The sequence below is a fragment of the Netta rufina genome (genome assembly GCF_964035555.1).
Source record: "Netta rufina genome assembly, chromosome: 2".
NCBI classification, from domain to species: domain Eukaryota; kingdom Metazoa; phylum Chordata; class Aves; order Anseriformes; family Anatidae; genus Netta; species Netta rufina.
The window spans coordinates 137,890,601-137,960,926 of record NC_140124.1 but is presented as its reverse complement, the minus strand read 5'-3'; the positions used below and the strand labels follow the sequence as shown (position 1 = coordinate 137,960,926).

Below are 70,326 nucleotides of genomic sequence, written 5' to 3'. Positions count from 1 at the left end.
CGACATCTTCAGGACAAGGGCAGAAGACGTAAGCCAGCATGCCTATAAGCTTTGCAGCAGGACGTGTGCTGATGGATGGTTGGATGCTCTGCAACGTGTGTGAGCAGCCAGGAGTGACCTCTGTGGGCACCCCTGGTGCCAGATGTCACTTCACTGAGGTTAAATGCCAGAGCCCTGTGGTGAATCTTCACAAAGAGAAGTTGGATTAGGTAACTTCAGTATCACAGAAGACTGTTTCAATGAATTATATGTCTGTATATTCTGAAAAATGGACATGCTATATAATCACAGCAGCAACAATGGACTGGTGACTTAGTTTGTGAGACTGTGAAGATACAAGTGACAGTAAAGTATAACTATTATAATTTGCTGTCCAGGTCTGTAAGCACTCATTTTACCAGGCAGGATATCCCTTGTGCCTTTGTAGACAGTACCTTTGAATACAGAAGTTGCTGGCCAAAGTAGAGATAATGCATGTTACTACCTGAGTGATATTGACAGGAAAAAGAAAAGCTCTGTCTCACCTCTACGTAAACTGACCTCAGGAATTTTTCTCCATAAAATGTATTTTATTTACCTTTATTTATTTATGTAAAAAATAAGACAATTTGACTAACTTATTGCATTATGTTCAATTTTCAGTTTCCTCTCATTCAGATCCTTTGGTTATAATCCCAGCCAAATATTTTCCCCATCACAGCATTGTATTAGAAAAGGTTTAGGGCATAGTTTGATAAGAAACTATTTGGCATCAGTGCCAGCTTACAAAGTCATTGTCTCCCATCCATGTCCTTGAGTGCTGATCCCTGCCCTGTGTTACCTCCCCTTCTGGCCAGTTCAGCACAAGCATTCTGCAGTCACACAGTGGATTGATGTGGCTGAAAAACAACCTCTTTTTTGCCCCCCAGTTAATTTTCAGTTGAATATGTTCTTTAACCTGATTTACCCAGTGGCGGTGTAAATGTGTTGCTGGGAAGAACCGAGCTGCTGTGGGAATGAGACCCAGAAGGCATAGGAGCACCGAGCTGTTAAGCTGATTCATTCCACTGACTGCTTAATCGTGTCCTCACATGAATAAAATTATGTATGTGTTTGTGGTTTATATGGTTTTGTATGGTTTTATGCTAACTCTAACAAAATAAGAAGTGCCAAATACAAAATCCATACATCATTTGGTGGTTTTATCTTTACTTAAAACTTCTGATAGAGGGCAATGTTGGCCCAACTCATTGAGCGATTCCCAGTTCTGTCCTCGTTTCTCACAGTCTATAAATGATGGCATGTCTGGCTCTTCACAGGCATGCTGCAAAGCTAATATTTCACTCCGGGTTCCTGGGATCTGAAGTCTCATTTTGCCTAGCATACCTCTGAGGCGACTACATTGACTATGTGACACTTACACATCGCTGCATATTTATTTTTAATTTGCTTAAAGGGCAGTGATTTACCTGCTGGTACATTTAGATATTGAAGTATATTCCCCAAGAGACAGTGGAAATCTTTTGCCTGTTCTCACCGTGGTTTTTTTTAGCCAGTGGACAGATGGACTAAAGAAGTGCTAAAATCCAGGCAGCGCATTGGAAACGCTTGATATGGGCAATGGAGTAAGAATGAGCATCGTCAGTGAAACCCAGCCAAGCTGCTGCCCAGAGCACAACTAAAGCTTCATTAGATTTGATGACCTGTGGTTTCCTTTGCTCATCTTTGTATTATTCAGGATTTCTTGGTCCTGCTCGGTAACGAAGCAACATGTGGGTAAAGGCTCAGGAAAGGCTGCTCTCAGAGCGAAGTGAAGGTGCAAGTAGTATCTTCAGTTAAAAAAAAAATGAGAACTGCTGTTTTCCAGTGTTTCTTGAGCTTGGAATTGATGTTCCCAGCCATGAAAACAGGAAGCATCAAAATTTTGAAGAGTTTTGTAGCACAGTCTTACAGTCTCCAAAGACTTAGTTAGCTCCTCCATCTCACCTTTGCTTTCTTGCATGACATTTGTTTTTCTGGCTTGGTTATTGTGAGGAAAGAGAATTCAGGGGGTTTGTTCACCAAAACAAAACCACAAGGCTCTCTTTTCCAAATGAAATGGGCTTAGACATCAAAATAAAGCCTTGTCTTAAAAACGGTGACTGAGTCTACGAGAAGACAAATGTTGTTTCTGGGTTTAAAGAAATCTAAAGTTAAATCCTGCCACTCTGAAACAGCTGCAAAACTTCTACTGAGTGTACGGGATTACACCCTTGGGATGTAATTTAAGCATTAAAAAACTGCAGTCTGTGAATGTGCAACAGGTGAGCTTTAACAGCAAGGTGCAAATGAAGAAAGATTCATACTGTCAAACCTGCTAACAGTTGGAAGCAATGTCATGTTTCTTACTGCAGAATTATACTACATGGATCTGTCCCTGTGAAAAGAAGGCCTGAAACACTACCAAGCTAAGGTTGTGTGTTATCCAAAGTAAAGGTAAAAGGTAATTATCCAAAGTGAGGATTATTGTTAAGGTGAGTTACCTCATGTTTGCAGCAAAGTTCAGGAGTCCTGACAGGACTTTTGCTCCTGGAAAACACTACTTGGAAAGATAACCCTTCCTTTAACAGAGCGAAATGACCTCACCAAAGGCACCTGAGTTCATTGGAGCATTTACTCCTCACTTCAGAGGATAAACGATCAACCAGCAGTGGCATTTTGGATATTTTATCTTTGAATCTATTCCAAAAGGATATTCCAAGGTTCAAACAGGGAATACATTTTATTTTCTCTCACACTTGGAATGCAGAAGCACAATAAACATCTTCCAGTCAATTCCATCACCATCTTTTGCATCATTTTATTCTGTTTATTTTGCAGTTGAAAGTCTTCAAAGTCCCTCTTTTTGCAGGGCTGTTCTGGGCTTGGCTTCAATGATGTACTAGATTCTTCCATGTCAAATTCCTTCGAATCACATTTATTCTGCTTGGGTACATGAGTAACCGGATTGACTGTATTTCAATTAAACTGTGAAAATCAGACATGAGTTTGTTCTAAAACCCCTGGTTTTGGAAAATTCAATGTGAGACATGACTTTCTTAAGATAAGGCATGCACTGAGAACAATACAGGTTGCTAGAACTGTTAACACTTGTTATGTGGATTCGAGACAGCTGTAAGACAGGTAGGCACTTTTTATTGCCTAAAGCATAATCTGGATGCTAAATAATCAGATTTGGTAGATGCAGTTGTGAGTTACATGCTAGGAAATGCCTAGCATATTGTAGGTGAGGAATGAGATGTAAATGTTTGAAAAAAAATTGATGATAATAGCATTTTTTAATACCGCTTTCATTCATAAATCTCAAAGTAATATGTACCACCAGTATATCTTTGTTTAATGGATGAGGTGATTGAAGCACTGGGAGGAGAGGTGGCTTGCTGCAGGGTACCAGCAAAGCAGCATTAGAGCAAAGCTTGAACCCAGGGCTTGATCACAGAGTGAGGATGGCCACGTGGTCAGAGTGACTACCTTTTTGAGGTTATTTTGGAAACCAACTGTCTAAATGTTGTCTTACTAACTGTGTTACAGGTAGAAACATCCTCTAGGAGGACATAGTTGGGATATTGGCCTCCTCTTTGTCCATGATGGAAGGAAGGATAATACCACTGGACAATAACTATTTGGAAATTTTTTTTTTCTTCCTGCTGATGAAAAAAAAAAAGGTGACTTTTTGGCAGACAGTGCAGAGCACACATTGCTCACCAAAGTGCTTGGTGGATCTCTTCCCTTCCTCTCTGCATCTGAACGAGGTCCCTACGTCAACTGCAGCAACAATTTCTAAAACCAAACATTGTTAGAAAAGTTTTTTATTATTATTATTATTTATTTTCTTTCTCATTGATTTGCATGTTTTATTTCCTCTTTGAGCAAGTTAATTGTTCTTGACCACTTTCTTCCCATCTGCTTTTCTTCTGCTGGTATGTTTTTTGCAGGGTACCAGGAGCAAAGTTTTAGCCTGTGTTTTATCTCCTGCACATTCAGCTTACCTAGTCCTCTATTTGCATCACTGGGATGGAGGAGTTACATGGATCTGGAGTTATATTTATGCTGCAGAGCCATGCTATGGTCTGTGCACGCAGGCAGGGTGCATGGGGAAAGCCTGGGTGTGCCTGTGGTGCTCGCCTGCTTTGGATGCTACACTCATGCTGTGGATGCACACAAGTCCAGCACAGAGCATGACCTCTGCTGAAACCCAGATGAGAAAAGGCAGCCTTGCTGTGATCCTCTCTGATGAAACTGAGACCTCTGTAAGTGCTACTGTCACACAGCAAGGGAGCTTGGGGACTTTGTGCCTTTCATCCGAGGGCTTTACACACAATTAAGCTTTACCATAACCTGTTTATTAGAAACAGTCCTCTTTATAGACATGTTAGAGAGATGTAACAGAAGGTCTTGTCTAAACTACTTTAGTGGCAAAAATCTCACCGTTAAAACCTCACATTTAAAATCTGATCTAGTTAAAGTGAGGCAGTTTTTCTATTACAGACACACCTCAGGGCATGGAGAGACTGATGTTGTGATTCCTGATGTGTGGAGCATCCACGGCTCCCGTTAATTTCATTTGGGAATCTGAATGCTTAACATTCATGAAAATCTGGCCCTCAGCAATGGGGCCAGCCATGGCTGGTCATGGACATGGCTATAAACAGGGTGTGTTTTGGGGCTTCATGGCTCTGAACCGTGGTATGGATGCTAATGTGCAATCTGCAGCTTTGTCAGCTCCAAAATGTTCAAAATAAGTAATTAAATAATCTTGTGAATGCATTTTAGGGATAACTTGCTCCTTTCTGATGACACGCTTTTGAGGTTTTCTCTACAGCCCTCGATTTCTCCTTTACTAAACATGCAAACCTCTCTTTGCAGCACATCACAAGCTCTCCATGTAACTTACCCAGTGTTGCAACACTGTAGCTGGCTTACTACATTTACACCAAGACCTTTTGCCTCTGCAACTCTCACAACCCATTGGTCTTAATGTCATGCTTCTGATCTTCTGCGCTGCTGAATGAATCCAGGCTTGGTGATCTGGTGAGAGCTGTTATTTGTAGGGAAAGTGGGGTATCTGAGTACTTGGCAAGTCCTCTGCCAAGTTAGTGATGTTCACAGACTGCTGGATATTTCCACTTATGGGATTATTTTTTAAATTTGTCTTCTTAATCCTCGAGATAGGCATTTTTAACAGAAAAATCATATATATCTAAATTTAAGTCTTAGAAGCATTCCTTTGTGGGAAGGGAGTGTGCAGGGATAATTCTGAAGGAGAGTTACCATCTCTCTAAGACCACAACACGCCTGTAATCTACAAGATTTAACTGTTTTCAAGGGTAGTGAACAAGCACCCCCAGTGAGCCTCCTCCCCCTGTGCAGTGACAGGGCAGTTCATGCACCAGGTTGACATTTGGAGGATTTTCTCCTTCAAGTTATTCATGAACTTATACAAGAATTAAAATACACAAGTGAATGAGAAACTGCTGAAAAGGAGCGGGCTGTCACTAGGGCTATAACTATTGCACAGTTGCATCATTTTTAAGGTGACACACATATATGTGTCACATCAGCTGTTTTGCGGGATTAGCTGCATGGCTCACAGAGCCCTATATCCTTTCCCTGACAGTAGTCAGCAGAGGAAGGGCCAAGAAATGTCCTAATCCTGATTAGCTAAGGATTGGTGTAAACCCTGACTGCTTGCAGAATTTCAAACTGTTGCAACTCTGCATGCTCCTGTGAATATTCAAGCTCTTGCTGACTCTTACAGAGATTTTCCTGTAAGTTACAGCAGTCGTGAGTCCCACAACCAAACTGCTTAGCACAAGAAACAGCTGTGCTTTACACCATGTCCAAACGTGTCACATTTTAGTTTCTTTAATTGTCCATTTGTTCTTGCATCATTGGAGAGGATGGAAATCCATAATTTACCCTTTATGTATTGTCATGGTTCAATGCGTTTCTGTTACTTGTGGTTTTGTGCTTAAGGGGACTTTTCTATCTTCAGGCTTGGTCACGTTGGAAAGAAACAGAATCACAGAATCACACAATCACAGTCTTAAGTGCTGGTCTGAGGTGTGCAAGGATGGCTGGGAACAACCCAAAAAGAGGGGCAGGTTGGTGAGAGATCACTTGCTTGCAATTTTACAGATTATGGCCAATATGGAAGATAAATTTTAAGTGATCAGTGAAGGAGAGGGGAAGACATAGGCCAGCTGGGCCAGCTGTGAGAGAGCAGACAGGAGAAGGTGGAACAGGAGGAGGTTTGGTATCTCTGCAGCTGCTGTGTAGCCCCAAAACTCTGGGGCATCCTAATTTAAGGAGAATTGGGTCGTATGGGCAAGTGTGGAAGGAAGCTGAGTGTCTTTTCATAGCTTTTCAAGCAGTTGTGTGTCCCAGGTGGGACTCTGCAGAACTGTCAGTTTGGCAGTTAGGCTTTGTCTTTTTAATTCTATTCTATTCTATTCTATTCTATTCTATTCTATTCTATTCTATTCTATTCTATTCTATTCTATTCTATTCTATTCTATTCTATTCTATTCTATTCTAGCTTCACTTCCAGCTTAGCTGGACATTTTTAGCCAAGAGTGATGTGGGAGCCATTTATTCTGCGAGGACTTTCCCCTTAAAGGCAAGCTTGCAGCACTAAAGGTCTCACAGGCTGTGCGGAGGGCTGGCAGCAGTTTCTGAGCAACAGCCAAAAATATGTTCTTGCAGCAGCGTTTCCACACTGATGGCACTACAACAGAGGCAGCCCCGCTACAGGCGGAGGCAGTGAAACTGCGTTTTGGCAGAGCCCGGAATTCCGACCGCATAGATGCAAGGGTAGCTGTCCTTTTTGCCGTTTTATTCTTCTTTGCCCAAGGCAGTGATGAGGATTATGTTCACATGGCGAGTAAAAACAGTCCTAATAAAAATATCCCAGGTCTTTATCCTCTCACTTTTATCTCGCCCCAGAATTATCCGCATCGCTTTGAAGTGCCTCGCTGAAGCCAGGAGGAGACCGCTGTGGCGCTGGGTGCTGGGAAGGAGACTCTTTGGTAGTTGCAAGTTTTGCAGAGGGGAGGAGAAGAGAAACTCCTGCTGCTGCTGCTGCTTCAGCCCTACTTCAGCTGGTGGGGGGAGAGAACCTGAATGCCGTGGATTTCGCACCCTTTGCAGCTGGGGCCGAGAAGGGGTTTCGGATGACTTGTGCAAAGGGCCTACAGTTTCAGGGTAGCACATGCCAGGAAGGACATTCTCTTCTACCTAGCTAATTCCGAAAATATAATCTGCAGCCGCTGGCTGATCCGAGGGAGCCTCACGCGTGTACAGTGCTTGGCTGTCGGTTGACCTAGTTGTGAGCGCAGGGAGTCGCAGACAATAACCGGCCTGTCAAGTGACGGCAGATCTGTCTACCCCAACAAGCAAACAAGAAATTAAAGAAAAGCTCCAGCCGCGCCGATAAGCTTGTAGGGGCACACAGGACTTGTTTGTTTGGTGTGGGGCTTGTTCTGTCCTCTCCTTGAACCCAGCGAGATGGGTGGGAAGCCGCAGCGAGCTGCAGCACAGAGCTCACAAGACGTGGTGTCTGAGCATCCGTCCTGCCCTGCGTCCTCCCGGGGTTAAGGAAAGTCCCCTCTGTCGTGCTCGTGTCTTCCTCTGAGAGAGGAAAGGAAAGGCTGACGCCCTCTCTGCTGTATCACCCCACTCACAGGCACCAAAATGTACCGCGAGATGAGCCGCGTTGCTGGCAGTCCCGTGCCTGCCTGCTGGTGATTTCCTTATCACCGAACATCAAAGGCCCTTTGGGGGATACTAATGGGACCTGATTTCAGAGGGAAGGCGTGTGGCAACTTCTGATCAGTGGCCCTCTAAGGAGTGCACAGCCCCTAAAGGATCAGCTATAAACTTAGAGGTGCTGGTCTAAATCCTTTTCACTTCCAAAAGGATGCAAACACAATAATTTTTCTGTGCTAGCAAATACAACTTCCACTGCTCCCGTGTGTTTGGGGGCCATGCCATGTAAGTATTTGGGGTGGCATCTAAAAATACCTTCAGGAGTGTTCAGAAAAGTATTTTCAGAAACAGAACTTTCCTTTCAGGCCCAGGCACTGTCCAGCAGCCTGGGGTAACTCAAGGTGGTGCTGGGAGTGCCACTGCCCCTCAGAGAGGGGCTCACTGCTGTGGGACAGCCTTGCTGGCAGCCCCTAACACGGATGTGCAGCAGCTTGCTCCATGCTGTGCTTTAAAAGATTCTTTGTGACCATGTTAAGTAATGAGGACGAGGTTTACAGCATGAAGAAGATGGTTGTTTGCTCAGCAGCATCGCTACCTGATGAGCCAGGCACTTTACTGGGTTGTTTGCTGCCCTGGCCTGTTTCTCATCAGTATTGCAGAATGTTGTTTTTTGTTTTTTGTTTTTTTTTCAGGGTATTTTCTTATCTGAAAAATATCTTCAGGTGGAGAGAAGCGGCCCCATCATTTGATCTTGTTAAAAAGAAGGCCGATAAATACCCCTTCTCAGTTTGGCTGTATCTGTGAGGTGAACACTGCATTTCCAGCGGGATCGGTAGAAGACTGTGATGCGTGGATAATATTTGGGTCAGGGATGCTTTAGCTGTATAGCTGCAGCAAGCCTGAGGCAAACAAAGCTGATCTGCATGCAATATATTCTCTTAACGAACAGACAGATGAAGGAAGGCAGACCTTGCTGTGTTACAGCTACGTTTTTTTAGGATCCTAAAGATCACAGCCTCCTTCTGTAACATTTTCATGAGAAATAAATGCTCTAGGAACCGTTCTTCCTACAACAGTGCCAGCATGGATGGAACCACGGGGAGAACCTCATCACCAGCAGGACGAAGGACCAGCATAGAGCTGCTTTGTGTCTCTAATATATTACCCTGAGTACGCAATCACAGACCACGGTGCTGGAGCCAAATCCTCTGGACCAGGCCCAGCTCCTGCAGGTGCCACCACGGCAGTGCCTCCAGCCTTGGATTTGGGTGGCCGAGGCTCACTGCAAGCACTGCATGCGGCACCGAGGGCAGGGTGGGAGCCGAGCGCTGGGCTGAGGGTTGGCACTGCTGCGTGGGGGCCAGGGGCCCTGCTCCCTCCTGCCATGAGGAAAACCACAAGGCACAGGGGAGCAGGAGTCAAAGCAGAGCTGTTGCAGGATTTTCTGTGATGTTTTAAAAGAGATGTTTGTTACAATAGGTTGTGGGTGTGGAAATCTTTATTTTTTCTTCCTGTAGGTGTGTATTAAAAAAATAAATAAATGTGGCTTGCTGTATTTTTCCCTTTGTGGATTTTATGCCTAGAGCAGGACTTTTTACACTGTGATCCTCGTCAGTACCAGATCTAAATAGAGGATACTTACTGTGTACCTATGGGGATTAAGAAGACATGGCTTCTTTTATGGAAGGAGGCAACTGCAAGGTTTAGGTTTCTTCCTAACAGTTCAGTAGCTGCATTGCAAATAGTGGCACTACTTATATCGCCCATATTTACATAGTCTAAATATCACCGAAGAACGTAGGCTGCAAGAATCTGCGTCACAGAAATTCCTTTATCTTGCTTTTTGCAATGCACGAGAAAAGTCCAGTCATGGTAAAGTGTTCTTTGTTGCAAATTGTGTGTTAAGCACAATGAACACTCAAGGTACAAATCTGGAAATGATTCCAAGAAGGATTTCCGTCCTGGAGCTCTTTAAATTAATTCTTTGTTCATCATCTGTAATGATTAAATCCTCAGTATTGGTCTGGCATATATGCAAAATTCTGATTGCCCTGTTGTGAACCAAAGCAATGTTTAGTACAATGTAGAGGACTGAGATGATACTCATTATCACAGTGGTACTGATTGTGGCCACCACTGCAATAGCTTTTATTAAATTAATCACTTCAGAAGACACATAATATGTGATTGGACTTATCAAGATGAGTTATTTCTTCTCATCAAAATGAGTTATTTGTAACCTGCTGGCTTGCAAGAGATGAAGCTGAGAAATAAGACGATTGTAACTGCAATTAGCACCGCACATCCGAAGTATATCTTGAACTTCTGCTCCTATTATATCTGGAGTTGTTATGACAAGTTTAACTGTTATGCGGCCTCTGGGGCCAAATCTTATCTGAATAATGGTGATAATAAAATTAATGTACTTGAAGCATTTATGAAATTCCTCTGCTGAATTTGGGCAGCTAGGATCATCTATGCTTAACTACAATTTATTTATTTATTTATTTTTTTATTTTTTTAGAAAATATTTCTCTCTCTTTAGAAGCACAAGTATTCCTATCTTCAGACTTTTCTGGTTGCTCTTTTTCCCCCAGTGGGCTGTAACTTTCACATCACTGCATGAACTGTCCCGTGTTGTTTTAGATAGCTTATACTCCATGTTTGGCACTTCCTAACCTAAATCGTTGCAAAAGAGGAGTTTTGATTTTTTGAATGTCATCAATTCCAGCTGTAATTTCAGGGCCCCTCTTATCATTGCTAACCTCCCGGTGCACACAAAACACAACATACTTCTTTGAAACCGAAGTTGGTGTTCCTCTGTCCTCAGAGCCCATCTTGGGATGACTGAAAATAGATGCTCTGCTCCGTATTTTATCTCCTGAAATATGCCACGTTCATTTTGCAGTTATCACAGTGGATACTAACATTGTTTATTTTGTTGTTTGTACTTTTGTAATATCATTTTTATTGGTGTTCTGGATGTCGAATTGTAAGTGCATTCTTGGCAAGGAGTGTGTGCACCTCCTGTTCCTCCTCTTAACACCCTCAGTCGCTTTGGTTGATGTTGTGACTGTGATCATGGTGACACCTCCAGAACATCAATCACTCAAGCACATTAATGCAGCTTTAATTACTGATACAGCCACCCTGCCAATAAACAGGCTGTGCTATACCATCAGATAATTCTTTGTGGGCATTTATGCTTATTTATGCACCCACAGCATAAAGCCACTTGACCTTTAGTAAAGTTTGTTGCTTAATCTCTGTGTATCGTTCTCCATACATTCCCCTCGAAATTAATCCCCCACAGGCTTCTCCAGTGTCTCATTATGAAAACCTGGATTTCTGGTCTGGTGTTTGGGTTGACTTTTTTTCTTTTTTTCCCCTGCAGCTTCTTTGGAATATCAGGATTCTCATCTGCCTGAAAACCCAAAGCAGTTAAATGCAATTTCAGGCAGTTTTTCTGCTTGAGGGCATGATTTCAGTTTGCTCATTATGACAGCCTTGCAGTACAAGTTGTTATCTGGCACGGGTAGGTGTATAGCTTTGTATTTTCGTTGGAATCTCACTCATTTATTCTCTGTTCTGGGAGTACTGAAAGCTTAACATGTCATTAGTATTCTTTGTGGTCTGTTGAAAAATATCAGCTGCATCATTATAACACAAGGAGAATGGGTCTCTCCCAAATGCGTCTCAAGCTCCCCTCCTATTAGGGCATGAAAACTATGAGAAAACTTCATTTTTGGCCCGAGCCAAAGCAGTTGCACGTAGAACCGAGCATTAGCAGCAACTAATTACGCTCTCCAGAGCTTCAGAGCAGCGGAAGACAACATCAGTGACCGGAGGAGGACGAGCAGGGAGTGACCTGGTTTCCCAAAGCTGCGCAGACAGCGACGGGAGCCGCGGCTGATGAGGAATGCTAATGGTGTCACGCAGCTGGCACCTCGCGCTCGGTGCCGCCAGGCTGGCCCCGTGCTGCTTCCAGGCCGAGTGGTTCCGCTGGCGTGTTCTGCAAGTGGGTAATTTAAGTCTCCCGTATGGCAGGCTGTGGCAAACCGAAACACTAAGTGTGCCCTGTGGCTTCAGCCTGACGCTATCCCATGAAGGCCATCTGGTGCGTGATGTGGGGAAAAAAAGATGGAGACAAGACTGCTGTAGGTGAGGCTTTAACACGGCTCTCCAGAAGAAGACAGAAGCTGCCCTGAGAAATGCAGACCCTTCGGTGTGCTAAAATCAGAGAGCTGAACTCACCAGGGCTGGAGGGATTGCACAGCAGATACGACGTACTGTAGCCTGAGCTACAGTAACAGACTGGTGCTGTTGGTCTTGGTGGCCTTCCCTCCAGCTGAAAAACAAGCTGCCTGCTGCTTTCTGGTATTTCTGTCGGAAAATCTGAAGTCTAGAAGTCACGCGTCTCCTGTCAAAAATCCTCACAAACGTTGCTATGGCAAAGGCAGGGGTGAGGAACACGCTGCCGAGGTTCACGGGGGCGAAGGGGAGCTCGCTGCGCCAGGCAGCCCTGCCCAGCCACGGCAGCTCCCATTTCTCAACACCGAGCACCTCGAGGAAATGCTGGCCCAGGCAAAAGGCTGGCGGGAGGCAGGATGGCTTTTTGGATGATGGGAGCATTTTTCTGATCAGAATTTAGAAACCAGACGGCTTGAAAAGGCAATAATGAGACAGTGCTTCGGAACAAAGGGCACCAACACAACGGTGTCTTAGCTGCGGTGCTGCAAGTGGGATCGTGCCTGCCAAATCTTCTGTTGTGTTTGCTGTTTTCATTCAAGGTGAACAGATTTATGAGTGTGTTATGTGTGTGGCAGAATAAGAAGAATGAATTGAATGTCTAGTTCATTAATTTTTCTCCACAGAAAAATGATAGGATGGCCTTACAAGCCCATTTCTACTTAGCACTTGGCAGATGGGATAATCCACAGCTGCTAATTTTTAAGATTTTACAGTGAAGCAATTGTGGCATTTGGCATGGTTTTTGTCATGAAAGACTAACAGGTTTTCTGAGTTACCCATAGTGATCACCTTCTCCTATCATATTCAATGGAACTGAACTGCTGAGGAGAAGAGCCCCCATCAAGCCAAGGAGCAAGGAAATGTCAAGTTCAGGAAATGAGATAGTGAGAAATTTCCCTGAGAAATTAGGTAAATAGGAGGAAGAAACATTAAGGGAACTGCAGAAGAGGGTAAGACCAGTGGTATGCCTGATGGTCCTTGGGATGAGTCAGGTGAGAGCACAGGGCCTGGCTCGTCATCCTTAGTAAGATAATCACTGAAAGGGAAAGTTGAATGCCCCCTTCTGCAGCCCCTCACGTCATGAAATGAAAGAAGTTTCTCCAAATAGTAAGCAGGATTTGCTATGCCTGCATTGATTTTGAAACCTGAAATAAAAAATACCAAGGTGGAACAGGCCTCCTTCAGCAACAGGAGGAAATCTGCATATGGGTGAAAAACATGATGATTTTTTTAATAGCTGTATTTTTAAAGTCGCTGTGCTAATTTTGTGATTATTTTTTTTCCCTTTTTTTTACACTTGAGCCTGTCAGTGTAGCGTAGCACATTAGAAAACTCAATAGCCTTTCCACTGTTAACTCTACAGGATGACTTTCCACAGCGCTGGAGATCTGTTATTTTACACGTGTCCTGCTTTTGCCACCAGGGAATTTCAATAGGTATTTACATAGCAAAGTCTGGCATTCGCCAGTTATACTTAATACCTTGCAGAAATGGTAAAAGTTGGGCAAGTCATTTTTCCTGAAGTCCAGGCACTTACGTTTTCAGCCAAAATATGATTTCTGGGATCAGGTGCTCTGCTGCCATCTGTTCTCAGTTTCTATTTTGTAAGGCATGGCATTTGTATTCCTCAGCTGGATTAGGTCCACATCAACAAGACAAATACTGAAGGCAGGGTTTGAAGTGGAAATTCAGAGTACAGAGTAGTTGGATAAGCTCCATGGTAAGCAACGCTGCATTTCAAGGGCTAACAATTCCTACACTCAAATATTTGTATTCTCAGGGACTACGCTCTTCATTAATTTGCAGTTACCATGATGAAGTCATAATAAATTTCAGGAAAGAAGGAAAATAAAAGTAAAGATTGTTTGGGGTAAATACTAGAAGACCATTTTATTTTTACAAATTCCCAGGAAATATGCTGAAGAATTCCTGTCACAGGAATTGGGTCTGTTGTATCCATGAGGGTCTAGTTGTATGCATTCACTTTCTTTTTTTTTTTTTCCCCTGCTGGAGGGGATGATGATAGAGACAAGGTCAATTTTCAGAAAATTACATGAGTATTCAAACAACTCCATGGCTGCTCAGTGCAACAGCTGGCTCAGTGCAGGTGAGAGCAAGCCTTCAGAGAGGTCTTATTAACAGTTTTAAGGGGCATTATGTTAACAATGCCATAAGAGCATTTAAATCCAGACAACCTATTTAAGAATATACATTCATTAAGGAAATGTAAATTAAAGTCATAAGTAACAGGCAGTGTAATTAACATTTTTGATTTGTGCAATGATCAGAAATGCATATGAAATTCTTGCAGCTTAAGATTTGTGAAAATGATGAATTGGGCATTGATAATTATTTACTAGATGAAACTCATAGATTACTTTTTTCCCCAGAATTTAATAACTCAATTTGAAACTTATCAGTTTGCCATGGTTTACAATTATATTAAACACAGGAGTATAACCATTAGCTTTCTATAATAAATGCTCTGTTGTAAGAAATAATTTAGCGTATCATCAAAACAAATAGTAGAACTAATTGCATTCAATTTATCTTTGGCCATGTCCAATCTGGTGTGGTATTTAAAAGCAAACTTTGTCCAGGAATTAAATGGAAGTCATTGAAACTGATACACTTAAGATTGTGTTTACATGCGGTAAAATCTCAGAAACACAATCCATAGATTATTATTTTAATCAATCTTCTAAACCCCACTTCTCTTACAGAAAAGGGTAAACATTTCCTTGGCTCCTGAGGGCAAAGCTGAAAGCCCAAAGCCCTGCTCTGTATCTAGAAATGGATTGGGATGTCCAGAATGAAGGAAAGACACAGTGCCCCATGGCAGGATAAAACCTGAGCCACGTTTCACTTCATGTGTTTCTCCCCCAAGAGGATGACCCACCTGCAGCCCCTCTCCATCACCAGCAGTGGGTTGGGGCTGCTCAGCCCACCTGCACCCTCCTGCCAGCACCCAGCCCAGCCACGGGACCACAGCCGCGGTGTGGTGCTGAGGCCCTGCCTCGCCCTGGAAAGGGGCAAAGAACATTCTAAAATATACAGGAAGATGATATATAACACGAGAGGAAAGGAGGGTGTAAAGAAGACATTGGTAATAAGGAGAGGACAGAGGTGTTTCTGGTAATTAAAAGGGTTTTTAGGCTGCCTGCTGAGCTCCATCGAGAGGACTCTTTATCAGGGAGTGTGGTGATGGGATAAGGGGGAATGGTTTTAAACTAAAAGAGCATAGATTTAGGTTATACATGAGGAAGAAACTTTTTACTCTGAGGGTGGTGAGGCCCTGGCACAGGCTGCCCAGAGAAGCTGTGGCTGCCCCATCCCTGGAGGTGCTCAAGGCCAGGCTGGATGGGGCTTTGGGCAGCCTGGGCTGGTGGGAGGTGTCCCTGCCCATGGCTGAGGGTGGAACTGGGTGTGCTTTAAGGTCTTTTCCAGCCCAAACCATCCTGTGATTCTACAATTGTAAGTGTGTGGAATTCTGAAAATGTCCCAGTGATCCAGGGAACGTGCTCCTGCCACATCAATGTGTTTGTGTCACCATTGATGCCTGCAGGAATCTTGCATGAGGCTGCGTCCTTCACTCTTCTGCTACTTATTTCATAATGTACCAGAAGAAACAATTAGCTGCCTTGAAGTCTTTTGATTGCAGGAAAATGTATTCTAGAAAGCACTCCTTATTATTCCTTTTCTTGCTGTTTCAAGCATGAACAGAATTATCTGCCTCTTTTGTGCATTATCTTTAACAAAACAAACCAAGCCTGTTCTCAGAGCGCTAGGCACAGTTAATAGCTGCAAATCAGGTTTAGTGGAGATTTTCGCGATGGTGATTAAGTAGGGAACATCCACGGCACAGTGCTCACTGGTCTGAGCCATGGTTTGCTGTCCCCTGTCCCTGGAGGTCTCCCCAGGGAGGTGAGCAGCAGAGCTGTGATCCCTTTGCAGGGATGTCCTGGGGACTGATGGCCAGCCTCAGGTCAGCAGCTGTCAGCAGCTCACACCTCCTGCTCGGTGGTGGCTTTGCCAAGCTTCACCCTGCCGCCCCTACATGATCCTTGGGGTCATACCTTCCGGTTTTGGGAGATCTTCTGGCTTGGTAACGCATCTTCTGGTTTGAGTGTGCACACTGAACCATGCACCCTCGCTGCTGGGTACCAAAAAAGAGGATCAAGCACCAGCCAGGAGATATTGCCCCAGTCTTGTCTGATGATTCCTTCACATCTTGCTTTCACTTGCATTTCACAATGGTCACATTTAGAGGGTACTGACTATTCTGGCCAGCTGTGATGAAGTGCAGTGTAATCCAGCCCTGTTGCCTTGCTTTGCTAACTTTCCTCGTGGTTTTGTGTGTTGAGAGGAAGAAGCAAAACAAGGGGCTGCACTAACACAGTATCCCGAGCAGACAACATCCATAGCTGCTGCTTCACCTTCAGCAACATCGTGCCTGACCCAGGATGCTGCTCAGGGGATCTTAATGGCAAGAAAATTTAAAAGGGATTCCCTTCCCAGGTTTTGGGGACCACACAAAGGCTGAGCCTGGAAAAATAAATTATGAGCTACTAATCTTAGAGATAAGGACCAGTCCCAAGAAAGAGTCACAGGTACATGAACACTGTTTGCTAGAGATGAAAATACAGCTTGGTTGCATCCACTTAGGAGCTCAAAAGCTTGCTGACTGTCTCATTAGAGGCCCCACGTAGGAGCAGCATCACTACTGCAGTGCTCTGACAACTCAATGCACGAGTTCAGAGCCTTGTAACCCCTCTCCTTGCAATGTGTGTCACAGATCCTGCAGATCCTTCAGCATGCTCTTTGTTGTTTTGTAGGGGTAATTTTTCCATGTTGGTCACTACTGACAGACATGACATATATGGGTTTTCTTTTATTATTATTTTTTTTTTATGGGGAAAAAAATATCTTCTGGAAAAAGTCTGTCTTTACTTCTAATACACACGATAAAGAAAATTCAGATTCTGGAGGCAGCAAATAGCACCACTCTGCTCATCTTATTCCTACTAACATTAGCAAATCTATTCATGCAAGCAAAGTAAACAGGGTTTATCTTAAATGGGTCATTTTTATTTATTTTTTTTTTCCAAATGCATTGTCACTTGCTTTGAAAACACTGAAAGAGTTTGCTAGGTTTTTGTCTGTCTGAGTCCTGCCCCTTTCACCCTAGTAGGAAAAGCCTGTGCCTGGCTTCGTGGCTCTCTTATCCCAAGAATGTGCGAGACAATGCTGTTAATCAAACAGAAAATGCAGACGCATGTTCAGAGACATCTCAGACGGCACTGACGTGCAATCTTGAGAGACTGCGTTCCTTCTTGCTGCTCACGGGTCCCGCGGGGGAGATGACTGCCACCTCCCAGAGCAGGAAGGGTGGTGGAAGACACGGATGAGTGTGAAGTGCTCCTTCAGGGGCTAGGTGGAAAACTTCCTCACTGAGGACTGGGAACTGATGGAGCTTATGCTCAATGAAATGCCCTAGCAGCCAAGGAAGCTCAGCCAAACTGCTGTGGCTGCTGTGGGATTCTCTATCTAGAAAACAAGAGCAGAATACATGTGTGTTCGGCAAGCTGAGAGGTGACTGACAAGAATTACTAGCAAGCAAAGGAGCCTGACAACATCCTTAATCATTGCATGGATCTAGAACCAAATTTGGGGAAGACTACTCACACAAATCCTACGAGGCTGAGAAAAAACATCTGGAAAGAAAAGATTGCTTGCAAATGCAACAAACAGCAACATGTACATATGATGAGAATATTTACCAGAAAAGACTCTCTCCATCATGAAAACACCATTAACAGCACGTGCTATAGTTTTTTAACCTCCATCAGAAGGCTTGGATGGTAAGCAGGCCACTTCATTCCACTTCAGTGTTTGGACTGCTGCATTTTTAAGTTGATATAGTCTTATCACTGTTGACTAGTTCATTCTTCTGGGAACAGATAACTCCTGTTTATCCACAGAGGGAAAACTCATTCTTCTTCTCTAATCAAAAGATGTTTGTAATGAGAAAAGATGACTTCCACTCAGGCCAAACCCTCAGCCACTGGCCGATCCTGCAGGTTGTCGTGGTGATCTATGACACACGGATACAAGGAACTAGAATGTGGGTGATTAATATACAACTAAACACCTACCACATAACGAGCCCAAGTCATTTCTAACCTGGGCTGGGCTTAAGCACATTTCCTAATAGTAAAAAGACCATATCCTGTTGCAGATACTTAGAGCTTTTGGATCTTCCTGCCCTTTAGTAGCCAATAAGTGTATAAATGCAGGTCACTGGACTCTAAAGTAATGCTCATATTTTAATATTCTCTTCAATGGTCCTTATTCAATAGCTCAGATTTTTAGTTCACAATCATTTAGTTTTAGTTTCTGGCCATCCAGTCTAGATTTTAGTAGAGGCGAATTACATTTTAGCATTGGACTGTCAGGAGAGCATAGCTGTAAAAGCAAAACTGGGCTTATGGTATATTCCTGGATAGCAATAAAACAAGACTGAATTTTCCATTGCTATTTCCTTCTATCTTTGATATTGTAAAACAACTGCAATTTAATTTTACTTGCTTATGGTACCTTTATATAGCACTTTGAGCCACTGTTTCCATGAATTTTCCATGTGTGACATCACCCCACAAGCATCTGTAGAAGCTAAGTCAGTCAGAGTGATGAGCTGGTATACATGTATAATCCTTTTTTAACCTTTCCTTTGTGTAAATCACTTAGCTTGAGTATGAGATCTATTCTCTAACTGCTCACTGCATAAATTATGCTTTATCTTACTCGTCTTCTGAAACCAAGCTAATCCAAGCCCAGACTTTATTTCTGCCCCAGTTATTTTGGTCCAACAAATGACTCAGTAAATATAGGCGAGAGGTGACTGCTCTCTGTGAGTTAAGGCAGAGTTGTCTTTCCTTGCATCACCTCTGGGCTTTTACAAATTGGGAATCATTTCTCCGGCTGGTTACCAGTGTTTCTTTCCACTGGATAGGAGCAATGATAGCTCTAAAGCATACAGAAAGGAAAAAGGTGCAAAGATTGGAGGACCAAACTGAGAGTACTTCCAGAAGGTCCTATTTATACAGGCCATTTTGCTTAAAAGAGAGACTACTGGAGCTCTGGTGTATCTACTGCATGGTGGGAATCACAGCCCCAGAACTGTCACCACCATCTTGTCCCTTTTCTCATGTGTATGCTCTGTGCACAGAAGTTCCTGCCCTAAGCAGCTCAGACAAAAAATTAAATTTTGACTGACTCTTTCCTCCTGCCTTAACGTCCTGCTGGACAGCTACAGATTGCTAACTATTCCTGGCACCGAATGCCTCCGCAAGGATGAGAAGCCAAGAGAGGAACCGCATTGCCAAGTTCAAGCGTTCAGAAATTGCAGTAACCTTTTCCCTACAACAAAAGTGGATCATTATTTGTATTTGCCTTCCGTTGTTCTGAGTTTTCAGTAAACAGGTTTCCAACTCTTCTCTACGATCACTGGGGCTGGGGATGTTTTATTCTCGAAGGAAGATGAAATATATAATTCCTGCACCTGAGGCTTTAAGAAAAAACACCAACTACTGCAAGAGTTGGCAGCAGTGGGGGAAGAGGAAGAGGAGATGGAGGAGGAAATAATCTCATTCTCTCACCTGCAGGAGCGGAATCTGATCCCCTGCTGATGTCTGGTGATAGAGGGTGCATCAGGGAGGAAAGGAAATGGGAGAACCAGAGGAGAGAAGAGGTAGCCCATAGGAAGACATAAAGAGAAGGAAATACTTTGGATTAGTGGGGAAGGTCATCAGGCTATATAGCCTTCAGACATCTGTCCAAATCAATTTGAAACCCCAGACCACGGGATTACCTCACCAGAGAGTATTTTTTGCATTCCAAAATGAGAGGTGGGGAAGGGTGTCCTTCCTGCTCCTGTTTATGAGTCAGAAGGATAAAGCCTAATTTTGTCTACATCCAACTGTGAGCAATGCGGGAAAGAAAACGTGTGGAGGTACAAAAGGAAATGTGGTAGAAGTGCCTCACGACTGGAAGTAAGGGCCCTACCTGCATCTTGTGCTCTGCTGCCCTTTTATCTTTGCAGAGCAAAACCTTAACTGTTTTTACTCTTGTAATCTATGAAACACATTGTGCAAGTGGAGCCACGCAAGATTATTAATCAAAGTATTAAAACTGAGTGTAAAGAAATGTCAGTGAAGGAAAGGAAATTTTGTTTTTGCTTTTTTTATATTTTGCCTCTCCAGTAAAAACCGCACTAATTTTGTGCAATACTACACTAAACCTGTATATATATTTGAGATGTGACACCAGCTTTCTATTTCTGCATTAATATCACCAGTGAAATAATATCACCACTGTATAAAGTGTTCATCCACCATTTTCTTCTCATTTTTATGTAGTTCAGCCTTGAACAGTATGCCACTTTTTTTTTTTTTTTTTTTTTTTTTTTTTTTTTTTTTTCTGTAGACTTGAGAGGATGAAGTTTATGTTTCTGTTTTCAAGTGTTGCTTCCTCCATGAGCAGGAAATCCTCCCTCTCTCCCTCCATTTCTAAAATAGCTGACAGTGTGCCCCCAGTTAATTGCATATCAAACTGAAGGTCTTTTTCCTGTCCTACGTGACTGTCCTCCCCTCTTAAATAATCTGTCTGTTTTCATATTCATGGTAAGAATATCGAAAACATCCCCTACCTAGCAAAACAAGAACTCCTCTGGGAAGACGAATGTAGACGAAATGGCAGTAACTGATGTGGTTACATCACTCATGTACTGCTGGGGTATCTTCAGCTGCTACCATCAGGAGAAGTCTAAGAACATAGAAAAGAATAAATAGTTCTACATAGAACTAGTATTGACTTATTTGCCATTTTCCTTCATCACCACTTTTTGACTGCACCTAAACTCCTCCGAACTTCCAACCTAGTCCTTTTCCTCATTTAAATCCCTTCCAAAAATATGTTTTAAAAAAATCTGTATTCAGATAATACAGCTTTCTCAAGCTATATTGTCCTCTGTGTATATCACTGTAACCTTTGTACTTCCCTCTAATCCTCCCTCCATTTTTGTCTGTTAATGATTCACATTCGTTGTGCCTTGTCCAAGATCTGTCCAAGATCTTCCTATCTGTTGATAGCTTTCCTTTTTTTTTTTTTTTTTTTTTTTTTTAACCCCTTTTGTGTGTGTGTTGTAGTTGTTTTCTCTGATTCCTCCTTCTGCACTTACACTCTGGAATAGTAACTCAAAAGAGCAGGCAAGTGACCAATGAAGTGTGTAATACAGAACCTGCTTGAGGAAACAGCAGTGTAAACCATTCCGTTTTTATTCCTGAAGGCAGGGTCTGTTGCAAATGTATGTGAGAGGTCTTCTGATTTCAGAATCAATGTTGTACTGACTTCATCCATATCCTACTAGCGCTCTTATCAAGAAAGATGAGACATGGTACAAAGACTGAATATATTTTTCAGTTCACTTCCTCCTCATTTAAAATGATTTTCAAAAGAGAAGGTGACAACAGATGAAAAGAGTAAACAAACTTCATCACTGCGTGCTATAGAACTTCTGTCTCATTTTATTTCTGAAGAGATGACAGATGTGTATCCGTTCACCACTTTTCTAAATTCACTGTTATAAAACTGAACAAACCTAGCTTTGCTTTGGAAGGAAAAAAAAAATCCTAATTGCAGTAACATTTATTTTTTTAAAAGAAAATGAGCACGTCCTTAGATGAACAATTACCTTTCAGTACAAGCAGGTTCCATCCACATCCTTTGGTGGGTTTCAGTGAACTGGATGATTACTTTTTTTTTTTTTCTTTTTTTCTTTTAGTGAAAGAACTGTGACGACTGGAGTGAGTTTACAGAACCTGACGGTCCTGTGTGCTCTGGTGATCCTGACAGGGCAGGCTGGGGCTGTGGAGGTCAGGGTTCAGCTCCACCATGGAACTTCTTCGTGACCTTCAGCTCACTACCTATCTCTGAGCAGCTGTTTGCCACTCGCACCGTGAGCTGCCAGCGTGTTATGAGAAGTAATAAAGGCTTGGGGCTGTGCAGAAGGTGTAGGAGTGCTTAAGTGAACTCTGTGAAACACGGGGCAGCTGAGGCTGAGTTAACACGCTCATGGCAGCCTTTGAAGTGCAGTGACTTGAAATGGAAGACTGGGGCTTGCCTGGTCCCTTCCAACCCAAACCATCCTGTCACTCGCCTCCTCCAGGGAGTGTTGTTAACAGTTTATTAGTTTATTATTTAGCTGGGCTCTGGTTCCCTTGGTGAAGCAGGCTGCTCGCCGGCATCACAGACCCCTTTTCTTCTGCCATCTGCTCAGCGCTGTGGCGGCCCGGGGCTGCGAAAGCCGTTGTGGGAGCGGGCTCAAGCTGCCACAGCAGGTCTTACATGGGGGCACCGCTCGTCCCGGGCTCACAGGGACGCCTCTCCCCCGACCCTAAGCGCTCCCCGACCCTCTTTCTGCACTAACTACAGAAAAAGGTCCCCAGAGCAGCGCTGCCCGAAGAAGGCCAGGCGCTCGCAAACCGCCGAGCCTCCTGCGCCACAACCGCCTGGTCCCCCCCGCACCCCCCAGCAGGGCTCCCCGCTCCCCCTGCCCCCCCGAGCCCGCAGCAACCCCTCGGGGAGAGCCAAAACGGGCGGCCGAGAGCCCCCAGAGCGGGGTCTGAGGGGGGAGCTCCTCGCGGGGCGCCCAGGCCGCGGCGGCGCCGCCTCCATTTTGGGCAGCGCGGCCCCGGCGGCGCCCCCGCGGCTCCCGGTGCCCGCTGCGGGGCCGCCCGGCTCCGAGCGAGCCCAGCCGGGAGCCGGCTCCGAGCCCAGCCCCGAGCGGGAGGGGAACCGGGAGGGGAACCGGGAGGCTCCGTTCGCTGCTCGCAGCCGCTCCCGCCCCGCTCGGGCGCTGACGCGTGGCGCCGGTCCCTCCCCGCCGCTATAAGAGCGCTGCCGGCGGCGCCCCCTTCTCCTCTCGTCGCCGCTCGCCTCGCCGCCCGGTGGCCGTGCTCCTGCCTCCGTTTCTCTCTTCCCCCTTCCCCCGCTGCCGCAGCCCCCCCAGCCCGGCCCGGCTCCGTCTCTCTGTGCCTGTGCCCTCCCGTCCCGGCGCTGCGCTGCGCTAACCCCCCGCCGGTCTCCCCCGCAGCCTATGGCCCTGGAAGGCGCCGCTGCCGCCGCCTGTATTTCTGCTGTAGGTTCCCACATCCCTCTTTAAAAATTCCGCCGAAAAAGAGAAGACGATTTACCAAATCTTTCGGGCCGTTATCTCACGTGAGTACCGGCGGCGGGGTGTCCCCGTCCCCCCCCCCCCCCTTACACCCTCCCCACCACCGGGCTGGGGTCGGTGCCGGGGCTCCCGGCTCGGGGAAGGGGGCGGCGGGCGGGGAGGGGGCTCCGTGCCCCTTGGGGTGGGGGTGCAGGAGCCGTCCCCGATCCCCCAACCGCAGGGGGGGATGGAGCAGCCCCGGGGAGCGCGGCGGGGCTGCGGTGGGGGCTGCCCCTTCCCCGGGGCTCGCCCAGCTGCCACCACCACCACCGGCAGCGGTGGATGGAGAGCAGCGGGGCTGAGCCACAACCGGGGCTCCCCCGCGGGGTCGCCGCTAACCCGGGGACGGGAGGAGGAGGAGGAGGAGGCTGCAGGGCGGCGGGAGCCCCCCCAGCTCCCCAAGCCCCGGCGGGGGTCAGCGGGCTCGGCGCTAACATGGCGGCCGGCAGCGCCCGCGGCGGGCGGGAGGCGGCGGGGGGAGCCCGGGCACCGGCTCCGGGGCCGCTCCGAGGCGGCAGCCGCCGCCTGACGGGGCCGGGCTGGGCTGTGAGGGGGCGGCGGGGCCGGGAGGCTCCGGGGGGAGCGGGCTCGGGGCTCGGCGGCGGCCCTAACATGGCGGATCCCCGTGGAGGGGGCTGCTGCGCCGCTGCCTTCCCCCCGAGCAGAGCCGAGCCGGGCTCGGTGGTGGTGGTGGAGGGGGGGGGGGCGTGGAGGTGGCCGCCTGAGGGGGTCCCCTCGTCCTGAGGCAGCGGGGGCTGCGGCCCCGCGGGGAGGGGAGGCGCCTCGCCGCCTTGGTGCGTGAGCCCCCGCGGTGCCGGGGTTGTCAGAGCGCTGAGCTGAGTGTCCCCAGCCCGGGGATGTGACAGGAGGAGAGGCTGGAGGAGCAGCAGCAGCAGCAGTGCTCGTGGCACGGCGGAGGCGTCGCTCCTTGCCTGCTGCTCAGAGGCCATGTTGTGCGTCGCCCTGGCCAGCCATCCGGGTTCTCCTCCCTCCCGCGCTGTCACAGCGCCCTGCCCCGCACCTGAGGGGCTGGGGTGGCACAGGGACACCTCACGGGGGGGACCTCGGCCGTCCCCCTCCCTGCTGCCCCGCCGGGGGATCGCCACGGGGAGTGGCGGTGACGGCATGAGGCGAGAGGGTGCCACACGAGTCAGGGGGTGTTGCACAAGCACAAGTGGCTCTTTCCTGCACGAGACGGGGGATGACAGGGCAAATTGCCTTAACGCAGAGCTACCAGGGAGTCCAGCAGGGAAAGGGGACGCCTTCCCCCTCGTTCAGCTGTCTCCTCCTGCATCCAGAGGTGTGTTTCTCCCTCCCGAGGAGCAGAAAAGATGAGCAGAAGGCAGCTTGTCTCAAGGACGCACGCTTTCCCCTCCCCTTGGTCAGCCAGTCGGCGCGGCAGCAGCAGGTTTGGTGCTGCTGGTCCTTCTGGAAGTCTCCTGCTTCAGCCTCCTTCGTGTGGTGGCCTCGGCCAGCCCCTGTGGTCCAGCTGGTGGCTTTTGGAAAGCGTAGGGTAGGGAGGCAGTCAAGTGGCAGCTCAGTTCTCGTGTGTCTGTAAAATGTGTGCCTGGGTGTGCTGAGACCCCGCTCAGGCTCAGCATGGTGTGGGACAGGGGTGAAGGGGACTGCGAGCACGGGGCACCTGGCACAGACGAGGAGGATGCCATCGCACCCTGCCACCAGACCGCACCACAGACCCTACCCCGTCAGCTGTGGCCTCATTCAGAGCCCAAGAAGGTGTGTGGCTGTGCGGGGGGACCCCCGTTGTTGCAACGAGGGCAGCAAGCGTGCTGAAACCTTCTCCCAACCCTTTCCAAAGCGCATCTTCTGCGCTGTGTAACCCCGCACAGGCGGTGCGTGCCAGCAGACAGGAGAAGCGCTGCGTTTCAGACCTCTGCAGCAGCCTCCGGTGACTGAGCATGATTCGGCCGTGTCCTGCTCCCGGCCGAACACAGCCGCCCTGCAGGGAAACACGGCGCAGCATCCAGCAGAGCCGCTGGGGTCTACCTCCTCCCCAGCCAGAAGCGGGGCTGGGTTTCCTGCGCTGCGTGGCAGAGGGTTGGGGTGGGTGCTGCCCCACTCCCACCTTCCACAAGCTGCTGGGCTCCTGCCTCCGGAGCCCCTGCACTTGCTCGCCATTCTTCCCCCATAAACGTGAGCGGCAGCGGTGGTGGGGGGGCGGTGGGGGTTGTGGATAACAGTGATGGTAGGAGGGGTTTGTTCCAGTCTGGACTGGTCCAGTCTAGTTCTTTCCTTCCTGTCACCCTGTGAACAATGCTGCTGCCGCTGTGGCTGATGCTTGCGACACTGCAGCCCCCTCCCCATGTGTGTCGGGCAGGGGAGGTGCCCCGTCCTCTCCCCTCCTCTGCCTGGAGTGGGCTGAGCAGGCTGGCCAGCCTCCATCCCTCCAGGGGAGAGCGGGCAGCCTCCAGCTCCCGGGCTGTTAAACCCGAGAGAAAGAGGGGTCTTCACAGCAGTTTGTGTGGAGTGGCATCCCTCGGTGCTCAACAGCAATGCAAAATCTCCTCCTGCTTTGCTGGAGGCAGAAGGAGGACTCACTGCATCCACCAGCGCTGCAGCCTGCCTGGAGGCGAGCAGCTCATGCATCTGGGTTTGCCTGGCGTGCTGGTGGCTTTTTTTTTTTTCTTTAAAAATCCTAATGCCTTTTTTAAGGTGTATATTCGGGGTAATGCTCAGCTGGAGCGTATGATTTGAAAATGATTCAATCTCTCCAATTAAAGGAGAGACAGAGTGCTCTGGCAGGGAATTTAGCCTGTCCCTTCCTGAAAGGATGCTTAATCATGTAATGGACTAATTTGGATATAATGGCAAATTTCGGTTCAAAACGCTCTTGATCCAGTGCAGGAGAGAGCGTGGTCGATGGGAGGATTTCTGGCAGACCCGTGTGCTCCTCAGGACAGCAAGCAGAGCTGCGATTTCCCTTGGAGACCGCCTCACCGAAATGCCTTGGCACTGATCTGGGAAAGACCCATTGTACCAGAAGAATAGCTCGGTTTATTTGTGGACCAGAGTAACTTTGGTGCCTCCGAGTCTGTCTGTCGCTCTGAACGTGTGAGGTCATTGCTCTAGATCCTTAGGGTTTGGCCCTTGGGTAGTTTAGCTCAGATCATTGTGAGACCTCTTTTTGGAACCTGGGAGATGCCCGGGATCATCTTAGTGAAGGAAATTAATTATGCTCAGTTTTGTGGGTCTATCTGTCTCATGTTTGGGGGGCAGATGAGCTGGAAAGGGCTCATGCGGGTGCTCACAGGGCTTATCAGGCAGATGCAGTTGTTTGGCAATGCTGTGTTCTTTGGGCAGCTGTGGGGGTTATTTTATTCCTCAGGTGAGTGCTACTGTTTGGTATAAAGTACTGCACTTCTGGTTGAGCTGCAGTCAGACTCAGGGCACCTGCTGGTATGCGTACAGATGGCAGATAAATACACGCACATAGGTGCCGCTTGGTTATTAAAAGGCAAAGCTGCCCCCTTGTTCATTCCCACAGAGCTCGGTGTTTTAGCAAAGAGCATTTTTATACCTACTTTAACACCCTTAAACAGTGGAACTTCTTGTGCCTCATCACATGGGCGGTTTCTCTAAAAATGGGGTTGTCCTCCTCTATTATGGGCATCTAGCACGTTTCTGTGGCTTAAAATGGTAGTCCTGCTCTACTACCACGGAGCAAACTAACTCTTAGCTTACTCACTTGCCTTCTAGAATAAAACTAGTAGGATTTGAAATGCTCGTATCCTACTGTTTCCAGCTCTGAGTATTTAATACTGGCAAATCTGCACAAAAGAGGCAAGTCAGAGTATTTTTTATACACATACGTAGTTTCTTCAGATAAATAATCCTCATTTAAAAGAAATTCTGAAGAGCACTTGGATCTCAGCACAGCTCGTAGTTAACTATTGCTAAAGAAAATGATCATTTTTCACTCCAACACCCTGGAAACTTTTTTTGCGTGCTTTCTCCTTGGCACGTGTGGGAGCATTTATCAGAGTAGTACTGCTGATGGTATTTGTCTGAAGCACGGCCTTTTAGGTTTTGCACTAAAGGGTCATGTGCTGCGCCTAGAAGCAGCAGTTTTTAATGCCTTGTTCCCCTAGGAAGGTGGACTCAAATCGGTACGAGTCCTTGAGCGTAATCAGAGCAGCACAGAGGAGCTCCTGGTTGATTTTACAAAAACCAAGTGCTGGCTGTTCTTAAAGGTGTTGTATGCATAGTCTGAAAACAAAACATCACTGATTTCTTGCGTTAATGAAAGAAAGGGATGATTAAATACAGTGCACGTACATTAATCCTACCTGGCAGAATTCCTGAATACCTCAAACAAGTCTGAAGGAGCGAGGCTTATTTTTGATACTGGATGCTAATGCTAATCTTCATGCTAACGCTGGAGAGATTGCTCTGTAGAGTTGCTGTGAAAAAGTTGCCCTGGAGGTAGGGTACAGCTGTTTAGCTTTCTAATAGCAAGAATAACTGGAAAAATACACTTTGGCAGTTTGCTTAACCGTATTGTGGTTGAGAAGATGATAGCCTGGGTTAGGCGATTCCCAGAAGCCAGGTTCTTGTAGTCTGCGCTTGTAGGCTCATTTAAATAATGGGAGCAGCAAAGGTTTATTTATTTATTTATTTATTTTTACAATCAGTCGGTGCATTCCCCATTTCATGCCGTAGACCACAGCGAATTTGTGGAGATCTTGGTGTGTGTGCTGGGTTTACGCAAGGCCAGCTCTGTACTGTGTTGGAGTCCCTGAAAATGACAGCTCCTTTCCGAGGGCACAGCTTCTCAGCGGGGCTGGTTTGTGTCTGCCTGACTGCCTTTCATGTTCCTCGGACTGTTTTCTGTGATTGCTTTACCTTAATTTGAGTAAACTGGCCTTCTAAAAAGCCGTCTTGGTGTTATGTGTAACATCCTTAGACTTTGGGGCCAGCCAAAATGTTTCCTCATTCCTGAAGGCAAGCCTGAGTTTCTTTCTTTTTTACTGTCTTGCTCATCTATGGATTTGTACCTTTAGTGTTGAGCCTCACTATATAAAGCCCTATTTTCACCCACATATCAGGTCCATTCACAGCAAACAAAGAGCATGTGGCAAAGGAATTACAAAGTAGAAAGGAACTGGGGTTGGAACCAGAAAAATTGCAACAGTTACAGGGTTAAAAACATTTTGGGGCGGATGGTCCAGCATTAAGGACTTCCATACAGCAGGCTGGTGTGGAGCTCTTTGCCTCTGCTTTAAAAGTCTTCCAGCTCAGACAATGAAAGATGAGTACAAACAAGCAGTTCCCATGTGTCCTACCAGTGCTCCATACACCTGACTTGGTCTGGCTTGGAGTTCATGAGTTGAAAACTGGGCATTTTATGTGATTATAGACTTTCACAGCTTGAAGTTGCAAGCCTCCTTAACTGCAGCACTAAAAATGCGTGTCCTGTGTTTTAAGATTAAGCTTTTATTTTGTTCTGGTGATGAAATTTATTTTTGCGTGTGTTTCTCCCTACAGGGCAAAATCTCTGATCAAGTTTACAACTATCCAGAGGGCTTAGGAGAAGTGCTTTATAGAGAACAGTTCGACTTCAACGCTGAGCCACCTTGGGAACCTAGCTGATGATAGTAGGGTTCCATCTCCTAACTTGTCCATGTAAGTCTTTTTTTTTTTTTTTTTCCCCTCACTCCTCATCTGTATGCAGCAGGCTAAGTACTTCCAAAAATGTGAACAGTATGTGTTGGCTTTCTGAGATACAAAATAACTGTCTTTATGTAGCTTAGCAAAAATTGGAAAGCAGGAGCGTGCATGGTATCCTGGGCTCTCATTCAAGGTAGCACTGTAATTTTTTTACTTACCTAATACTTTTCTCAGCAGCTTTATCTGATCAACTTCTGTGGGACTTGAACATGTGTTAGGAAACTTTGTACTTTTCTGCACTAGGGCCACAGGCTACAGAAATCTGAAAATAAGCTGCAGTAGCTTCAGTCTCACAGTGGGAATTTGGAAGTTAGGAATTTGCACTGCCTGACCATGATTTGCTGAGTATTGTGTGATTTCTGAGGGTGTCTTACAATGAAATAGTTAAAATTTGCTATTGTAAACTGTAACTAATGCTGATCAAGGGTGTGCCTTCCCAAATGCCCGTCTCCATTATTTGCTAATTATTATTCACTTCCACAAATAGTTGTAGTTGAGCTACAGTAGAATGTGGAATTCTGCGTTGGATGGAAATCGTGCACCAATTATAAACCTCTTTAAATTTAAAGAGGCAAACAGTTATTAAAGCAAAACAAAAGCCGTGATAACTGAAAACAAGTGAACGCATGTAGTTGGTCTTAAGGAGCGCGGAAAACTCTGGAATGTGTGTGGTTATCCTGTTCTGCTAACACAAAACAATAGCTTTATGTGGTTTTAACAATACCCTTAAATGCGTTTGTAATATCTGAGTTAAGCTGATTTTATACAGTCTTGCTTCTTGTCAGGCTATCTGGTGTTTTTGTTGTTTGGCTTAGTACCTACAAATTATATAAAGCTTCTTAACGTCAAACTTCAGAATGAGAATGGTTAAGTGCATTTAACTGATAAAGGCACTTTTTAAAGACCACAAGGAGTTTAAATACCAGTTCTGTTGGTATGTCTCCTAATAAGGTACTTCACATAGATGATGCTGTCCTTTGAAAATACTGCAGGAAGGGAAGCACAGGGTGAGCTTGGCTTATCGTGATTTCTGTCTTTTATCTCCAGAGGTGGTGTTCTTCTGGTTTTGTCTGAAATGTGCTGGAATTAGCCAAATATATCTGGTTCTATTTAGTTCAAGCAAATACAGCTGACACTGAAAATTTTCTATATATTGCTGTCGTTTTGTAGGTACCAACTTCTTTTTTGTAAGCAGATCCGAGAAAATTCTCTTGCTTAGCTTCTGAGTTTCAGTTCACTTTTGAATATGGGTAGGACTTTCTAGCGTGACGTTTTGCACTTCAACAGTAGTAAAGGAAACAAGCAATTAAAAGTTAGCAAAGGCAGCAAAATTGTTAGGAGGAAGGAGAACATATAGTGCAACATCTTAAGGTATTGGAAGTGGATTTTATTTTTTTAAAACAATTCTGAAGTAATTTTGACTTCGAAGTTTTGTTCTTTGTGGGGAGGGCTGCTCTGGTACCTCCCTAACTAATGGGCTGATGTGCTGCAGCAAGTAGCACAAGGTGTAGCTTGTCCTGGAATGGAAACACCGCTGGATTTGCTGGATTTGTGGCTGAAAGCTCAGCTGCTCTGCATGCTTATTTTGCTCTAGGATCTATTATGTCTTTAGTGCTAATATACTGTCCACAAATGAACCAGTTCAATATTGAACGTAGAGGTGATGTATGTAGCGGTACTCCGTAAGTGTTTGCCAGTAAATCTGCGTGGCTTGGTGTGCTGAAGCATGGGTAATTGCCTCCAACACAGCTAAGATGTATTTAAGTTAGCCAGCTAATTGGTAGTTTGAGTCCTGTTCAACTTGTAAAGTGATTTAATGGGGAAAAAGGTCAATTGAGCTTTTAAACATAACTATTAATCTTATATTGCAATGGAACTTAAATAAAAATCTTCTGTCTGAAGGTATACTTATATTCCCATTAAACTTGCTTCCTTTTTATAATTCTCTCCCTCCCACTTCTGTCCTTGTATCAACGCTGGCCAAGGAAGAACTTGGGGTGTTAGTTCTGTCTTGCTCTTCGAGCTCTAATTTCCTGAGCAAACAGTTTGGCAGCTGAGGTCTGAGGTGTTGCTGCTTTGAAAACCTGTTCTATTTATTGCTGTGTCTGGCTGATTGGAAATGGAGGGAATTTCCAATGGAAAGCTGACCTATTAAGCAGCCCTGCTTATGCCCAGTGGGAGCAGGAGTTATTTGGGCTGGCTGGCCTTTCAAGCTCTCCTGCCTTTCTGTCTGAATGGGGCTGGGAGCACAGTAGAGGGCCACTGGGCAGCATGGAGAGTATTACAAGTGCCTGGTAAGTGTGGGGAGAGGGAAGGGAAGTGAGGTAGCACTTCTCTTTCATGAGAGTGCAAGCAAATGTGGTACCACAGAAGCATACGTGCGATTGCAGGAGTACGTATGCCTTTTGGGAAGCTTTGCTGGCTTATCAGCTTTGAATAATGTATTCAGACATCAAGAAAGCAGAAGAAAGTTCTTGAAAGCATGGATGTTGCAGAAGAAAATGTGAAATGGGGCGTTATTTCTGAGTACCTCCTCCTTTGCTCGCTTTCTTCTTCATCACAGATGCTCAGTTACATGGCTCATTTAATGGTGTGAAATACTGCTGAAGGGAGGCAGGGGGAATTAACCTGAGCCGTGCAGGTATTCTGCAGTGACCCTCGATGGATTTGCACAGAGAGGCAAACGGAGTGATGCAAAATGCCCAAAGTCATTGTAAATAGAGAAACCTGCTTCAGGATTTGCGTTACTTGGCTTGAGATTGTGTTCAGCTAACTGAATGATGAGGACACAAGTTAGTGAAACAGCATCTTGGAATACTCCTTAAAGATGCTCTGAATATAAATGGGCATTTCTTGTACTGAAAACAAAGGACTCGTGTTTCTACTTTCCTAGTATATCAGCTTCTGTATTTAATTGGCAACGTTAGTGATAATGCTTCAATTTTTTTGATCTTTTACTCTTGAAGAACCAGTACAGTAAGGAACGTGAGATGAAGGTCTTCTGAGTCTTTAAGATTTTTGCATTGGCATAATTGTTAATCTCATAAATATTTATTTTGTCTACTGAGACGGGTAGTTGAAAGGCATTATTGGGAACCTGTCTGGTTTGTGGAGACTTTGTTCTCTGCAGAGGAAGTTTTTAGTGGAGAAGAAAAAAAAAAAAAACAACTTTTTTTTTTCAGGCCAAACAATGTGTAATTCTGACAACAAAAAGAAAAAAATTGGAAGCAATGAGTTTGTTATGGATGCTTGCATATGACAAGCATGTGTTTAGTCGCTTTTCAGAGTATTTTAATTTTCTTGTGTTCCAGATGTTTGCGTTAATTGCAGTGTTTACATATCTGAACTTTAAGATAAAAGTTCTTCATCTGGGAAATCATTGTGTTAAATCTTGAAGAGCCTGAGGATGTAATGCTTGCTTCAAAGAAAGCAATTGCATGCCTATGTAGAAGTCTCACACCACTTGACAGCTTTTGTTTGCTCTTAAATATATGTCCTGGAGCACTGTGCAGGCTAACACTTTGGGGAGTAAAATGGGTGGTGTTACCACATGAAGTTTGTCAAATTATGAGTTGCATTATGTCAGCGTTCCCAGTGTGGACTGAACTCTGGATTGTAATTTCTGATTCTGCCCTACAGATTCGGAAGTCTTGAACCATTCTTCTGTTTTCTTTTGCGTGTGTTCATTTCATATTCCACAGATCTTACCATTGATTCTCCTCCTACTTTGGGGTAGGAGGTCAGGAGGGGCAGAACAGGGTAAGGTGATACAGCACAATCCCAAATCCCACTACACGTGTTAAAGAAGAATCTCTCAAGTATGCACCGTTGTATGATGCTGCTGGTAGGAATTCCAGTTTTCTCTGCGTATTTTCTATCTTGCAGGAGTGGAGAGAATTTCTTCCAAGAGCAGAAGAAACTGGAGAGGAGGGTAATGAGCTGGGACTCAGGGTAGAAGTTGGTAGGCTCTTTTACTGGATGCATTTTGCAAAATGAGAAACTTAGATGTCACAGACATGCTTAGAAAAAGCAAGTGCTGTTTAGCAGCCCGGGAGAGGTTATACTAGGTTGTTTATGGCTTCCTGCAAGCTATGCTATTTGTCTGTACTAGTATGGGCTCATTTTTGTCTCTGCTTCTTGATCATAAGATGCTTCTGGATAACTGAATTACGAGAGACAGCGTTTTAGGAAATGACCTTCATCAAAGCTAACAAAAAGCTCTTATTGTGTTAATTAAACCTTGCTGTTGTTTAAAGTTGGTATGATCAATTAGTTAAATAAAATGCAAATGTTTTTACCGTCTTTCATAGAGCAACTTGCTTGTCTGAAGCTGATCTGTTTATTTTTGCTCTCAAACATTTTTCTTAATCTTCAACTTGGCAGAGTAAGTTGAAGTTAAGTCTTAAGTAAACTGACCAGTTAAGTGTTCGCGTCGTTTTTGCTTTCAGGGAGCTCCTGGCAAAAAGGCTTCTTCCCTCCCTGTGCTTTATTTAATCCTGCTCTCTTTCCCTCCCACAGGACCTCCCTAAAAGTAAAAATGTAGTTTTTGGAGGAAAGCTGACAACTACAATGTCTCTGTAAAACTACAGACACCACCATCATTGACTATGAAAAAGCTTTATTTTGAAAACGCTACAAAATTAGCCTAAATCCCCTCCATGTAACTCAGACAAATCCTAGGACTTGGAGAGAGAAAAGCCAGCTGCTTGTTTGGACCAAGCTTTGTGTGCAATCAGAGGCACCAGCAATTAGCCTGCAGGGTGTGTGTGTGTCTGAGGCTAAAATCTATTCAGTGCTTGTGACTGCTTCCATTGAGTGGCCGGGGACCTTCCAACAGGACAGATCTGTGCTTCCTCCCAGGGAGGGTGGGTGGAGACATGCAGTAGTACAGTGGAAGGGACTCATGAGCATCTGCGTGCTTCGGAGTGTAGGAAGTGGCTTGTCGGACTAAAACCAACCAGACAAAAAAAAAATCCAGTTTTAAAACCCAGTCTGGTACCCTTTTATATACAGCAAATCCTGAATTTAGTTTTGCCTTCAGACTGTTTAGTGGGCTTGTACAATAGGTTAGGGAATTGTGAGCTTAGGGTCAGAAATGCAGAATTTGTGCAACAACTTGAAAAAAAGAAGCTGAATTATAAGGCTTCTGTCAGCCCAGTCACTCTGCGTGCTTTCATTTGCAGATACTTGCAGTTTTGGTGGATGGGATGTGAGTGGGGAGGGGGAATGAGAAACTGGGATCATGGAAGTTCACCCTACACAGGGTTACTCTGTCAAAATCTTGTCATTGAGGCTTGCTGAACTTTTCCAAAAGTCATGGAACTGATTATATGTGTTCAAAGCATATTGTAGGTGCAGATGCAACACTATATATATTTTTCCTTTAAATTATAATACTCCTCAGTGTAACAAAAGGATTTAGAAAGTTGTAGGTTTATGAAAGGGCAATGTTGCATTTGAATAATCTGCTGAAAATGGAAATCATTTTGCTTCTGCGTGTGTTCAGCATGGTTGTTTGCTCACTCCTCTCTTCGGGTATTTTTCTTGCAGCAGGACAACAAAAGATCTATTGTAGGAGAAGGAAAGTTTAATGTTTTATTACACAACCAGCATGTTCCTGAGGATGTATGAAATACTTCTGAACTTTATACATTAGGCTGTTTAAGCCATAGCATAAATTTGCAGAAATTTATAGCAGAAGTTATGCGAAGAGAACTAAACTTTGCTGTTACCATTTAAATTATATTCATAGCTTTTCTGCTGTTGACCTTCAGATTTCTAATACTCTGGAATTGTATTGAGTCTTCAGTAAAATGCTGATGCTAGATTTCTTCTCAAGAGGAAAAATGTGTTTTTTGTACTCTGCTACTGGAAACCACTGGTATTTCACAGAGGTGAATGTGTTCAGGTCTTTGTTCTAATTAGCTGGCAAATCAAGGATACCCATGAAGTACCTGTTCACAGCATGGTAGTGGCTGTGTAAATACGGCTCCAGTGTTCCTGTTTGTTTCATTGATTCCAAGTCAAACTTAATTTGTAAGCTTGTTAGCCTTCCTAAAGGAATTTTAGCTGTTACTCACAAATTTCAAATGGGATGTGACTCTGAAGATGTTTTTCCTGGTTGTTGAAATGTCTGCCACCTAGTCATTGTTTCTGTAATTATAATTTACTTGCCGCACCGATGTCAGGATTTATCTTACCCTTTCGTAATTGTTTTGGGTCTTCAGGATTCACTGAAGCATATGACTCACTTGTGAGGCAAGTATGCTGAGTAAGAAGCATACTTGTCTTTGTCATTCATCTCCTGGACATTTTATTGAAAATTGTCACTACCACGGAGTAAAATTCACCTGGCAGGAAATAATTCTTTTGAGAAATGTAGGTGGCATACTCAAAATGAATGATCCAGGAAGCACGCAAAGCTCATGCCAGTGTTTTCCCTGCTACTGGCTATAATGACAAGAAGTAAGAGCAACTGCTGCTCAGTTGTCTTTCTTAATATTAGCTTGAATGAAAGGAAGCTCAAGTAAGTATGTTTTCATATCGCTAACAGTGTTTACCAAATTTATGCTGCAGATATTGGGTTTTATTTATTTACTTACTCTAGGGAGGAGTTGAAATAAACATAAGACAGCTCATATCATGACCTTATGAACATCTGAAGCCAAAACCATCGTATTAACTTTTAGGGTCTTAGTAAAGTATTGTTTTCACATTCAGCTGCAATGTTTCTAGTTTCTATTCACATTTTAAACTGGAAACCTATATTTCTATTATTTTTAAAGCCAAATACTGGTGTCTTTAGAAAACAACCAGCCTTGTTTAATAAATACTATTCTAATTCTGTCAAGAGGTGACGGGTATGCTTTGTGCCTCTTTTCCCATTGGTTTATGTTTTCTTTGTACAGTTTGTTGCATAATTTAAGGACCCGGATTTAAGGCTTGGAAGCCCATCCCTTGTGTTTCTTGGTTTATGACTGTCGGCTTCGCGGAATACGGCTGAGATGAAAGGATTTCTCGAGGATGCAAATTACTCCATTGGCCTGTTGGATGAAGGAGCAACTCTTGCAGATGTTATTGACAACTGTATTTATGAACATACTCATGTAAGTTTTATAAATTTTCCAGATCTTCTGGTTTAGTTCTAAGTCTTCAAACTAGGTCAAGGTATTTAGCACTGATGATCTGACAGCAACAGAGGAACAGTCGGCTAAAATTCACCTTATAAAGTAGTTACCCATTCTAATTTTACTTCATGTTTGTTTTCCTAAGGCTGAATTCTGTTGGGGAAATTTGGACAGCAATTGTTACCTCCCTGAGCATGGTTAACAGGAAGGTAATTTTGCTGATTGTCTTAAATACAGGTTCCTATCTCATTCCTCAAAGAAACTATTTTCAGTGAGGTTTGTTTAGACCAGGAACCTGAAATTTGACAAGTGTGTATTACTGAGTTAAAAACAATTTTCTGCTTTTTCCCTGAAAATACGCCACAGTTTGGACAAATGCTTGTGCTGAGCCAGCTTAAAGCCATGTTTAAAACTTCTGTGGTCATAATCATATGGTTGTACACCTTCCCGCTACCTTCCCAGGTGTAAGAAGCACAGGTATCAAGACCAAGAACACATTGTGAGGTGCAGCTTTTTTCTTCCAAGATAAATAAACTGGTCTAAAAGCTGTTGAGGCTTAGCAATCAACTGGAAAAAAAAAAAAAAAAAAATGACTCTATGTATATAGTAGTAATAGTTTTATTAAAATCAGGCTTCACTCATTTCTTAGGAGGTAGGAAGATGTTGTAAGCTTTGTTTTGTTGACAAGGCTGTAGAAAGACAGACCTTTATGAAAAATTAAGTTTAATTAGCAAGTCCTGTATCTTTAATATGCCACACCTATGAGTTGTTCACTTTTTTTTCCCTCGGTTTACCAAAACTAATGTTCAAATGCAAGTGCTCATCTATAGTACAGCAAATAGCTAAATCCCATGGCCTTCTGAACTCAGGTAAAGGATTCCCAAATCCTGATTCCTAATATTCTTTTTCTGTCTAGCAAATAAATAGGTAAACTACTGGCAACATGTCATGTCTCCAACCACTGGCTGGCTCACAGAGGATAGCTGCCTCCTGCTGCTTTCATTTACTCCTTTAGCTCAAGGGGTAGAGGCGTGTGCCATGGATCTAAAGCTCCAGATCCCATTCCTGCTGGTGACCCGTACAGGGGGTCAGTATGCTTCCACCCGATGGAATTTCTATTTGTGTTATTTTTTAAACAGAAATAAAGACATTGTGTACAATAAGCCACAACAAAGTTTTGTATCTGCGTTTCGTATCTAGTCAAGTGCTAGAATTAACGTTTGATGTACAGTCTTAATTCAGATTGATCATGTATTTTGTGACGGTCTTTAATATAATTAGGCTATTTGTTTACAGGATTTTTACTGAGTGCACATTATGAACAAATACAGAATGATCAGTTTGGATTTTGGTCCTCTACATCGACATCATGACTTGATACTAAGCAAGACTGTGGTGAAAGATGCACAAGGGAGGGGGAGTGTTGCAGTTTACAGAAAATTATCTGTGCATTTTGTTAAAGATTATGTACTTGACTCTGCAACTTCTAATGTGTTGAATTAAGTTCCTTAAATTCTGCTTAAACTTTGTGCTCCATAAAATGTGGAGAACAGTCTCAATAATGTAATTCATGTAGTCAAATTTATTTTCAAACAAATTTTCAGTAAAATGAGCTATTATCTAGAGGTTGAAGTAATGGTAGTACATTAGTTTTTTTTTTTCCTTGTATAATAAGGTGCAAATTATGTTGAGACTGTGGACGCTTTCATCCCAGTGGATTTTCACCCTCCAAAGAATCGCAGACTTCTAAAAATGCTAAGTTGGAAGTGATTTGTAACCTATTTTGTATTTTTAGATAAAACTTAAAGGCCAAGTACTCAGTTTATCTTTTGTCCAGGAATGTCAGATTATTATCTATAAACCATTCATAGTATCTTTGAAGTGGTAGGTATTACCTTTGAGTTTAAAGCTAGTTCAAATTGCTAGGTAAAAGCACAAACAAGAGAATTGCTCAGGGTCAAACCTAAAAGTTAATAGCAGGTCCAAAAAAAAATGCATAATTCTTTATGACTTTTTCTTAGGTTGTTTGTGTTTTGACAGCAAACTCACCATGTCAGGTATTTTATTTTCCTAACTTTGTTATTTTAGACCGGAAAAAGAGCATTTTATGTTGGTGATCTTGGAAAGCTGGTAAAGAAAAACATACAATGGCAGAACGTGATGGCACCGATAAAACCATTTTATCCTGTAAGATGCAATTCTACTCCAGGTGTACTCGAAATTCTGGGAACCCTTGGGATTGGATTTGCATGTTCCAGTAAAGTAAGTGTCCATTGGCTTCATATCTCTATTCCTTATCTCCTTCCATCCTTCCATCTGTCCAGTGTTTTAAAATCAGATTTTTTTTAGTAGTTAGTGCCATGGTTATATATAATATAGTCTAAAATGTGAACTTCTCCTATGTTCAGCTGGCTGTTAAAAATCTATTCTTCCATCCTAAAAGCAACGGTTAGTGTTCTGCATCTTATTTGGACTACTTCCTACAGTATGAGAGCACATTTACTGAACTCGGTGAAGATAGTGCACTTGACTGTGAAACTCTGGTATGCTCCTGTCTTTCAGTCTGAAATGGCATTGGTACAAGGCCTGGGCATTTCTCCTGAAAACATTATATATACAAATCCTTGCAAGCAAGCTTCTCAGATAAAGTATGCGGCAAAAGCTGGGATAAACATCATGACTTGTGACAGTGATATTGAGCTGAAGAAAATTGCACGTAACCATCCAAATGCTAAGTAAGTGTCAAAATTACGCTTTTGCTTTTTACGTTGGAGAGATTTAATTTTGCCTGTATTCTGGGTTGTTTGTTGAGCTGCAGCAATGATACATAGCTTCTTTAATACAACTCACATATCTGTTTTTCTTTTCTCTCTCTGATGTCTGTCTTTAAGGTAGCTTTTTTTTTTTTTTTCCCTTCAGGTGTTTCCCTCTCTGGGTCTCAGCTTCCTATATGATAGTAAGGCCCTTGTTTTGGGAGAGATCTTATAGTAGGGCAGTCTTCGTAGAAAGATTTTGGTCACAAAACCTCTGGAGTCTGGCATGTTGTCATCTGCAAGTCCATTCTTCTGTTTTTATTGCAATTTCCACTTTTTCCTTTAGAATATTCTGTTTGAAAATGAATGGCTTCAGCCTAAGAATGTGCTGAGATTATCAGCAAATCAGCTTGTGCACTGCATCCCATCTAGGGCTTGGATGTGCTGTGCAGGTGTTAAATGTACCTACAGATATTTCCCCACTATTACCGAGAAATCTGACTCCAGTTCTATTTCTAGTCATTTTAGCATTGGCCCAGATGCTTTCAGTAGAGATCATCAAAGCTGATATTCTGTCTGTTTAAAAAAAAAAAAACAAAAAAAAAAAAACTGATGTGATGCTTAATGACATGAGCATCTCTCCTTCACGTACAAAAGCTTTTGCGGTGGGTCACTTTCTTGAAGTCAGGCCTAAGTGGATATTGTATTGCTTCCAAGTGACTAATGTGGTACAGCTTCCTGACAGCTTCGTCAGAGCACATTAAAAGATGGGATTCCTGGCATCCTTTTCAGAGCTATTGGTTCTAGGCTGTCCTTAAAGAGTCCTGACATCTCAAAACTGTGGCCATAGTGACAGAACTGGCAAAATTCTACTGAGTCATACAGAGTTGGGAGACTACTCATACCGTGTGTTTGGTTTCTGTTTTAGTCTCATTTTCTTAGGCTGTCTCAAGAGACTGTCTCTCAAAGATACTCTCAAAATACTGCTGTTGGTACTGATCACACTTCATCCTTGTAGCAGCCTGTCACTGTTTTGCATGCTGGAGAGTAGTTCTCATACAAAGAACGTAATCTCTGATAACATACTCTGTGTAAAATGTTAGCCTTGACATACTTCACAAATTTGAGTGCCTTAGCAAAGTTATAGCTGTCTTTTACATCATTTAGTATTTTTACCAGTTTTTATGGGCACTTTTACAGTTTTTCATTTTTTTTTTTTTGCCAATTTGCTTCTTTGAATCTAACAGAAAACTCCTTCTAAAAGAGGCTATCTTAATGCCCACAGTAAGGGAAGTTAGGATGCAGATTTTTCTTGAGACAGTACAATTGCCAAACAGAGAAGCAGAATGAAGGAGTTGCACAAACTCTTTGCATATCTTCAAGGATCCCATAGTCTAATATTTGAAATAATTATTATTTATAAAGGACAAGAACTTTGACTTTCCTAAAAACTGCAAATTGCCATCTGTTTTCTAAAAACCTGATCTCAAGTTCTCCTACTTGGTGGAGAGTTGCTTGGTTCTGTTTGTTTTTAATTTGAATTCTTATTCAGGTCATTAGAGCTTCAATACTAAAGTGATAACTATGGGCTTTATTTTTCTTTCTTGGTACATTTTCAAAATGTCAAAGCCTTTATGTAGCCTTGTTCTTCCTATGTATGGTAGCCACAGCTAGGTTGTCTTCTGTAGATAAAGCTAACTGCACTCTGACAGAGGAAGTCCTGCTTAGGAAACTGTAAATCTGCTCCTCCTAATTTTCAGAAAATCTTTAACTTCATGCACTAACAGTTACAGATGGGTCTCTAGCTTTTTATAATTGATGCATCTGTCTTTGGAAGTCTCAGTAACTTGAGTGATTACAAGTTTATTAAATAAAGAGGAGAAATGTGGGAAAGGAATACTTCCAGCTTTACTTTCTATCACTTCCTTATAATAAAATCTGCTTGGAAAAGTCCAAAGGTAACAGCTAAGGTTGGTGGTGTCCTAAGAGCTCCATCAGAACAGTTCTTTTTAAGGATCAATGCTTCTTGAAAAATAAAAATCCTAAAAAAAGCAAACTTCCAAGCGTATACACTCTCTATCCCTGCTCTAAGTGGCTGAGATATAGGAAAAAGATCATCCTAAACTTCTAGAAGGGAAGAATTACACTTCTTCACAGTGGCTTCCACTAGAGGGAGGGGGAATCTTAGCTGATTTATAATGCTGCTGTGACAATTTATCAATAAAATTTAATATAGGGTGTTGTCTTTAAGAAATGTTAATGTAAGGTTACAAACAATAATGTTATGGTTTTGAAATTCTTTAAAGTGTAAAAGAATGGAACACTTAATAGTTTTTAATATGGTCAGCTAAATGCTTTACAAACGTGATTTGAGTACAGAGTTGTCAAACAGAGGTGTCTCTGCTAGTAGAGAAACAGCATGCTAGAGGCCAGGCAGTGTCTCAAGAAGAACAAAGTGATAGACCTTAAAATTAATGAGGATTGCTTGGTAACTGGTGTTTTAAACATATTGTGAGACATTTGAAAAGGACTTTCAGAAGTCAAGGTAGGTGTTAGTTTGACACATTTTGGCATGACTAGGCTAAATTTGCTTGTTGCATCTCTCAAAAAGAACTATTTTATTTCTGGCACAGAGCTTTGCCATTTGTTTATGCCCTTCCTGCTGGCTGACTGTAACGTGCTCCTGAGCAGTCAGTGTATAACACGACACAACTTCTGTTGTGTTTACCACGTGGCTAATAAGGTGATCTTTCTTGTGGCTGGGGGAGTGGGAAAGCCAGTGAGTTTCTTAGCGGGCAGCAGTCTGAATTTGTAAACTTTGGGGGTGTACCTGGAGAGGGTTTGACATAAGCATGCCTTTGCCACTCAAGTGTTGTTTAATGCAGGTGAAGGACTGATGCTGAGGCTTGCTGAGCCTACTCAGAGTTAGGCTTTGACCTGAGGGAGGACCTTATCTCACTGCCTAAGGCCGTAGGAGGTGGTGCTGACTGCATTGCTGCTCCACAAGAGCCTGCAGGGAGCAGGGGAAGAGTGGGGACCCCCAAGCCATGCCCCCAGCTGAGGGGGGGCAGAGGGATGTGGCCAGGCTGTACTTTAAATGTGTCAGCCAAGGGTTTTCCAGGTGTTACATCTGACACAAGACTGACTCAAGGGGGGTTCTCCATCCTCTACTCAGGGCTAGGAAGGAGAACAGAGATGGGAAAAGCATGTTACAGTCACTAAGGGTGTTAGGGAAAGCATACTTTATTAGAAGGTAACGTTCTCTTTTATTACAGCACTCAACAGACTCTTGCTGCTACAAAAGAGTCTTAGTTGCTGCATTTCGAAATCCCTTATCCTTGTTGGCTCCATGTTTTAGCCCCTAATTGCTAGTTTTTTCTCTGTACAGGATTGTTTTTATTAGGTTCACTTGACTCATCCATCGATGGAGCTGGAGTCCTGACAACATAATCAACATACTTCTGACAGTCTTCAGGCTTCACATGTGCTGATGATGTAAACCAACTGCCCCAATCATCTTCCCCTTCTCTTAGGCTCTTACTGCACATTGCCACAGAAGACATTACTGCTGATGAGGAGATGAATATGAAGTTTGGCACCACCCTGAAGAACTGTAGGCATCTGATGGAATGTGCTAAGGAGTTGGGAGTCCAAATAGTTGGTGTTAAGTGAGTAACTTCATTGTTCTCTGCTGGCTGAGCTGATGTTTATTTGATGTGTTCAAGACTTAGAACTACAGCACAAAAGGACTTTTTTCCCCTTTTTTGGCACTCTCTTTTACAGGGATTTAGAAATAAAACTTCTTGGATCATGATTTTTTGCTTCCCAGCAAAGCATTAATATCCAAGCAAAAACTGGTGTGAAACAAAGTAACTACTACTGACATGGAAGTGATTTGAAATAGAGTATCAAAAATCTTTCTGCTGGTGTTAAAGCAAGGTTTAAAAACCTTTCTTATCCTCAGTCTTTTCTCTTGAACTTCCACAGTAACTTGATTTTTATTTTTTTTTTCCAGTAATAAATAGCAGACCAGATAAGCTGCTAGTATAACATGAGATAGCTTGGACAGATTTTTGAACAAGGTGAACGTGGGGTTAGATTTTCAAAGAGCTGAGTCTCGTGTCACTTCTTGATCATTCTGAAACAATATTCAGAAAGGCTTTTGACATGCCAGTGACAGGAATTGAATCCTGGTGTTCTGAGAGCTTCCAAATCATCTGTGGTATTTTAATTTTAAGCCTGACACAAAGATTTCCCTGTATGGAGGAAAAATGCACACACAAGTTTTTGTTTCATCTAACTTCAGCTCCTAATGTATGACATTCACAAATGGTTTCAGAAAGCAGTCAAATGAGATGGGCTGTCAAAACCGCAAAAAAGTATTTTAAAACAAAAGGTTTTGGAGATTTAAAACAACTTTGTTTTGATTTAAATCTACCCAGAATTGATGTTAGAGGATAGCAGTACTATAATCATTAAAAACGATGAATCTGTTTTAAAAATAGATGACACTACTGAGGAAACAAACGTTTGCTTTAATATCCAGAACATCTGTGCCAACTTCAACCAAGAACGCACAGTTTTTGTGTATTCCAAGTTTAAAAAGTCAATGTTGCTCATAACCTTTGTGCCAGATTGGTATTCCTTAAAGAATTGAATAGACTTAGTATGATGGCTCAGATGGGTATCTATGTGCACGGTCTGTCCTGAACTAGCAGACCGTACTAGGAAGGCTGTGGGTGTGCTGGTGCCCACTTTATTACCTCAGCTGCTAGCAGTGTTCTGGCACTGTTTAAGCCTTATGGACAACTTGGACAAGGTTACAAAACCTTGTAACCTCTTTAGGAGCAGAGACTGAAAGGTTCTGTGAGTCTCTTATTTCTTAAATGTGAGCCTGTAGTAGGATATTTTTAGCAGTTAGAGGTTGCTAAGCTAAGCTAGGCCTCATGTGGAATCCAGGGGAAGAGAAGGCAATCATCTGGGTGTGTTCTTTACACTGTCAATATATAACCATGCAAACTTGTCTTGTGCCACTTGGAAACAAATTACTTCCCCTACTGTTGTAGATAATGAAACAATTTGCTTGGTCTGAAAGCTGCAAGGTTCTGTGCATTAACAGTGGTTTTATTTCTTTCAGATTTCATGTTTCAGGCTCTTGCAAGGAACTGCAAACGTACATTCATGCTATATCTGATGCTCGGTGTGTGTTTGACATGGCTGTAAGTAGGAGATAACTCCTCTGCATGTGCTTCAGTAGAGGATCTGTTCTATTCTAATCAGACTAACAAGCCAACCGCAATGTTCCCAGAGTGTATCCGTGTAGGGAAAAACCTTCTAATAAGGCACTAAATGCTTCATTGTGAGGCATGTGGTAGAGGTAAAACAGACCTTACGATCTTCTTGTGGACAAAAGTTAATGAACGCTGTCCCACTGACAGAGTAGCCTAGCGTGCCAGTATTTTTACAGTTTTTATAGTTTTTTAAATTTTTTTTCAGGCACCACTGTGCTGATATATTTACATAAAAAACAAAGATACTTGCTAACATGACCTACTTTCCAGAAAAGAATGAAGCTAAATGGTTGAAATAAACAACTGCTGTTACTCAGTATTCATTTTCAAATAAAATCATTTCCTTGCTTTGGTAAAGGCTTCTTGAAATTCAAATCTCAAATACTGCAAATACACAATTGGCTTTTTAAGTTATATTAAATTGTTAACCATTTGTATCTCATTATTTGTCACGATAGAACTATTAACCTGGTGTACATGATTTCTGAGGTTGTTTGCCACGATGCTTATATGTTAAAGATGCCATACATTGGTGGTGGGAGTCTGAATTTGGATGAAGAATGGATTTATTAGATGCTTCAGATGACTCACGTAAATGAGTCTGACATGTTCTACGTGTATTTCCCATATTGCGAAATTCAAAAATCACTTCTCAAAGTGTTTTTGTATAAATGGGAAGCCTATAAACTAAATAGAGAAGAATCTAAATTAATCTCTTTACTCTTATTATTGCAGTTAGTGCATTACCTGTAACAGGTTACACACGGAGGGCAACAAAACAGAAGTTCTCACTGATCTTTGTGTGAATTCATTGTAGCAGGCTTGTCACACAAGCAATATCTGAAAGACTTGCATTATACAGATGAGTGAGTCCATAACTCTTGCCAAAATGCACCACCCTGATCCACAGATATTGTCTGAATATAACAAATACCACAAAATGGGAGTTGACATTGCTGTGGGACTTCTACGTGAGAATTGTGCAACCAGCCTCTATTGACATCCTAATGCTATTACTACTAGGTTTCATGGAGCTGCGCTAATTTTTACTATGATACAACTTGCTCACTAGACTATACTTTGTTAAATATGCTCAAAATATAACCTGATAAAAAAATATCCACAGTAAAAAGCAACTTTTTTTTTTAACAGTTACAGTTGTCTCTGTATTTATGTTCTGTTCTGCCTATGTATTTTAGGAAGAATTTGGCTTTAAGATGAACATGTTGGATATTGGTGGAGGCTTCACAGGTTCAGAACTTCAGCTTGAAGAGGTATGCAAAGTATTGAAAGTTCAAACTCTTATTTTGATCTAAGTTTAAGTGTTTCACCTTCAAACAGCAACTAACGTTGATAGCTGAAGCTTACTCTAAATTCCATGCTAAACTGTAAGCCATAAGATCCAAATAATTGGTTTTACATTCTTTATTCTGGGTAGTATAATCAGTCCTTTTAAATCGCATCTGTATTGGGTAAACCCTGATTTCCGTAGTTCAATCTGTGACATAACTTCTGCTAAGGTGAATTGGGCCAGTAACTTTTTTAGTGGCTGACTATGTATTGTAGGTTTAACTGATTGCTCTTGCATGGTTTGGGCAAAGACTGCTTAGCATGCTTTGGATCATAAACTGTATTGCTACTGTACAAAAGCTTCAGGCACTTTGCTTTAGAATTGAAGACTGATAGTTTTGCTTTTAAATGAAACTTTTAACATGGATTTGGCATAAATTGGATCTTAATTCTTAATCTTAAATAATCAAAAACATGGCTTCAGATTTGAGCATCAGCGTTAAAACACTTTGTTTCTAATGCAAAAACATTCAGAACCAATCACACAAAGGCACTTTTGCTGTTCTTCTGGCTTTGTATGTAACTTCACATTATCTGTTGTGCCAGAGAAACTTTGAAATGACTTTTGTTGTCTTTAGTGAACCTCAGCATGAGCTTTGGCTGGGAGGAGGGACTGTATGATACTCAGGCTCATGGTGTTCAATTGTCAGTTTTCAGCAGAATGACCTATATTTAAACACTTTTTCTTTTTTGTAAATTTTGCACTTCTGGGTAAGGATACTTGTCATGATAGAGGAATAAAGTAAGCTTTTTGTCATGCTTTCTAGAACTGTACACTGCTGTCTTCAGAGGGGGTATGTGTGTGACATACATGTATAACCTGAGTTACATGTGTCCTATTTGTGATTTCAACTTCCTAGGTTAATCATGTCATCAGGCCACTGCTGGATGCCTACTTTCCTAAGGAATCTGGTGTTGATGTGATTGCAGAGCCTGGATGTTATTATGTTTCATCTGCATTTACACTAGCAGTTAACATCATTGCAAAGAAAACTGTTGAGTATGACAAACTTCTTCCTTCTGGAAGTAAGCAATGTGTTTATCTTTAGTGTGCTCTGAATCAGTAGAGACAACTGCTCACTACTTTTAGCCAGGATGGACTAGTTTGTTCTGGCATGTATTTAATATATACCTTTTGCTGCATTGTAAACCACCTTTTGGGTTCTGACCATATATTATAAGTGTAACAAAGAAAATGAAATGCAGAGGTTTGGGATTTCTGGTTTATTTATTAGGTTTGACTTGTCAGTGCTTAAACCTAGATAAGGTGCTTTACATCAGGTGTATTGGAAGGGTCTGTATTAGACTAACATGGAAAAGTACAAAACCAAGTTGATATGTTGTCTGTTAAAGCAGACATTGGCCTTATATTCTTTAGTGATTGTTACTGAAAATACTTATTTTACTAAGCCTCACATTTAATATTCCAACTGAATTGTTAATCTCATTTTGTACCGATTACTCTGCCCATAATCCTCCCATTCTGATACATGGACTCCCTTTTCAGGGGAAAACAGTTGACTTAAGTAGGTTTTCTGCAACCTAACTTATAACTGAAAAAATACATGCAAGATAACTACTTTTTTTTTTTTTTTACTTCTTCCAGTGGAGCAAGCCAGGAATAATGATGAACCAGTATTTACATATTACATAAATGATGGTGTTTATGGTTCTTTTGCGAGTAAATTGTCTGAGAAACTGAATACTAACCCAGGGGTTCACAAGGTGAGTCCTTCTGTATTCTTTAGAGATAGGCCTTATCGTTACAATTTTATTTTTATAACATATATTCAATACATATATACAATATTTTTTAAAAAATCATATGTGTTTAGTTATTTGTAAAGTTATCCTTTTGTATACTTGAACATTTTCTTACTGAATAACTAAAGCCAGAATTACTGGTACATTTCCGTATAGAAATACAAGGAAGATGAGCCTCTGTTTGCAAGCAGCCTTTGGGGTCCATCCTGTGATGAGCTTGATCAAATTGTGGAAAGCTGTCTTCTTCCTGAGCTGAGCGTTGGAGATTGGCTGATCTTTGATAACATGGGTTCTGGTACCTTAGGTGAACAGTCTACCTTTAACGACTATCAGAGGCCACTGATTTACTACATGATGTCTTTCAGTGACTGGTAAGAAAATTCTTGATAGCTGCAAGATTTCACTTGTTTCAGGAGCACATGCATGCAGCCAGATATAAACTATTTTTATGATGGCAAATACAGGAAGATGCAACTGAGCAGAAGAGCGTGCCTTTTTCGTGTGGTGTGGTTCTTTTTTAATTATTGTGTCTGACTTTTGCTAAGAGTAAACTGAGAGCTGTAATAACATGCCTACTTTGCTTTAGGGTTGACAAAGGAGAGCATAACATGAACTGTTGTGAGTTTATTGGTAGCTGCTCCTGAGTCATGTTCAACATCAACTGTTGAGGTTCCCCTAAGCCAACTGGGAAATTTTACACTTGCAAGACTTTGCATTTGCAAACATTAGGAAAAAGGACAAAATTCCTAATACAATTCCTAATTGTAACTTGCATACAGTATTGGCATTGCAGGTTGTAGGCAGGAAGGGTCCTAGCACTGCTGTATGGACGGTAAGAATTGGGCCATGTTCCAGTGCCTAGGGAGCCAGGTCCCTGCTCACCTGTCGATGGATCACGGCCCTTTTGTGTCTGCCACGAACGTGCATAGTCAGTTCTCCCCTCTGCTGAGACTGAGGTCAACATATCCAGGGGCAGTAGACTTCAAATGCTATTTCCAAGGCTGGTTTCTGAAATTAAATTGTACACAAGCTCCTTGTTACAACTCATACTTTTCTTGCTGCAGGGATGAGATGCAAGATGCTGGAATTACTTCAGACACATTGATGAAGAACTTCTTCTTTGTGCCTTCTTGCATTCAGCTGAGCCCAGAAGACCGCTTTTCCACTGCAGCTTAAACAGGCATTAACGCTTCATTTAGACCTGCAGTTGCAAGTCTGTAGTTTGTCTGGTCAACATTCCAGTGTGGAAGAAATGGAACAATCTTGAATTTCAATTCATTCTCTTCAAAACTTGAAAAAAGTAGTAATAGCTAATGGGGACCAGGCAAAACAAGCTACAGCTACAATTCACTGGGGGGTGGGAGGGTTAGATAATGGCATCCAAATTTAAACTTAAGTTTGTGCAACCCCTGAGCGTTTAAATATGCAACAAAATGGATGACTTAGTGGAGATGGAAACCCATCACTTGGGTTCTTCAACAGTTTACATACAAGTACACAGTTTTTATACTAAGGATTCCTGTTAGAAAAGTCTTGTAAAGTTATTGTCTTTCGCCCAGATATATCAAATGTCAGTGGGAGACCAGTGTGATTTCATTAGATGTTTAGTGTATTTAGAATGTGTAAATTTGTGCTTTGAACTGTAGTTTAATAAATGTAAAATTGCATCATAGTATTTGTTGTATTTGACCCTTGATGTATCCCTTGTATGATTGCAATAAAACTTTGTGTAGATTTTACTGTTTTTCAGGCTAACTTTGGGAGGGGTTAGGCAGAAGATACAGCTATAAAATAGATAGATCTGTACAGGACTGAGGAGCCTTCTTCTCTTTAGCCCATTCTTTCAGCTTTGCGTTAAACAGTAAGTAATTTCAGCTTGAGAAATCTGTACAAAGTGAAAGTCGTAAGTTCCTGGAAGGCTGAAATGCAAGTTGTGGTGTTTAGTTCTATAGTATGGCCTTAGCTGCTGTTCTAACACCACATAGCAAACCTGCAATAGATGATAAATGTGCAAAGATGAGGTGGTTTTGTAGCTAGCATGCATGTAGTGCCCCTAAGGCAGCATGGGTTAGTACAGCTTTACAAGCTTTTTTTTTATGGTGTTCAGTGAGTAGTACAACTTCCAAATTCAGCTCATTCTGTATAGTGTGAACTCTTACTAGAAGGGCTGTGCACTGGACTTTCTTTAAATAAACCCACAAAGTGAAGGTAATGCATACTAACAGAAGTGTGTATGCCAACCGCATTGAGTAATTTGAACTGCTGAAACCATTCAGGGGCTTTCTTTGTTACTGGAGCCTCTGGATTTCTTCTGGGTCCTTTTCTGATTTTCTTACTTTCTCACTTCTTAAATTCATCTCTTGTGTGAGAATTGGGTGGAGGAGTGCCAGGGTCTTGGAATGGCAAGTTAAATTCTGAATCCTGTACTCAAAGCAGGGGGATGATGGTGTTTTAAACCTTTAGTCAGAAGCAAAACTTCTACTTTTTGGTTGCAAGTATATTTTAAGTGAATGCCAGCTCGTAGGAAATCTTAACCTTTCATTCTGTAAGGTGCAAAGATTTTGTAAAATTTGATTTATTTTTTTTTTTAATTTTTTTTTTTAATTGAAAGTGGGGGAAAAAATTGCTACAGAGCAACCCTGTCAGATTGGACTCAACTTGTCAGAACAGTTCTACCGGCCAGCTTAAAAGTACAAAATGACTTCTGTTTTGACAATGGTCTAGCAATGATAGTGGGAACCCTATGTTCTTTTTTTTTTTTTTTTTATTGTTTTGTTTTTGAAACCTGAATTACCATCCATCCTTAACTTTCAAGAAGTCAATATGCACCTAGTTCTGTCTACCAGTTAAAGTCTTTCCTTAGGCAAAATGGACTTTACAGTTTTTGACATACAAGCTGTAGTTGTCTAAGGTAACTTAAAAGAATTCTGTTATGCAGTCTTAAGGAAAACAGTTACCTTACAGGTCAGTTAAAAAAAAAGTTACATGATACAGTGGTCAGAGCAGGAATACTCACTGTGCTTGAAGAGACAGCTTGCCATTAAAAACAATCTGGAGTCTGCACACTGCATGTATTTCAACTCAATTTGCTAAGTGTTGCTGTTTGTTTATACTGTTGTTGCCACTCAGCATTTTACAGACAATATAAAAGTGGAACGATTTCTCTATAGTACATGGAGTTAATGTAGCTTTGTCCTGCTCAATACACGTCTGCAACTCCACTGGGTGACTGAGGACACTGCTCTTGCTGACCTGCTGCGACAGCTAGTGATGGTAGTTGGCCTTTCACTGATTATTTTGTCCAGTCCACTCATCTCATATGAAATGTATCCCACCTCTTTGAAGTACTGGCATACACGCTTTCAGTCTGCATGCCACTTCCCAGGGAAGATGCAGGGCCATGACTTAAGACAACAGTAGGCTACAAACAGCTTTAAGCTATGCCAGCTGCACAAGTAATTGGCCTGCATTGGCTCAAAAATTAAAGGTAGCGTTGTGGATCCATCACTGGATGTGTCCCCACTTCAGGTATATTCTCCTGTGCCCTAAATTGCTGCTTTCTGGGAGGCCAGTACAGTAATCCTAATGTGTTTTAGGAGGCCATATGCAGAATTTTAAAAAATCCATAACTAAATAGAAGCAGTTGCTTCAGAAGATAGTGAAAAAACAGTGTTGTAGCTCTAATTACCTCTTCAAAACACCTCCAGTCCTTGCAGCTGAGTAAGTGATGTTCTGGAGTGTAATGCCTGACCTTGCTCATCAGCTGAACTTTTTTTTTTTTTTTAAATTTCTTTTAAGGGAGTCCCACCCTCAGCCAAAGCATGGCCCACGGCCCACATGGTTGGTCTCAGTCTCGCTCCTGCAGTGGCATGGCTGGTTGTGCTACCAGGGGCTCTGCCCCATCTGAAAGGGGAACGAAGGGATCCAGCAGCACGTGGGAGGCAGCAGTGCCCACTGTGGGGCCGGGGCAGCCTGGCAGTGAGAAGAAAGTGGTTATGTGCTGGGGGTGGCCTGTCCTTGCTAGCCTAACCAGCAGAGGGATGTTGGACAATTACAGGTTTATCCTTCCCTTGCTAGAAGCAGTGTGCTGACTTCTGGCTTCTTGATTGCTATCTGGACTCTTATTTCCCGCTTTCCCTTTATAAAAATTGAACATTTCACATAAGTAGTGGCATATAATTCAGTCCTGTAATTTAGTGGTGCTTTAACAGTGTGAGAGTCCCACACCTGATGTGCTTTCCCAGAGGGCAGGGGAAAAGCAGAACCTGGGACTGGGAATACCAAGGGAAGGCAGGCCGAGGATGGAGCTGTTGGGTGCAATTTGTGCTTCCCAATCCTGATTTCCCTCGGAGAAGGATGGCTGTGTGCACGCCTGTGTTGGGGGTGATGAGTGCCCTGTTGTCGAGGTCTGCCCCCGAAGCATCCCAGGCTGTCTTTCGCTTTGTGTCTTAATCCCTTGGCAGCCGTGCAGTCTTTAATCTGCGTTAGGTGCATTAATAGGATTACCCGCACAGCTACAGAGGACAGAGCTAATTGTGCTCATCAGTGAATCAGAGGGAAGAGAAGCTCTCGGTGGCAGGAGCCTCGCTGCTGCTCCTGGTCCCTTGGCCTCGAGCACAGCGGTGTGGGTGGGATGTTCCCTGAGGGCTGTGCGCTGCCAGCCCTGTCAGCGCCCTTAAATGTAACACTCACGGTAAACACGATGCTCATCGCCAACGGGACTCGGTGAGTACAATTGTTGGATCCTGAGGGTGTGTTTTGCTCGATCCTGTGCTGTCTGAACAGCGTGACCCTTCCTTGTGCTGCTGGGAAAACCTCAAATATTTGTCACGAGCTCGCTGCGCCGCTCGCTGAAATGCCTGCGGCGAGGGCGGGGACAGGGCAGGGGAGCTGCTGCTGCAGCGCTCAGCAGGAACATAAAACCAGGGGGTTTAACGTAGGCTGGCGTTGCTGGGCCCACTTTGTGTGAATCCAGGTGGCGAAGGGGTGTGCAGAGACCGCTCTCCTCTGCCTCCAAAGCCACGCCGAGCTGCCCTGGCCCGGATTCAAGGCTGCTGCTATCAGTGGGGCGCGACCTGCGGCGTGGGCGCAGCTCCACTCATCTGCTCATCCCTGCGGGGCCAGGAACAGCACCTGACGCCCGCCCACGCTGCAGGCTGCAGCTGCTGGCGGCAGCCAGGCATCGCCTCCCGGCCCTGCCGAGCTGGGAGCTGAAATTTTCTGCCTGGGAGGCGAGAGCAGAATAGATTTTGCTGCTCTCTCTGGGTGTGGATGCTCCCCGTGCTGCAGCCCAGGCTGGGGAGAGGTGTTCGGGTTGGCCTCTGCCATGTGTTTCTATATCATCAGGCTTTTCTTTGAACATTCAATTTATTTTTATTTTTTCCTCTACAGTGACTACTTTAAATTCCCCAATGACATGTCATCGTCAAGCTTCTGCGTTTTCTCTCATATTGCAACAACTTGAACTTGAAATACGTCGCGTTGCAAGGTGAGCTCTACTGCAGTGCACTTACACCACATACACCGTGCTCGGGTCTGCCCAGTCCCTCAGCTGGGCACCTCTGCGGCACATCCATGCGACAGGTAGACTGCTCCTTTCCTCAGTGCAGCTCACAGCTTCTCGCTGATCATGCACTAAAAGGAGATGTAAGGTTGGTGGTCTCATTTTTGGGGTCAAACAAATAACTGCAGACCCCAAGAGTGCTGTTGGAGATGCGACATACGAGGTTAGGGGGAAGCTGAGGGCACGCACAAAGCAGCCTGCTCTGCAATAAGCTAAGCTCAAAGTAGCTGAGGCTCCAGACAGAAAGTAAGAAGGCATCATCTCCACATTAAGTATATGGTTAATTTTTTTAAAGAAATGGAAATATTCAGCCTCTGCATGGGGCTGTGCTGCCCAGCGTAGCAAGCTGATGGATGCAAGCAGCAGGGCGGTGAGTGGTGGGTGTGGAGGAGCTCGGCACCCACCTTGTGATGGCCACAGAGCTGCCAGGAAGCTCCAGGAGAAGCGTTGGGCTTGTGCTGGCCTCCCTTTGGGGAGGTGGCTCAGCAGCAGAAGGGGCTGAGAGCTCGGAGAGCAGCATGCAGGATTTCACTCCTCACTTTTTTTTTTGGTTGCACCCAATACCTGTCTGTATGAGCAGGCACCGCAGCTGGCGGGGCCATAGGGCACTTTCCTGATGTATATTGGAGGTCTGATACGTAACTGCACTGCTGAGAGGTTTCAGGTGAGAAAACCTTTCCGGGACATTTAATCTGTATAAATAATCGCAATAGCAAAGGGCCTTTATGAATTTATGCTTAGCGCTGACGACCTCCTTGCTGCCCTCCTCAGCACAAAATTTGCACAGACTGTGACTTGAGAGCTTCCTCACTAAACACAACAGTAAATGGGTAAGATAAATGGACATACCTGGAGGAACAAATACAAAAAGAAATCCCCTTAAACACGTTTTAATGTGTAGTTTATGGCAGCAAGAAAGGAGTTCTTAGAAATGCTCCCAAAAGGGAAAAGTTCTTGCCCTAAAAGAATTATGGCTGAGATTTTTCAGATCTGCCTAAGGGATTCAAGTGTCCAAGTAAAACACACAAAGTGAGCATCCAAATCCGTGCTGTGTCCCTGAAAACCCTCCTACCCGTGTGCACAAGTACCTGGATTTGTACGGACTTCAGCAAAAGTGACTTCCCTTCAAGGGATTCCGAGTTCATACACCGAAATGAACCCCAGCTACCCGCGGTGTTTGAAAGGCCGCTCGGTTTGTCTATCAGATGACCCATTCAATACAGATTGTTTATCTAACAAGAGTAACTTTGACCCAGAGGTTTCTAAAGCCTCCCGCTCCCCAGCACACGGTGCCAGTAGGATTATTTAAGGGCATCGAGCCAGAGCTGCCACGCAGCGCTGTAGGAACCAAACAGCCCTGTGTAGAGGTGGGTTGGGGCTGGGCAGCCCCGGTGCTATGAATGGGCACCCGTGGATAGGGCCACGCACAGGTCTGCCCCTGAGGACTGCAGCCTCACCGTGCCATCCTAATAGGGGTTCATAAAGCTTCCTTCAGCATGGTTTCTTCAGATTTACAGATACTTTTCAGGCAGGGGCTTATTTTACAGGTATGTACGGCAGCTTCTCAGCTTTGCCTTCCATCGTTCTGTTAGCCAGGACGATACCATGCCATGGATTTCACTGTGACTACAAGCATTCACAAGGCCTCTAGTTGCTCTTAATTCTGAAATCTGAGCCTTTAACTCACCGCAGGTGAGGAAACAGACCCAAAGTGCAACATCAAACTGGTAAAACGTGACAATGCAGCTCAAGAGAGGGGACCTCAGCTGGTGAGAGGGGACCTCATACCAGCTTGAGGCATTCCCAAGTCTTCTCCTCCAGGAGACAGAAGAGCAGACAGAGCTTTCTGGAGAATTATCACAGATGTGACCTGCTCCAGAGAGCTGTACGGTACAGCCTATAGCCGTAGGCATCTTTTGGCCTCGTGAGGTTGATTTGAATCCAAGGTTAATGTCAAAGCTTCCTGAGGATGAAAGAAGCCAGAGGACTTCCACCTGTGCTACTTCTGTCTGTATTTGTGTCCCAGCACAGGTGTTGGCCCACACTGATCATGAGCAGGACCCATGAGGAGGGCACCCGCTGCTTGTGCATCCAGGTACGTGCAATGGAAATATGAAAAAAATAAGCAGAACAAAAATGTGGCAAATGTGTCCATGAAAGGCTTTGTCAAATAAGGGGGGTCACAGGAACCCCAGGCTCTTGTTTGCTGCTTTCTGTGCCACCCACGCTCCCACCGATGCAGGAAATGTCCATTTTTTGGGAGGGATCTGAAGCTGGTTCCTGGTAAGCACGTGATCCCGACCACTCAGAGTGGGATGATGCTGTTTTCCGACTGATGATTAAAACCGTTCCAGCTGCAAAACAAACACGCACATGCACATAAACATTGCAACATCGGTGTTTCTTTTACAATGACTGGTGCCATCAAATAAACAAAAACGGCCTTCAGGAGCGGCTCCTGAACCCAGCAGCCGGACACATGATTTCTTCTGGTAGGGATCTAGCTTTCATGTGCTGTCTTTCAGTCCCTGCTCCAAATAATTCGCCACCCTGGGAATCAACAGCTGCAGAATCACGCCCTCTTTCTGTCTGCCAGATATCAGCATTTTCTGTCCCTAAACAAAGTGAGATGAAAGAGCAATTTGCAAGAATGCCTTTGTGCTGCCAGTACTGCAGAACCCACAGCCGCTTTTCAGCAGCAGCACCCATGACAAGGCTTAACGGGCTGCTGGAGGGGACCGTGTCAGCCAGCCTTCAGCCAGTCAGTGGTGTGAAAGCAGGGCTCACCTACAAAACCCACATCAAGTTGCCTCATCGACCAGAAAATACTTGGAAAATGTTGAAAATGAAAGAAAGAAATCATAAAACTAAGTATTTTTGAGAGTAGTGAGAAATGAGTGCCAAGTCTCTCCCAGAATGGACCTAGTTGTAAGCAAGTCTTCTTTATTTTTATTTTTTAAACAAACTACACTTGTGAATCAGCTCTGAAAACTGCTTGGTCACAAAGTCTGTGACCCCAGTCTTGCAGCTGTACCCTGAAAAGTAACCCCAGGGGCTGGGAAGAGGCTCCAGGTGGACAAGTACATTTCCACCTAGCAGAACAGAGCCTCTCTGCCTCTGCTGCCCCTGACAGACAGTGGCAGTCGGCTGCTGCCCCACGTAATAAACTGAGCGAGGTCTCCTGCCCAGGCCGCGCTGCCCTCCCACGCCAGCACGCTCCCCAGCGCCGGCCGTGCTCCTCGGCTGCTGTTTTGCAAGAGCTGCGTGCAGAGACATCTGCAGCCCTCCAGGCACTGACCTCACCCATGGGCCCTTCTTCCCCTTGTGGAGGGGAGACCTTGGACTTTCAGCTGGTAGAGGGGAGTCAGAGTCCCGTGCTGGGCTGCGCTGCTGCAGCCTCACCGCGGGCACTGTGCATGGTTTTGGGTGTCACAGTATGAGAAGGACATAAAAATATTAGAGAGTGGCCAAAAGAGGGCTACAACAGGGATCTAGAAGGGTCTAGAGGGCAATGTATGAGGTGGGTCTGAGGTCCCTTTTTTTGTTGAGCCCCGAGCAGAGCAGGCTGAGGGGAGGCCTCATGGCGGCCTGCAGCTCCCTCACGAGGGGAGCGGAGGGGCAGGCGCTGAGCTCTGCTCTCTGGGGACAGCGACAGGACCCGAGGGAACGGCATGGAGCTGGGACAGGGGAGGGTCAGGCTGGGGGTTAGGGAAAGGATCTGCACCCAGAGGGTGGTCGGGCACTGGGACAGGCTCCACAGGGCGGTGGGCACAGCACTGAGCCTGGTGGAGTTCAAGGAATGCCGCAATAAGGACACGCTGGCATGTCCCTTATTGGACCCTCCTGCACAGAAAGGAGAACTGCCACCGCCCTTTGGAGGCTGGGAATCACCACGGATTCCATCACTTGGTGGGACCGAGGTGCAGCGTGCCGCCAAGGACAAGCTGCAGGGCAGAGGAGCTGAGCCAAGGGTTGCCTCATGACAACCGTGAGCTGTAAGACCGAAGTGCACGTCTCCAACGGCGAGCTGCAGGGCCGAGGCACATCCCCCTGGGGCGAGCTTCAGATACGGAATGATAATAAAATGATAATGAATGAAAAATGATAACAAAAAAAAATATTGCTCAATTCTTGCCGTGCTGCCAAGAGACTATCTGGGCTACCCGAGAAGCAAAGCCACGACTCCAGTGACGTCTGTGTAAACGAGACAGAAGGCCTTGATCTCCTCGGGCCCCGAAAGGGTGCCCTTAGTTCCTGTGACGTCTTAAGGAAAAAAAAAAAATCAATTACTAATCGCGGGATGATTGCTTAGCAGCATGCCAGTGCTGTGTTTTGTGCTGTGATGCCAAGGGTGTGGTATGTGACCAGAGGCATTTGGCAAGAGATAGCTCTGGGATACGAGCGCTCAAGGCCTGCCAAGACATACTGGAGGGTTGTTTTGGGTGCGGGGAGTCAATCTGGGCACTGTTTAGTCTTTCCTGTATGGAGGACTTACTACCTGCAATTTTGGACCTGCATTTCCCTATCCAGAAACTATTTGCTTGCTTGAATATGAGCTAACACATATGCAGTGGGGGTTGGATCAAATATTAGCATCATACAGCTGGTAGCGGTTCCTGCAATATTAAATTTACTCAGAGTTTTGCTCCATCGCGTCTGTCTTACGTGGCTGAAACTAGTCGATAGTTCAAAAAATATGAAAGGAAGGTAGGCTTAAAGAAAAGAATGACCTTTATTCACATGACTGTTACCAAAACACGTGTATTTGGGGGTGTAGATATGCCGTTACTTTTGTTAGAAGGAGGAAAGTCCCTGCTGACTTCCATACCATGATAATATGTCAGATGAAATGCCCCGCTCACCCCACAGTCTTCATCCCTCCAGGATACAGGCCAGCAGAGGAACGCCTGAAATGCAGCAGCTATTAAGTCACCATGTAACAAGCAAATTCAGTTTTGGCATGAAAAAGCAAGCAAATGTACTTCTAACACTTCCATCGGGAAAAATATTCATCTGATCAGAGCACGGACAGGTGGCTTGGTCAGCTACACGCGCTCACTGTTAGTGCTCGCAGGCTGTCTTCTCCTTTCACTTAAACCAGCTTCTTAATATCTGATTTTGCTAACAGTAATTTAGGTTGATCAGCTGGGTTTTATACAAAAGCGTTAATTAAATCGTGACAGCGGGAAAGCTCTGAATATAACAAATGTGCCATTCAAGGTGGTAGAAGTCAGCCTCGGAAGCAGAAAAGGCTTTCAGTTGTGTTTCCTGAGACTTTCCAAGCTGTCCGCGAATAAACAATGCCACTCGGCCATACCCTTTCCAAAGGTACCCGTGTTCTCAAGCAGCACACCTCCCATCACGCTCAGGGCCCAGCAGCGTTGCCCTTTATTTGTCGTGTCACTAAACCCACCAGCGCTGCACAAATGAAGAAAGAACGCGCGAGCTGCTAAACAGAAATAAACCCTGGGTCACGCCGTGTGAGGTTAAACACGAAGCATGAGCCGCGCGGAAAGAATCACCAAACCATTCCCGTATGAACTCCTGATTTCCACTCCGCAGCATTCCCTGGATTTCGGCAGGCAAGGCACGCAGAGAGCATGCCACTTGGCTGGCTGGGCCACATCAAAGCCCTGGCTGCCCTTCCAAAACGACAGATGGGAAGCAGGGCGGTAGCCGGTACCGTCGTGGTGTCCTGCAAAGAAACACAGATCCTGTGAGGGCTGCGGGGCTGAGGAAGGTTCTGGTTGGTGTCCAACCTGATCCTGCACTGAAGGAACTGAACACGAAACCTGCCACAATCTCCAGCGGGTACTGAGCCACTCATTTACTTACCTCGGTTCCTTCTCATCTGACAAAAATAACCACCCACCTGCAGTTTTCTGTGAAACAAGCACACATCTAATACCAGAGGTTAAAAATACCCATCAGTGGCCCATCATCCGCCATGGAATACGGCTTCTTGCTCATCAGCACGTCGAAGCCAAGACTTTGGGATAAAGGAGCAACTTAGAGCTCCTTCTAAATTCTTCCTGACGAAGCCACAGGTAACAGCAGGTTGAAATTCAGGTTTTGACTGCTGGACAGGACTGAAGGTACACAGCTGGGCAGTGATTTACCGGCTGAGATGCCAAATCTCTTCCCTAAATTTATCCTCCCGATCCCACAACAATTTACCTTTCCACATCAGAAAAACACGACCTGCGGGCTGCCTAAGTGGTTTTCTGGGAAACTCAGGCTTCAGATACAGAGTTGTAGGCATAAATAAATAACCCACAAGTGCTGGAACGCCAAACGTCTGAGCGCCTTCAGGACGGAAAGCAAACACATCAGCTTGCTGCTAGGTGGCATAAAACCACCTCCCCGGCTCCTCCAGGAAACTGAGCGAAAAACGCCAACGCATTTATCCGACAGTCACAGCTCGGTGACTGCCAGAGAAAATCACCTTTACGGCCTCCGAAGCCTTCCCCCGAGCAGCACTGAGCAGGCGAGGCAGGACGGGGCTGCGCTGACTCAGAGCAGCCGCAAACACCGGGGAGAGGAGGGCTGCGAGCACGTACGCACCAACAGGGCTCGCCTGGTAAAATAAAGCGAGATTCATGTGAAATAGATGGAAGTCCTGGTTTTCGCCTGGTGTGCTCATGAGGAATTCCCCAAGCAGGACAAGGTGGGCTTCTCCTGTGGGTGGGGAAAGCAGCCCCAGCTGCTCTCTGCCGCCCACCGCCTCGCTCTTTGTCACATTTTCCAGCCTCCGAGGCTGAGATTATTTCTGGGGAGAGGTGGCTTTGACACTCCCACCCTGCAGCAGTGTCGGGGAAGGAGAAGAGCAGTCTGAGACGTACGGGGGACCCTCGTAGCGAAGCAGTTTTACCCCCCAGACACCCAGGCTGTGCTCAGAAGGGATCGGAGGTGCTGGGGGACGGAGCTGCTGTGGGTACGGGATCCAAGCAGCAGCTCGGTGCCCCCAGTGATGAGGGCTGCCCCCAGGGGCTTGGAGCGCTGCTGCCGTGAGGGGATGTGACTGGGATGGCGGGGCCAGGCTCTGGAGCCAGCCCAGCCCCTCACGGCCAGCTCTCTGCTCCCCCAAAGCCCTCCCAGGGCTTTATCGCTCATCAGCACCCGTCCCTCACCCTACAGATCCCGAAGAGGGAAAACGAAAGGGGATTGGGGCCGAAAGGCACCAATGGAGGCGCAGCCGCTTGCGAGCACCTGCTGGGTGCCGCCGGCAGCACAGACTGGGATCACCCCGAATTAACCCCCTGCGGGCATTACACCCCCCGGGTAAGGCAGGTAAGCACAGCAGGGGTTTAATAAAACAAAACCTGACAGGAAAAAAAGCCCCAAGCCACGGAGGGGGCCGCGGCGTGAGGCAATTAACGGCTAATTAACGGCTGATTAACGGCTAATTAACGGCCGTTCAATCGCCTCAGGGCGGCTTCCCCTCAGCCCCCCCCCCGCACCACGTGACCTCCCCTCCCGGGGGGGGGGGCTCTGACTCAGCCCGCGGGGGCGCGCACGCCGCGCCCCCCCCCCGGGCACGCCGCGGGGCAGCCGCCGATCACGCGCGGGCGCCGCGCTCCCATTGGCCGGCGCCTCACACACCTTTGGCGCTGATTGGCCCGCCCGGCCGGCGGGAGCCCCGCCCCTCTCCGGCGCGAGGCGCTTGTGGGGGGGGGGTACCGGCGGCGGGATGGGGAGAGGCGCGCAGAAGGCGGCGGGCGGCGGTGGCGGGCGGACGGCGGAGGAGGGGGCTCCTGTCAGTGCCTCCCGCTGCCGACAGCGGCCGGCGGTGAGCGCGGCGCGGGCCCAGGGGGTGCGGGGAGCTGCGGGGGGCTGGGCCGAGGGGCCGGCAGCCCGGCGGGGCGGTGCCCGCCCCCTCCCGGAGCCGCGCGGGCGGCGCCCGGCTCCTTCCTGCCGCGGGCGGGGGCGCAGTGGGTGAAAGGTCGGCGCGCGGCGCTGCCCGGCCCGAGCAGCCGCCGATCACGCTTTGTTCGCGTGGGCCGCGCCTCAGCCCGGCGCCGGCCAATGGGAGCGCGGCGGGGGGGGGGCGGCGGGCCAATAGGGGCGGCGGGGGGGCGGGGCCTCGGCGCCGGGCGGGAGGGAGGGGGGCGGTGGTTGGGCGCGCGCCACCGTCACCTCGGCGCACCCCAACGGCTGCCGGGGGGGGGGCGGGGGGGCGGTGCCTCACGGGTCCCCTCAGCGCCTCGCGGTCCCCTCAGACGCCCTCGGAGCCCCGGCCCCGGAGCTGCTGCGGCTCCCTCGGTCCCCCCGCCCGGTGAGAGCCGCCTCAGGGAGGGGCGCGGTGCGGGGAAGGGCTGTGGCGGTGCCTGGGGTTCGGCCGGGAGGGTTGGTGTTGGCGTCTCGGGCGCTGCCCTCGCGGTGTGGGGTGGCTGGAGGTGCTGCTGGGGGTTCGGGAGAGGTCTTTTGTCTCCGGGAGCTGTGTGGTCTTCGCCAGATGGGCAGATTTACCCGCAAACCGCTTCGTGACAGCGTTATATAAAGGAGAAAGAGGGCAGGGAAATGCAGGCATGTCCCCCACATCATCAGGCGTATTTATTCGTCTGGTGCGGGTCGCTTTGTTTTGTTTCTACAAAGCCTTCTGACAACCGGCAGCTAAACGCTTAGGCTTGGCCATCAGGTTTAAAGGGTTATTTTTTTCCCCTGACCCAAACAGGAGGAAGAAATGGAGATGATGACTGAGAAACAGAGAGATGCGAGATATTTCTGGAACAATACCCCCGAAAAAAGCGATTACGAGGCTGTGGAAGCCCTTATTTCTATGAGTTGCAACTGGAAGTCCGACTTCAAGAAATACGCAGAAGCGAGACCTATAACTCCAGCATCTGATATGTCGGAAGAGAGCGACGAGACTTTGCTTCCTGGCGCCGCAGACTTCAACACGATACCCGCGTTTGTAAGTCTTTAATACCATGTGTGCGTGTGTGCGTGCTCCTTTCTCAGGGTGCGTGTGGGAACAGGCTGGTAACGCGCCCCCCCCCTTACCTTCCCTCTTCTCCCCGCAGTGCCTGACTCCACCCTACAGCCCGTCGGACTTCGAGATGTCTCAAGTCGTCCACCCGGGGCCACCAGCGCCACCTGCAGCGCACTGCAAGTCGCTGACCGAGGCCGCCAAGCCGCCCCTCACTGCACCTTACACGGAGGCCTCCCGGACTCCGGCACCCAGGCCTCTGAAGGCACAAGCGACCAGCGTTATTCGCCACACGGCCGATGCTCAGCTCTGCAATCACAAAACCTGCCCGGTGAGAACAGCCAGCGTGCTGAAATACCAGGATGGTGTTTCACGGGAAACCGATAGTAAACAGAGCGCCGAAGCGGAGTGCGTGGCGGCGGCGCCGGGCAGAGCGAGTTACGAAAGTGGCAAAGCGCCAGCTGCGGAAAGGAAAACTGCAGAACCGGCTGGCGGCGCCGAGCCCTCGACGAAGCCCGCGGCCAGCAGGCATCAGTCCGTCCCTGGAGCGGCGCCGTGCTCGGCGCTGGTGGCACCCCCGTGCCCCGTGCCAGGGAGCGGAGCCCCCCCCGTGCCGGTGATTTGCCAGATGGTCCCGCTGCCTGCCAGCAACTCGGTGGTGACGGCCGTCGTGCCCAGCACCGCGGCGAGCCAGCAGCCCGCGCTCTGCCAGCCCATGGTGTTGATGGGCACTCAAGTTCCCAAAGGCGCCGTTATGTTTGTCGTGCCCCAGCCCGTGGTGCCGAGCGCCAAGGCGCCCATCATTAGTCCGAACGGCACCAGACTCTCTCCTATTGCCCCTGCTCCCGGCTTCGTGCCTTCCGCAGCCAAAGTCACTCCCCCTCTGGATTCTTCGAGGATAAGAAGTCACGTCTGCAACTACCCGGGATGTGGGAAAACCTACTTCAAGAGCTCCCATTTGAAGGCGCATGTCCGAACGCACACAGGTTGGTCGCTCTTTCTGGGTGTTAAAAGGCAGCGTAGGAAGCTGCAGCTCGATGTTGGGGATCTCGCAGTTCCTGGGTTTGTTCATGGAACGCTGTGCAGGGCAGCACTGAAGCAGTGCTTTTGCCGCTGTGTGTGTAATCGTGCTGCTGCCTGGTCTCTGCTAGGAATTACCCCGCAGGGGAAGTTGATTCAGCAGCTTGTTTGTGTTGGCCCCGCTCCGTGCCAGGAGGCCGGCAGTAATACTTGTGACAAGCACGGGAAGCCAGGCCTTGCCCAAACGCAGAGCGTGTCCTTCTGCAGTTCAACGCGCCTCGTTAGGCTTCTCCACAAGAGTGCCTTTGTCAGAAGTAGGTAAAACTTGAAAGGGATTCTTTCATGAAAGAAAGCAGCGTCCACTCCAGGCTGTTCCTACCTTGGGTATCTTTGAGCAACTTCCCCACGCCTCAGCTCTTAACCACAGCAGCAGAAAGTGGCGTGGGTTAGCACGTGGGCTCGCAGGGCTCTGTCACTTACAGCTGGGACTAATGTGACTGCGTTTCAGCGGGGCCACTTTGGTCACTGTAAACTCTAGGCCTGTGGAGCTGAGCAGTGCAGTCAGCTGGCCTTGGGGACACAAAGCATCTCAGAGAGTTCAGTTTCCAGAGGGTTTTTATTTTTAACCCTTTGATGATAGTGAGTCTGCTTGTTTTAAAAATGGCATCTCAACATTTTCTCACATTTCACGTGGATGAAAATAATACCTATACAGGATTTGGCTCAGCTATTGTAGTGATTTTTTTTTTTTTTAAATAAGTCAAGTACTGTTAAGACAGTGTTTGCTCAGCTGGTATTCATGGTATATTTTATCTTTTTTTCCTTTTAGGAGAAAAGCCCTTCAGCTGTAGTTGGAAAGGCTGCGAGAGGAGGTTTGCGCGGTCTGATGAACTGTCCCGTCACCGCAGAACGCACACGGGCGAGAAGAAGTTTGCGTGCCCGATGTGCGAGCGGCGGTTCATGCGGAGCGACCACCTGACCAAGCACGCCCGCCGCCACCTCTCGGCGAAGAAGTTACCCAACTGGCAAATGGAAGTCAGCAAGCTCAACGACATCGCTGCGCCGCCTCCCTCGGCAGCTGCACAGTGAAGGACTCACTGGGAGCACAGCGGAATTAATTCTTGTCGCTGGGTATGCCAGTTTTAAAAAGGAAAAAAAGACAAAAAAAAAAAAAAAATAGCTTTTGCTCCAGCTCTGTGGTTCTCCGGTGCCAGCTGCTGATGGCGGCGCGGCAGAGAGGCAAAGGCAGTGTGTGCTCGGCCACGAACGGTGCCGCTAGAATAGCGGGCGTCTGTTGCACTGGTGAGGAGAGAGGAAGGGCAGGGTGTAGAGCAGAGCAGCACGCGCCGTGCGCCTTCTGAATTCAGCAGATCCTTCACGCGTCCTCCACGTCAGCTGCACGGCTGTGGCACCGATGACTCGCTGCCGATGCGTGAGCCCAGCGCGGATTTAGCGACTGCTTGGGAATCTCCAGCACAGCGTAGATGAGGACGACAGCGAGGTGTGTACTCCTGCCGCCTCTTCCTGGTAGGAGCCCTCTCCTCCTGCCCGCTCTCAGGCGCAGCCGGCAGGCGCTGTGGTGCCAGGCGCCGGGCGGCTGCTGTGCCAGCTTCGCCCTGCTGCCCGAGGTGGGTGCGTGGGCGCTAAGGGGCACGGCGCGGGCACCCAGAGGGGTTTGGAGGCCTTGTGCTGATTACAACTGGTCACCCTTGGGCATCGTGCGGTGCTTCTGCTTCTGTGTTGCTTACGGTTTCCTTCGTACCTTCTCCAAGCGCTGCACCACGGCATTTTTTTCATGAGCAGATACAGTGCACTTTTAAGAACAATGTAGCTGTAAACTACTCGGGTTGATTAAGAAAACGAGAATCTTAGGCTTCTTGAGGGTGTTTTTCTTTGAAAGACGGCTTATACTAAATGAATTATGGATATGCTATGTATTGTATTAAATTAGGAAGTTGTGATTTGAAGAGTAAAATGAGGCCGTTGAGACACCGCCTAGAATTAAAGCTGTATATTTTGTGACAAACGATGCATCAACTTTCACTATCTCTATTTTATCATGCTACGTTGAGGACACATACCAGAAAGTGGACAGTTTGGAAATAGTGTATTAGATACGCTCTTTTGTGACTACTTAAAGATTTGCACATTTCTTATGTTGTACTTTATACTTTGTTTACAATAAAACCAATTTTCTTTAATATAGACCTTTTCTGTAGCAGAACTTCTTCACTGTTGTGTGGGCTCTTCGGCCTGCTCCGCTCCCCTCCCCTGCCTGCAGGGATTCCCGAATCTCACAGCCGTGGCTGTTGACTCACTACCGTTCCTATGGGATATGTGGGATCGGGGCGCTCCTCGCCGCTCCTGTTTGACGCAGCGCCCTGCCTAGGAACAACGTGAGTCACGCTGCTCGCCTCGTTCCTGGAGCAAAGGCTCTCGGTCTGCTCACCCCAGCGCTCTGCGCCGGGGTTAATCTGCAGGGAGGATGGCGAGAAGGCTGGAAAAAGCCCTGGCTTTCCCCTTGCGGTCGGGAGCAAACAATTTCCATTGCGGCAGGCCTGGATGCCGCGCGGGTGAGCTAACACATGGCGTAACGGAGAGGTCCCGCCACGGGGCAGCCGGCCGGGAGCCTGCGAGGACAAGCGGGGCGGCTCCTGCGGCCGTCCCACCCGCGCAGCGCTGCGCTCCGGGGATCATCCCCTCTGCTTTCTGTCCGCCCCGGCAGGAAGGGTTTTCGTCTCCGGCGAGCCCTGCAGCGTGAGGTGTCCCCCTGGCAGCTTGCCACGGCTGCTGCAAACAGACGTTTCCCTCCCTCGCCTGCTTTGGCAACAGGCTTCCGTCGCCACGGGAACGCTCGCGAGCTGTCAGAAAACCTCCAGCCCGAATTTGGGGCTGGAGGAGCGATGAGTGAAGGGAGAGGAGTGCTACGGGCTCCTGCTCTGCGAGCTCTCTTTTTAATTTTATTTGGAAGGTTTCGGTGGATATCAAGGTGCCTGCTAAACGTTCCCCAGACCCCACAGGAAACCTGCAAGGCGTACACCCAGCCTGTCTCCCCAGCACCCACAGTGCACTCAGGAGGAACTAACGTTTGTCAAGTCTTTTTTTTTTAACAAACCCTTCCCGAGCTCATCCTGTCATTAACGCAGTCTGGGCTGAATTCCATCAAGTTGTCAGCGTTTAATTGCGAGGGCTGTGATCTCCACAGCACTTGCGAGGTGCCTGGCACTGGGTGCTTGCCACGAGCAGCGAGCTCAGGCGTTTTAAATGCTTCTGCTTGGGAAGGAGAGGAAAGAGAGCTTCGGATGCTTAATTACCTGGTAGGCAGCTGAAAAGCACAGCCCCCAACTTCCCAAAGTGCAAGCCTGGCCGTTTTCTGAAATAAATGGAAAACTTGGCATCCCTGTTGCATTCTCAGTGTAGTAACTGGGTCAAAAATATTCCGCAGTGATCTAAGGAGAATGAAATTGTTCCCGTCTGGAGGCGCCCAGAGGGAAGCGGAGGGGACAGGGCGAGGACACGCAGACTGGCTGCCCTCGGTGGCATCGCCTCAGTCTCCCATGGGTTCATCCTGACACTGATCCTTCCAGCCGCGGGGCAGCAGGAAGCATTTCATGTTTCCATGGGAAAACATCATAAATAGTTGTTGGTCTGAGCTGGTGGGATCTCTCCCTCTCTCTATTTGTGCAAGAGAGCTCAGTTCCCTGCTTGAGAGCAGCAACGAGCCTGATGAGTCTACGATGAGTCACCAGGCCAGGGAAAAAGCTGCAGGAAGGCCGGACTATTTATAAAATGCAAAAGAAAGAAAGGAAACGTATTCTAGGCGCGGAGAGATCTGGAAGGTGATCCTCATTTCTTCTGCGGGATGGCGCGTTCCCAGGCTCGGGGAGGGAAAACTCCCAGAAAGGAGGAAGGGCTGCTGGCGGGGCGGGCGGGCTTTTTGGGGTGGCTGAGCAGTCGGGCAGGATTTACGTGCAGCGTTTCAAGCCGGGTCAGGCAGCGCGGCGTGAGTCACTGCTGGGTTGGCAGCGCAGACGTGGAGGCAGCTGGAGGGGTTTCCTGCAGCGAGGGACCAGAGGTGCCCGCAGGAAACACGCGGGGACACCGGGCGGGGAGAAAATCATCACACCCCAGGTGTCCCGCGGCCCCCGTGCAGCACTCGTAGTGCCGAATCTGGGGAAGAAGCAGCGCTGGGATGGCTCCTCTCAAGGTGATCACGAGGCGAGAGCACAGCCCGTGCTGTTTGCACACCTCTTCAGGCTCCGAGTGCGTAAGCGTTCAGTGGGTGAATGCCGTGGACTCGGTGACACGTCCTAGACTAATAAATCTGTAAAAAATCCCCCAGATCAGCGCATTTCCAGGGAGCAATCGAAGCGATGCTTCACCTGCGCAAGGTTACTTTTACCTGCTAAAGGTGTGAGAATTGGCTGCCTTCGGTACCCACACCCTTTAAGAAAAAAAAGGGGGCGTCCAATTTGTGTGTGCTTAAAGTATTGTTGGCGTGAGCAGGTAACAAAATAAAAAAAGAAACAAAAAATAAATAAAACAGAGTGTTCCCGTGAGGATATTTATCACCACCGCCAATTGAAGTTTTGCAAAACTCTGAATGGATTTAGTTTTGCAACACTGCTGCTGGGAGGGAGAGGGATTCCTCAGCAGCCTATCGGGGCTGCTGCTGTCTTGGCTTCACCACAGCACATCTAAGAAACACGGGCCCGGGCTCCTGAAGGCATTTAAGCACATGTTGAAACCATTCCAACACTCAAGCGAACCACGAATCGTCCTGAAAGGTGGGGTTTTCCTGAGCCACTTAAACAAAAATCATCACTGCAACAAGGAATCGATCCACGTTATTTCCACGCGTTGCCATTGCAGTGGGCTGGCCTGAGTGGAATAAAGCGTGGATTTTCCTGGAGCTGCGTGATACCCTGGGCACTGTCAGTGCTGAACGTGAGCCTGCTCTTAATCTCGCTGAAATCAAATGAAAATTAATTAATTAACTATGTTGCCTTTTGGCCTGTTTTTTATTGGGGCTTCTTGTTTCAGTGCTGACACTCTGTTCCCCTCCCAGCTGCCCGTTCCCTTCTCTCTCGAATGTTTCATGATCTAATTCCCCATCCCCTCCGCAGCCTCCTTGCCACCATTTTCAGCCGTCCTCAGCTTCTCTCTCTGCGCCAGAGGAAGTCGGGAGCCTCGCTGTGCTGGGCTGCGCGTTCAAGTTTTGACCAACACTGATATTCCCCATGGCAACAGCCCCGGCACAACACGGCTCCCTCCCGCAGGAGCTAATGCAACGCCGCCGTGCCAGCTGCCTTTTAGCCAGCTGTGTAACTGCAGATGAGATATCCTGTGGCAGCCCTTAGCTTAGAGATATGAATGTCATTGCCCTGTAAATCCCCTTCCTTTTATGATTTTCTTTCTTTTTTTTTTTTTTTTAATTCCTTTTTTTTTTTTTCCCCAGGAGCCCTTCTGTGCTGTGCGGGTGACGGAGCCCTGGCACAGGCTGCCCAGAGGCTGTGGGGTCTCCTCCTTGGAGCCCTTCAGCAGCCGCCTGGACGTGGTGCTGGGCACCCTGCTCTGGGTGTCCCTGCTTGGGCACGGGTGGCTTCAGAGGGCCCTGCCATGAGCCATGCCTCTGCTTCCCTCCCTAATTACAGGGCTTTTAATGAGCTTCACGCAGAAAGCAAGCACAAACAACGTTTTCCCTTTGTTATTTCCCCGCTCTGGCCTGCTGGCACTCCCGCACATTCCTGCCTTGACTCCGCAGGACGGAGTGGGACGGCCAGGCCGGAGCCCAGCACGTCACTGCTCACGGGGTTTCCCCCTTTCAGAGTTACGAAATCACGGGCACGACCTCTTCCAGCGGGGATTCTGAGAGATTTTGACAGGAACACCCGTGTAGGGAGCAGCGGGGCAGGGGGAGGAAGGGGTCAGCCAAGGAGAGAGCAGCTCCCCCGCTGCTGCCGAGCCCGAAAAGCTGCTGAAACATCACCTGCCGCCTCCTGCCCGCCTGCGCTGAGGCAGGCTGTGCTGGGAGAGGCATTTTGGGAATCTCTTTTAGTTATTTATTTATTTCCAGGTCATCTTTAAATTCAGCCAAGCTAGTGCCACGAAGAGGCTGTGAGCCGAGCCGCCAGGCGAGGAAGCGGTGGAGGGGACAGGGGCGTTCGGCTCATTTTGTACATAAAAATATGAGTGTTGGAGGGGGGACAAGGCGGTTACGTGAGGGGCTGGGGGCTCTGCAGGTCCTCCACGCAGCTGCATCTGCCTGCGTGTCAGCCCTGTGCTGAGGCAAACCAGAGGTTGTCACGGCTCGCCACGCCAGGCCCAGTGAATGCAGTGGCGCTGGGCCACCCGACAGCCTCCCTCCTCCTGCTGCGCCCGCCACGTGATGAGCCGAGCTGCGATTCAGGAGGAAAAGGAGAAGAACAAACAAAAAATAATCGGAGCAGAACCGCTTGGGTTAATTCTTATTTTGGCGTTAGAAATTCTCAGCAGCTTGGTCTGATTAAACGCTGAGTGGTTCCTGCGCTGACGGCGGCACTTGAGGTAACACGGCGGCGAGCCAAGGAAATACTGATGCACGGAGAAAGCTGGGAGGCTGATTTTTCAGTCCCTGTGGCTGCTCTGAGAATTTCCTTTTTTTTTATTATTTTTTTTTTATTTTTCCTTTTAAAATCTTCTTTGCATACGCATGTACCGATTTGAAAACAAAGCCATAAACCATGAACTCGCCCACCCCTAGACCTTGGTGTCTGGGACACAGCCTCGGTGCTGAGGAAAGAAGGTCACTCTGTTCCATGAAGTTAGCTTTTTTTCACTTCTCAAAGGTTTTAAAAGGCCCCAGGCCTGTTTTTTTATCATTCTCCTGGAGTTTCTGAGGGCACGTAGGGAGCCATAAACACAACAATCACCTCCATGGAAGTTTGTTACAGAGGAAGCTTTTAAACTGTGGTTGACCCCCAAAGTCATGAGGAGCACTGATAATTACACGGATGCCAGAATTGATGGAGTTACTGCCTTAGCAAGGGAGCTGCTGTCTGTGCTGGCACCAGATAAAATAGGAGCCCTGGGGCTCTGGGAGCTGAAGCCCTGTCCCAGCCACCTTCATGTCCCCAAATTGCTCGGCTGGGAGTGCAGCACCACAAACCACTTCACAAAAACAGGAGATCACGACCAAGCTGATGGAGAACGTGGTGCTCCTCGAGGTTTGGATGCCTGCAGCTTCCTGACCCAGCCCTTCCCTGCAGCTCAGACAGCAGAAAATCATCTCATGCTGCAGATATTTCTGCATGCTCCCTCTTGGCCAATCTTCCTGTACCCAGGGTCTGAGCCGTGGCTCATCTGTGCCGATGTGTAGTCCTCAAACTGCCCCTTCATACAGAAGGGGATGCCCTAAAATGAGCAAACAACATGCAGGGGAAGAGGAAAAGCAGAAGCTGGATCAGCGGGAATGTCAGCTGATGAAGTAACAAATCCATTTGCTGATACAGCTGCTACAACCCCAGAGAGCCTTCGCCAAAATTAAGCAATTCCCTTGCCTCACGTTGGTTCCAAGTGACTTTCAGTCTGTACCAGCTGCATTAGCTCTTACGA

The 70,326-nt window shown here is 46.2% G+C and overlaps 2 protein-coding genes across 4 annotated transcripts; both read left to right on the top strand.

Moving 5' to 3' along the window:
- The first annotated feature begins 22,945 nt into the window (after positions 1–22,945).
- On the top strand, positions 22,946–48,910 carry AZIN1 (antizyme inhibitor 1). Of its 2 annotated transcripts, XM_084282357.1 has the most exons (12): positions 22,946–23,253; positions 28,754–28,891; positions 35,845–36,042; positions 38,152–38,325; positions 38,626–38,798; positions 42,350–42,484; positions 43,954–44,035; positions 45,307–45,381; positions 46,318–46,483; positions 47,064–47,182; positions 47,378–47,592; positions 48,286–48,910. In XM_084282357.1, the coding sequence occupies exons 3-12, from the start codon at positions 35,941–35,943 to the stop codon at positions 48,395–48,397; spliced, it is 1,353 nt and encodes a 450-aa protein (XP_084138483.1). In that variant the 5' UTR covers positions 22,946–23,253; positions 28,754–28,891; positions 35,845–35,940; the 3' UTR covers positions 48,398–48,910. The 2 variants fall into 2 exon arrangements, with proteins under 2 accessions (XP_084138483.1, XP_084138484.1); XM_084282358.1 differs by lacking the exons at positions 22,946–23,253; positions 28,754–28,891 and adding an exon at positions 36,980–37,150 and having other exon boundaries at positions 35,904–36,042.
- Positions 48,911–60,483: 11,573 nt separating this feature from the next.
- KLF10 (KLF transcription factor 10) lies at positions 60,484–64,940 on the top strand. Of its 2 annotated transcripts, none has more exons than XM_084282926.1 (4): positions 60,484–60,573; positions 61,459–61,698; positions 61,808–62,699; positions 63,563–64,940. In XM_084282926.1, the coding sequence occupies exons 2-4, from the start codon at positions 61,468–61,470 to the stop codon at positions 63,820–63,822; spliced, it is 1,383 nt and encodes a 460-aa protein (XP_084139052.1). In that variant the 5' UTR covers positions 60,484–60,573; positions 61,459–61,467; the 3' UTR covers positions 63,823–64,940. The 2 variants fall into 2 exon arrangements, with proteins under 2 accessions (XP_084139052.1, XP_084139053.1); XM_084282927.1 differs by lacking the exon at positions 60,484–60,573 and adding an exon at positions 60,918–61,059.
- The last annotated feature ends 5,386 nt before the right edge of the window (positions 64,941–70,326 follow it).

What these genes read in the sequence shown, in the direction of transcription:
- AZIN1 (XM_084282357.1), top strand. Translation starts at nt 35,941, where the DNA reads ATGAAAGGATTTCTCGAGGATGCAAATTACTCCATTGGCCTGTTGGAT. An exon ending in GGTGTGTGTTTGACATGGCT is followed by an intron (nt 44,036 to 45,306) that starts GTAAGTAGGAGA and finishes TATGTATTTTAG; the next exon opens with GAAGAATTTGGCTTTAAGAT. An exon ending in CAGAACTTCAGCTTGAAGAG is followed by an intron (nt 45,382 to 46,317) that starts GTATGCAAAGTA and finishes TCAACTTCCTAG; the next exon opens with GTTAATCATGTCATCAGGCC.
- KLF10 (XM_084282926.1), top strand. Translation starts at nt 61,468, where the DNA reads ATGGAGATGATGACTGAGAAACAGAGAGATGCGAGATATTTCTGGAAC. An exon ending in TCAACACGATACCCGCGTTT is followed by an intron (nt 61,699 to 61,807) that starts GTAAGTCTTTAA and finishes TTCTCCCCGCAG; the next exon opens with TGCCTGACTCCACCCTACAG. An exon ending in GCATGTCCGAACGCACACAG is followed by an intron (nt 62,700 to 63,562) that starts GTTGGTCGCTCT and finishes TTTTCCTTTTAG; the next exon opens with GAGAAAAGCCCTTCAGCTGT.